General features: G+C 28.8%; 1 protein-coding gene and 1 non-coding gene across 4 annotated transcripts; one reads left to right on the top strand and one right to left on the bottom strand.

Annotated features, from left to right (window-relative positions):
* Nucleotides 1–21,890: 21,890 nt before the first annotated feature.
* On the bottom strand, nt 21,891–31,367 carry LOC142223630 (transmembrane protease serine 9-like). Of its 3 annotated transcripts, none has more exons than XM_075293495.1 (7): nt 31,231–31,367; nt 30,989–31,157; nt 30,874–30,906; nt 25,783–26,059; nt 25,205–25,521; nt 22,735–23,011; nt 21,891–22,473 (listed from the first exon to the last, which is right to left on the bottom strand). In XM_075293495.1, the coding sequence occupies exons 1-7, from the start codon at nt 31,286–31,288 to the stop codon at nt 21,988–21,990; spliced, it is 1,617 nt and encodes a 538-aa protein (XP_075149610.1). In that variant the 5' UTR covers nt 31,289–31,367; the 3' UTR covers nt 21,891–21,987. The 3 variants fall into 3 exon arrangements, with proteins under 3 accessions (XP_075149610.1, XP_075149611.1, XP_075149612.1); XM_075293496.1 differs by having other exon boundaries at nt 31,227–31,338; XM_075293497.1 differs by having other exon boundaries at nt 31,215–31,316.
* Nucleotides 31,368–40,801: 9,434 nt separating this feature from the next.
* On the top strand, nt 40,802–40,941 carry LOC142227700 (U4 spliceosomal RNA). The gene has a single exon (XR_012719987.1). It is a non-coding gene; the product is annotated as a U4 spliceosomal RNA (small nuclear RNA).
* Nucleotides 40,942–72,089: the final 31,148 nt, after the last annotated feature.

The raw sequence follows: 72,089 nt of genomic DNA, 5'->3' as shown, positions 1-72,089 counted from the left end.
GTAACTTATCAAATAAAATTTTTTCTATATGAAAACTTATCGCGTGACAATTCTTCTATATGAAAACTTATTGCATGACATTTTTTCTATACGCAACCTTGTCTTGTAATAATTTTTCTTAACGAAAACTTGCTTCATGGCAAGCTTTCTAAATCTCATGACAATTTGCTATACGAAAATTTGTCTCAAGGCAATTTTTGCTGACGAAACCTCATCTCATGACAATTTTTCTATTTGATGAAAATTTGTTTCGTGAAAAATTTTCTATACAAAATTTTCTCTCATGGAAATTTTTCTATATACAAATTTGGCTCATGACATTCTTTCTATACGAAAACTTGTCTCATAACAATTCGTGGTAACTTTTCATACAAAACTTAGTCTCATGACAATTTTTTTTGGCGAAAACTTGTCTCATGACAATTGTTCTATACGAAAACTTATCTCATGATACTTTCTATGTGAAATCCTGTCACATGACATTTTTCTTTCTATACGAAAATTTGTCTCACGACAATTTTCCAAACGAAATTTTGTCTCATGACACTTTTTCTATACGATAACTTATCAAATGAAAATTTTTCTATATGAAAACTTATCGCGTGACAATTCTTCTATATGAAAATTTATTGCATGACAATTTTTCTATACGAAAACTTGTCTTGTAATAATGTTTCTTAACGAAAACTTGCTTCATGGCAAGCTTTCTAAATCTCATGATAATTTGCTATACGAAAATTTGTCTCAAGACAATTTTTGCTGACGAAGCCTTATCTCATGACATTTTTTCTATATGATGAAAATTTGTTTCGTGAAAATTTTTCTATACAAAAGTTTCTCTCATGGCAATTTTCTATAGGCAAATTTGTCTCATGACATTCTTTCTATACGAAAAAATTCTCTCATAACAATTCGTAGTAACTTTTCATACAAAACTTAGTCTCATGACATATTTTTTTTGGCGAAAACTTGTCTCATGACAATTGTTCTATACGAAAATTTATCTCATAGTACTTTCTATGTGAAATTCTTTCTCATGACATTTTTTCTTTCTATACGAAAATTTGTCTCATGACAATTTTCTAGACGAAATTTTGTCTCATGACACTTTTTCTATACGATAACTTATCAAATGAAAATTTTTCTATATGAAAATTTATTGCATGACAATTTTTCTACACGAAAACTTGTCTTGTTATAATGTTTCTTAACGAAAACTTGCTGCATTCCAAGCTTTCTAAATCTCATGACAATTTGCTATACGAAAATTTGCCTCAAGGCAATTTCTGTTGACGAAGCCTTATCTCATGACAAATTTTGCTATATGATGAAAATTTGTTTCGTGAAAATTTTTCTATATTTTATTTCATTACAATTTCATGACGTTCTTTCTATACGAAATCTTGTATCGTGACAATTTTTCTATTGGAAAATTTGTCTCATGCAATTTTTTATACAAAAAGTTTTGTGATGAAAATTTTTCAGTACAAAATTTGTGGCATGATAATATTTTGTACAAAACTTTGTCTCATGACAAGCTTTTTTACGAAAATTTGTATTATGACAATTTTTCTATACGTAATCACGTGTCATGACTCTTTTTCTATACGAAAACTTGTATCATGAAATTTTTTTTAAACGAAAAAAAAAAATTCTTGACAAGGTCAAATCTGGGGATCGGTTCATAGGAGGACTTTACCAAAAAGTGGCTCGATATCAGCGTTGCCAATTTAGCTTTTTTCCCGCTAGATTTGGCTTTTTTTGAAGACGTTTAGCGGGGAAAAAATGCATTTAGCTTTTAGCTTTTTTTCTGGCTTTTTTTCATGCCCCTTTTAGCTATTTTTGGCTTTTTTATTTTCGACATGTTCCTATTGAAATATGGATAAAACTTCGTTTTTATCTAAGCCTTGCTGTCAGAATAAGGTTTTCCACATATTTCAATTCCTTATATAAACTGTCAGTAAATTATTAGGAATATTAGCATTTGACTCGTTTATTATGATATAACTAAATTAAAATAGTAGATGTGAATTGCTTTGTACATTGAAAAAATATTGTTGTGAGGCCAAAGATTTCATGTCCTTAAAATACGTCCGCGAATTTTGGTTATAATAGCATTTGTGAATTTCATGTCCTTAAAATACGAACGCGAATTTTGGTTATAATAGCATTTGTGAATTTCTCTTATATAAACTGTTTTCCTTGTCCAATAGCCGATAAATTCTTTTTGTCCTTATAGTTAAGTGATTCAACTTAAAAATGGGTATCTTTTCATGAAAGAAGACTAGGGTCAACTCTAAAAAATTCTTAAAATTAATGAAATAGTCTTTAAATTTGTGGAGTTTTTGTATCTTGACCACAAACCAAAATAGCGTTCAAAAATAGAAGAGGTTTTTCAACATTTTATTTTAAAAACGTATACATAGAATAATTTTTACTTAAAGTCGAGTCTGAAGTTGGAAATTTAAGTTGTCGTTAACACGTTTTTAAAGCACTGTGATAGCTCATGAAGAAAAAGCTGAAAAAAAAACGAATATTTAAATTCAAATTTGACTCGGAATCAATACCAAAATCATTAGTGTACAAAATCGTTGGAACCGAATATAGAAATAATTAAGGAAATAAAGTTTTGAATGTGGTATTATTTTTTAACATCAAAAAAATGCAATAAAAAATTCGTAGTGATAGGATCAAAACAAATCTGCTATATATTAATGGAATGGATTTACATTTACGAAAATTGGACAACAATAGGTTTGTATGGGAAATTTTCGAATAAAAGTTATTCAATATAAACTTGCAAGACAGTTAGAATGGGTTTTATTCTCTTGGGTAAAATTAGGAGAAGTGTTCTCGTTCACGAATTTATCATTAATTCAGTTAAAACGAAATATATTGATATTTTCTAATGCAGTTCTATGTGACATTATGCAATATATCGCACATTGGACTTGTTGATGATTAACCAGCTGGCAATTGCAAGTTTACTGGGAAAAATGTTTTTACTAGGAAATATAAACGAAGGACTTCCAGTAAAAATTTGTGATAGTAATCAAAATGTATCGAGTACGCAAACAGAGCTAATATGACTTAAATTTTCTTACAGTCTCACAGAAATTGAATTAAAATGAATACAATTAAAATAATATGCATTTTAAGTGAAATAAAGCCTTTAAGTTTGTTAAATTTCAATCAAACATGTGACTTTTGATACAAAAAATTTTAGCTTTTTTTCTAGCTATTCTTTAAATTTTTTAGCTTTTTTTGGCTAGTTTTTTGGACAAATCTAGCGGTTTTTTGTGAAACAATTCTGGCAACGCTGCTCGATATGACAAATATGCAATAGCCTCCAACCTACAATCTACAACAATAACAACTATTTGTGCTAAGTTTCACAAACAATCCGGTAGCCTGTTTCGTGGTAAGATTTTTTGTAAAATTACCGTTTACTTATTCGTCAAATAACAAAAAGACCGAAATATTATTTCACTTCAAAAATATATTGTACGAATTTGAATATTTTACGATCATTAAATGTCACATTAAAAATAACACTTGTCAAGTAGGAAGTATTTATGGATTTCGACTGGACTCTAATAAGAAAACAAAAACAAACACCGACTTTTATACTCACTTATAGGCGCCAAACCATTTCATCTAAATTGAATTAATTTCCAAAAAGACTTTCCAAATACAGCCAAAAACCAATGCCATCATTCATCCCTGTCAAAAATTTGTCACTTATGGAAATATGTGTGTGAAACACTGTGACATTTCGACTACATTTTCAGGCTAAATATGACCAAACATTTGTTGTAGACCAAAAACTCATATATGGATGTGTACATTCAAATGTCAAAATGTCAAATTAAATTTGGCATTTATGAGAGTGGTAAACACACACACGCACACATATACACGAATCCACGAACATTGACGGTGTCACTATACTGGGGCCAAAAAAGGAACTTCCATTTGACATAACCACAACGGAGCATTTCAAATAAAAATCATAATTTATGAAATATTCCGCTAGTTTGTGGGTGGCGCCGTACACTCATATAAAGGGTGATTCTTTTGAGGTTAGGATTTTCATGCATTAGTATTTGACAGATCACGTGGGATTTCAGACATGGTGTCAAAGAGAAAGATGCTCAGTATGCTTTGACATTTCATCATGAATAGACTTACTAACGAGCAACGCTTGCAAATCATTGAATTTTATTACCAAAATCAGTGGCAGAAAATCCGCTTTTTTATCGACAAATTTTGTTCAGCGATGAGGCTCATTTCTGGTTGAATGGCTACGTAAATAAGCAAAATTGCCGCATTTGGAGTGAAGAGCAACCAGAAGCCGTTCAAGAACTGCCCATGCATCCCGAAAAATGCACTGTTTGGTGTGGTTTGTACGCTGGTGGAATCATTGGACCGTATTTTTTCAAAGATGCTGTTGGACGCAACGTTACGGTGAATGGCGATCGCTATCGTTCGATGCTAACAAACTTTTTGTTGCCAAAAATGGAAGAACTGAACTTGGTTGACATGTGGTTTCAACAAGATGGCGCTACATGCCACACAGCTCGCGATTCTATGGCCATTTTGAGGGAAAACTTCGGAGAACAATTCATCTCAAGAAATGGACCGGTAAGTTGGCCACCAAGATCATGCGATTTGACGCCTTTAGACTATTTTTTGTGGGGCTACGTCAAGTCTAAAGTCTACAGAAATAAGCCAGCAACTATTCCAGCTTTGGAAGACAACATTTCCGAAGAAATTCGGGCTATTCCGGCCGAAATGCTCGAAAAAGTTGCCCAAAATTGGACTTTCCGAATGGACCACCTAAGACGCAGCCGCGGTCAACATTTAAATGAAATTATCTTCAAAAAGTAAATGTCATGGACCAATCTAACGTTTCAAATAAAGAACCGATGAGATTTTGCAAATTTTATGCGTTTTTTTTTAAAAAAAGTTATCAAGCTCTTAACAAATCACCCTTTATTTTATGAAAAACAAATAATAAATAGGAGAAAAATATTATTTCAATTTCAATATGTTTAGCTAATAAATTTCAGAGTGTCATGTACTATCGCTTACACACATGCACACTTTTGACTTGCAACAGGTAACGTAATGATATTACTGGACGGAGAGAATTTTTAATTAATTGAAAAAATAGCCATAAATTAGGGATACAAAATATAAGATTTCTGAAAGGTCTAAGCTTCAATATTCCCTCAAAATAAAAAATAAAAATAAATAACAAGGATGAAAGATTTTTATCGATCTCACAAAAAAAATAAAATTAATTATTTGAGTCCAAATTTTGTTTATTTTGTTGTTAAAAAATGCGTCTGCGAGTCACCGTGTCATAGGTTTTATCCCAGTATCTACCAAAACCCGCGAAATCTTTTCAGCGATAGATTATCCCCCTCAGTATTTCTGATGAACTCCTGAGCGTTTCAAAGTTTCTCTAAGAGCTTTCCCCGCCAAACGTGAAATGTCACAGCTAAAAAAACTGGACCCACAGATCGAAAATGGAGAAACCAGAAGCACTCATTGATAAGAAAGAATTTCACACCTTTGGCATCACAATAATAACATAGTTGCCACAGTTGGTAGGTTAGGTTAGGTTAGGTTATGTGGCAGCCCGATGTATCAAGCTCACTTAGACTATTCAGTCCATTGTGATACCACAGTGGTGAACTTCTCTCTTATCACTGAGTGCTGCCCGATTCCATGTTAAGCTCAATGACAAGGGACCTCCTTTTTATAGCCGAGTCCGAACGGCGTTCCACATTGCAGTGAAACCACTTAGAGAAGCTTTGAAAACCCTCAGAAATGTCACCAGCATTACTGAGGTGGGATAATCCATCGCTGAAAAACTTTTTGGTGTTCGGTCGAAGCAGGAATCGAACCCACGACCTTGTGTATGCAAGGCGGGCATGCTAACCATGGCACCACGGTGGCTCCCTTACAGTTTGGTAGATTGGAAGAATTCTGGACTAAAATATATTTAGTCACAGTGGAATCGATAGTCTAAGTGAGCCTGAAAATAAATCGGATTGCCACTTTAACCCTATAAGACCCTATAGAAATAAAATTTTGACAAAATGTTCCATAGAAAAAATTTTTTTTTACAAAATTTTCAACAGAAATAAAATTTTAAAAAAATTTTCAATAGAAATAGAATTTTGAAAAAAATTCTATAGAAAAAAATCTCGACAAAATTTTCTGTAGAAATAAAATTTTGACAAAATTTTCTATAGAAATAAAATCTTGACAAAATTTTCTGTAGAAATAAAATTTTGACAAAATTTTCTGTAGAAATAAAATTTTTACACAATTTTCTATATAAGTCAAATTTTGACAAAATTTTCTATAGAAATAAAATTATACCAAAGTTTTTTATAAAATAAAATTTTGACAAAATTGTCGTGTTAAATAAAATTTTGACAAAATTTCCTACAGAAAGAAACTTTTGACAAAATTTTCTATAGAAGTAAAATTTAAACAAAAAGTTTTGAAAAAATTTTCTATAGAATTAAATTTTGAAAAAATTTTCTATAGAAATAAAATTTTGAAAAAATTTTCTATAGAAATAAAATTTTGACAACATTTTCTATAGAAGAAAAATTTTGACAACATTTTCTATAGAAAAAAAATTTTGACAACATTTTCTATAGAAATAAAATTTTGACAATATTTTCCACAGAAATAAAATTTACAAAATTTTCTACAGAAATAAAATTATATAATTTTCCATAGAAAACAAATTTGACCAAATTTTTATAGAAGTAAAATATTGACAAAATTTTCTATAGATATAAAATTTTGACAATATTTTCTAAAGGAATAAAATTTTGACAAATTTTCTATAGGGATAAAGTTTTGACAAAATTTTTATAGAAATAAAATTCTTACAGAAACAAAATGTTTACAAAATTCTCTAGAGAATTAAAATTTTGACACAATTTTCTTATAAATAGAATATTGAAAAAATTTTTATAGAAATAGAATTTTGACAAAATTTGCTGTAGGAATAAAATTAGAACAAACTTTTCTCTAGACATAAATCTTTGATAACATTTTTCTTAGAAATAGAATTTGACAAAAATTTCTATCGAAATGGAATTTTAACAAAATTTGCTGTAGGAATAAAATTATAACAAACTTTTTTATAGACATAAATTTTTGATAACATTTTCTATAAAAATAAAATTTTCACAAAATTTTCTGTTGAAAAAAAAACAAAATTAATAAAATTTTCTATAAGAATAAAAGTTTGACAAAATTTCCTTTAGAAATAGAAATTTGCCAAATTTCCTATAGAAATAAAATTTTGTCAAAATATTTTATACAACCAAAATGTTGGAAAATTTTCTATAGACACAAAATTTTGACAAGATTTTTTATAAAACTAAAATTTTTACAAAATTTTCCGTAAAAATAAAATTTTGACAAAATATTGTATAGAAATGAAATTTTGACAAAATTATAATATAATACAGAAACAAAATTTAAAAAAAAAATGTTCTATAGGAATAAAGTTGTCACAAACCTTTTTATAGATATAAAATTAAATTTCTATTGCAATAAAGTTTTGACTCAAGTTACTACAGAAATAAAATTTTGACAAAATTTTCTATAGAAATAAACTTTTGACAAACTTTTGTATTTTTGTAGAAAATTCTGTAAAAATTTTAGTATTTGCCGCATCCGATATTCACCGAAATTTTCCAAAAGGCAGTATTGAAGCCCATGACAGAGAATCTTTCTGTCGCAGACCTTAGACAACAGGACTCAGGTACGTCAACCAAGAATATCTTACAGGAGAATTGGCAAAGCAACACAATTTTCTATTGAAATGAGATTTTGAAAACATTTTCTAAAGAAATAATAATTTGACAAAATTATCTATAGAAACAACATTTTCTATAGAAATAAAATTTTGACAAACTTTTCTATAGAAATAAAATTTTGTCAAAATTATCTATAGAAATAAAATTTTGACAGAATTTTTTACAGAAATACAAAATTTTGTCAAAAGTTTATTTCTATGGAAAATTTTATTTCTATAGATAATTTTGACAAAATTTTCTACGGAAATAAAATTTTGACAAAATTTTCAATATAAACAAATTTTTGCAAAATTTTCTATAGAAATAAAATTTTGACAAAATTTTCTATAGAAATAAACTTTTGACAAACTTTTGTATTTTTGTAGAAAATTCTGTCAAAATTTTAGTATCTGCCGCATCCGATATTCACCGAAATTTTCCAAAAGACAGTATTGAAGCCCATGACAGAGAATCTTTCTGTCGCAGACCTTAGACAACAGGACTCAGGTACGTCAACCAAGAACGTCTTACCGGAGAATTGGCAAAGCAACACAATTTTCTATTGAAATGAGATTTTGAAAACATTTTCTAAAGAAATAAAAATTTGACAAAATTATCTATAGAAACAACATTTTCTATAGAAATAAAATTTTGACAGAATTTTTTACAGAAATACAAAATTTTGTCAAAAGTTTATTTCTATGAAAAATTTTGTCAAAACTTTATATCTATAGATAATTTTGACAAAATTTTTAATAGAAATAAATTTTGACAAAATTTTCAATAGAAATAAATTTTGACAAAATTTTCTATAGAAATAAAATTTTGACAAAATGTTCTATAGAAATAACTTTTGACAAAATTTTGTATTTCTGTAGAAAATTCTGTCAAAATTTTATTTCTATAGATAATTTTGACAAACTTTTCTACAGAAATACAATTTTGACAAAATTTTCAATAGAAATAAATTTTGGCAAAATTTTCTATAGAAATAAAATTTTGACAAAAGAAATAAACTTTTGACAAAATTTTGTATTTCTGTAGAAAATTCTGTCAAAATTTTATTTCTATAGATAATTTGACGAAATTTTCTACAGAAATAAAATTTTGACAAAATTTTCAATAGAGATAAATTTTGGCAAAATTTTCTATAGAAATAAAATTTTGGCAAAATTTTCTTTAGAAATAAACTTTTGACAACATTTTGTATTTCTCTAGAAAATTCTGTCAAAATTTTATTTCTATAGATAATTTTGAGAAAATTTTCTACAGAAATACAATTTTGGCAAAATTTTCAATAGAAATAAATGTTGGCAAAATTTTCTATAGAAATAAAATTTTGACAAAATTTTCTATAAGAACAAAATTTTGAAAAAAAAAATGATTATAAAAATAAAATTTTGATAAAATTTTCAACAATTTTCTAACAAATATTTCCAGACTTTTCAAGGCCAATAAAAAAGAGTACCTTTCATGAGGATGCAACCATGAATATTCCGGTTTGAGTTTTTGTAAATGCTTTTCTTGCATTTCCTTACAGTCAGTTTCGATTGTAATTTTATCACATAGTAAAAAAAAAATCATAATTTACCCACTGTTCATTATTAATTTTCCTCTTATTCTCTCCAATCATAAACACTGACACATTTATTGGACATAAACCAAAAACTGTCCGATTGAAATAGACAGTCAGTCATTCAGTCAGTCCAACCGACAGGAATGAATACTTACGAGTATCCGAACAGTCCCACAACAGTCACACAATTCAAATGTAAATGCATGAGGACTTCTGAATCTACAGAAGTTTTAATCATTGATGACGTCTTCATGTGGTGTACATTGTCTTCATGAAAGAGTATAAAAATGTCCAAGGCAAAGGTAATAAACCATAAATATGCCCACAAAGTACCAGCAAACCACAGAATGACTTGTCTGTGACTATCTGTCTGTCTCAGTGTTGGAGGGGCGAGGTAGATTATGAGGATTTTGGGAAAGCAGACTAATAACAATGGAATAGTAGGCCCTGTAAATATACAACAGACAAGGCCGTAAGATACTTCAATTAACATGGATATGTTCTTAGTCATATTACTAGAATTTTTTTTTTTTTTGTGTTGTTTGGGGGAAGAAATTCACTTGCACTGTGGGTAGGGGAATATTTATGCCCACAATCATTTCGTATGCAATCAATTAAGTTGCAATAGTCAATTGAAGAATTTGAAGAGGCATTCCAGCACATTTGATTATGAATAGGCAAGATGCAGGGGTCTTGGATGACGAGACGATTGTCCAAGTGAAGACATTTCTCTACAATTGGATATATAAACCCTTTTGTTGTACCAACTATGTAATGCAAAACTAAATTTAGTATAAACAAGTAAGTAAAGTCGAAAGTCGGGAAGGGTCACATCACCACCGTGAAGGGAAAGAGAGATATCTGTAGGACTATATTTAAATCTGTACCGGTTTGGCTGATATCTTGTAAGTTTTGTGGGACTTGTAATTCACTTGTTCATAATTCACGGTTCATAAGCACTTCAATTATAATCAAATATAAATAGATATGGCAGCTATATCTAAAAATGAACCGATTTTTTCCAAAATCAATAACAGTTGCCTTTGAGCCAAAGTAAGACAGACTGACATCGACTCAGAATTTGATTCTAAGAGGATTGGTATCCCAGCAAAAAAAATGGAAGTTCTTTTTGGAGCACAACTTTAAAAGCACGCCCAAATTTTTCCCGATAAATAAAATTTTGAGAAAATTTTCCATAGAAATAAAAATTTGACAAAGTTTCCTATAGAAATGAAAATTTGACAAAATTGCCTATAGAAATAAATTTTTAGCAAAGTTTCTTATATAAATAAATAAAATTTTGACACAGTTTTCTATAGAAATAAAACTTTCACAAAAATTTTTATAGTAATAAAATTTTAACAAAATTTTAATAGTAATAAAATTTTAACAAAATTTTCTATAAAAATGACATTTTGACAAAATTTTCTAAAGAAATAAAATTTTGACAAAATTTTCTATAAAAAAAAATTTTGACAAAATTTTCTATAGAAATAAAATTTTGACAAAATTTTCTATAGAAATAAAATTTTGACAAAATTTTCTATAGAAATAAAATTTTGACAAAATTTTCTATAGAAATAAAATTTTGACAAAATTTTCTATAGAAATAAAATTTTGACAAAATTTTCTATAGAAATAAAATTTTGACAAAATTTTCTATAGAAATAAAATTTTGACAAAATTTTCTAAAGAAATAAAATTTTGACAAAATTTTCTATAGAAATAAAATGTTGACAAAATTTTCTATATAAATAAAATTTTGACAACATTTTCTATAGAACTAAAATTTTGACAAAATTTTCTATAGAAATAAAATTTTGACAAAGTTTTCTATAGCAATAAAATTTTGACAAAATTTTCTAAAGAAGTAAAATTTTGACAAAATTTTCTAGAGAAACAAAATTTTTACAAAATTTTCTAGAGAAACAAAATTTTTACAAAACTTTCTATAAAAATAAAATTTTTAAAAAATTTTCTATAGAAATACAATTTTATCAAAATCTACTATGGAGCAAAAAATTTGACAAAATTTGCTATAGAAAACAAGTCTTGACAAAATTTTCTAAAGAAATAAAATGTTGATAACATTTTCTATTGAAGTGAAATTTTGATAAAATTTCCTCAACAATACAATTTCGATAAAATTTTCTTTGGAAATAGAAATTTTACAAAATTTTTTATAGAAATAAAATTTTGGACATTTCCGGAGATATAAAATTTTGACAAAATCTTCCAGAGAAATAAAATTTTGACAAATTTTCCAGAGAAATGCATTTTTGACAAACCTTTCCAGAGAAATAAAATTTGACAACATTTTTATGGAAATTAAATTTTGATAAAATTTTCGGTAAAAATAAAATGTTGATAAAATTTTCTATTGAAATGAAATTTTGACAAAATTATCTATAGAAATAAATTTTTGACAAAATTTTCTATAGAAATAAGATTTTAACAAAATTTTCTATAGAAATAAAATTTTAGCAAAATTTCCTAAAGAAATAAAATTTTGACAAAATTTTCTATAGAAATAAAATTTTAATATAGTTTCCTATACAAATAAAATTTTGACAAATTTCCTATAGAACTGAAATTTGACAAAATTTCCTATAGAAAGCCCTAGACATAGAAACATTTCTGCATCAGACGACATTTCAACAGGACTCAGACACGTCAATCAAGAATGTCTGAAAAAATGCATTAATTATTAACCACATTTACCCCCTTGCTATGCACGATGGTTCCTATTTTTTTTATACCCTCCACCATAGGATGGGGGTATACACTTTGTCATTTCGTTTGTAACAAATCAAAATATTGCTCTCAGACCCCATAAAGTATATATATTCTGGGTCGTGATGAAATTCTGAGTCGATCTAAGCATGTCCGCCCATCCGTCCGTCTGTTGAAATCACGCAAACCTCCGAACGAATCAAGCTATCGACATGAAACTTGGCACAAGTAGTTGTTATTGACGTAGGTCGGATGGTATTGCAAATGGGCCATATCGGATCACTTTTACGTATAGCCCCCATATAAACGGTCTGGCTGAAATTTGGTACATGGTGTTAGTATATGATCTCTAACAACCATACAAAAATTGGTCCACATCGGTCCATAATTATATATAGCCCCCATATAAACCGATCCCCAGAAGCATATTTCATCCGATCCGGCAGAAATTTGGAACATGGTGTTGGTATATAGTCTCTAACAACGGTGCAAAAATTGGTCCACATCCGTTCATAATTATATATAGCCCCCATATAAACCGATCCCCACATTTGGCTTGAGGAGCCTCAAAGAGAAGCAAATTTCATCCGAGCCAGCTGAAAGTTGGTACATGGTGTTAGTATATGGTATCCAACAACCATGCAGGAATTGGTCCATATCGGTCAATAATTATATATAGCCCCCATATAAACGGACCCCCAAATTTGGCTTGCGATTGCTCTAAGAGAAGCAAATTTCATTCGATCCGACCGAAATTTGGTACATGGCGTTAGTATATTGTCTCTAACAACCATGCAAAAATTGGTCCATATCGGTCCATAATTATACATAGCCCTTATATAAACCGATCCCCAGATTTGACTTCCGAAACCTTTTGAAGGAGCAAAATTCATACGATCCGGTTGAAACTTGGTACATTTCGCTAGTGTATGGCCGATAGCAACCATGCCCAAATTGGTCCGTAGCGATCTATATTATATATAGCCCCCTTATAAACCGATCCCCAATCACAGAAAAATCACGATTGCCACTCGAACAAACTATAATCTACCAACATTTTTTTGCCATAGAAAATGTTGTCAAATTTTTATGTTTCTATAAAAAGTTTTGTCAAAATTTTATTTTAATAGAAAATTTTGTCAAAATTTTATTCCTATAGAAAGTTTAATTAAAATTTTATTTCTATAGAAAATTTTGTCAAAATTTGATGTCTACAGAAATTTTTGTCCAAACTTTATTTCTAAAGAAATTTTTGTGAAAATTTTATTCCTATAGAAAATTTTTGTCGAAAATTTAATTTCTATAAAAAATTTTTCAAAATTTTATTTCTATAGAAAATTTTGACAAAATTTTATTTCTACAGAAAATTTTGACAAAATTTTATTTCTATAGAAAATGTTGACAAAATTCTATTTCTGTAGAAAATTTTAACAAAATTTTATTTCTATAAAAAATTTTAACAAAATTTTATTTCTATAGAAAATTTTGTCAAAATATTATTTCTATAGAAAATTTTCACAAAATTTTATTTCTATAGAAAATTTTGACAAAAATCTATTTCTATAGAAAATTTAGTCAAACTTTTATTTCTATAGAAAATATTGTCAAAATTTTATTTCTATAGAAAATTTTGTCAAAATTTTATGTCTGTAGAAAATTTTGTCAAAATGTTATTCCTGTAGAAAATTTATGAGGCACCTCTTAGTTGGAGAGGAATATTTCGCAAAATCTTCCAAAACATTAAGAGTTCTACCAATCTACCAAATCTATAAAAAAATTTTCAAAATTTTATTTCTATAGAAAATTTTGACAAAATTTTATTTCTATAGAAAATTTTGACAAAATTTTATTTCTTTAGAAAATTTTGACAAAATTTTATTTCTATAGAAAATTTTAACAAAATTTAATTTCTATAGAAAATTTTAACAAAATTTAATTTCTATATAAAATTTTGTCAAGATTTTATTTCTATAGAAAATTTTGACAAAATTTTATTTCTATAGAAAATTTTGACAAAATTTTATTTCTATAGAAAATTTTGACAAAATTTTATTTCTATAGAAAATTTTGACAAAATTTTATTTCTATAGAAAATTTTAACAAAATGTAATTTCTATATAAAATTTTGTCAAGATTTTATTTCTATAGAAAAAATTTTCAATATTTTATTTATATAGAAAATTTTGACAAAATTTTATTTCTATAGAAAATTTTGTAAAATTTTATTTCTATATAAAATTTTGTCAAAATTTTATTTCTATAGAAAAAATTTTCAATATTTTATTTCTATAGAAAATTTTGTAAAATTTTATTTCTATAAAAAATGTTGTCAAAATTTTATTTCTATAGAAAATTTTGACAAAAATTTATTTCTATAGAAAATTTAGTCAAACTTTTATTTCTATAGAAAATATTGTCAAAATTTTATTTCTATAGAAAATTTTGTCAAAATTTTATGTCTGTAGAAAATTTTGTCAAAATATTATTTCTGTAGAAAATTTATGAGGCACCTCTTAGATGGAGAGGAATATTTCGCAAAATCTTCCAAAACATCAAGAGTTCTACTAATCTACCACATCTATAAACAAATTTTCAAAATTTTATTTCTATAGAAAATTTTGACAAAATTTTATTTCTGTAGAAAATTTTGACAAAATTTTATTTCTATAGAAAATTTTGACAAAATTTTATTTCTATAGAAAATATTGACAAAATTTAATTTCTATATAAAATTTTGTCAAGATTTTATTTCTATAGAAAAAATTTTCAATATTTTATTTCTATAGAAAATATTGACAAAATTATATTTCTATGGAAAATTTTGACAAAATTTTATTTCTATAGAAAATTTTGACAAAATTTAATTTCTATATAAAATTTTGTCAAGATTTTATTTCTATAGAAAAAATTTTCAATATTTTATTTCTATAGAAAATTTTGACAAAATTTTATTTCTATAGAAAATTTTGTAAAATTTTATTTCTATATAAAATTTTGTCAAAATTTTATTTCTATAGAAAAAATTTTCAATATTTTATTTCTATAGAAAATTTTGTAAAATTTTATTTCTATAAAAAATGTTGTCAAAATTTTATTTCTATAGAAAATTTTGACAAAAATTTATTTCTATAGAAAATATTGTCAAAATTTTATGTCTGTAGAAAATGTTGTCAGAATTTTATGTCTATAGAAAATTTTGTCAAAATGTTATTTCCTTAGAAAATTTATGAGGCACCTCTTAGTTGGAGAGGAATTTTTCGCAAAATCCTCCAAAACATCAAGAATTCTACCAATCTACCAAACAGTAAAAAATCTTCCATTTTTGGTAGACTCGTTTTCATAATTGTATATAGCTCCCATATAGAGGGACCCCCATATTTCAATTGTGGCTCTATAATTACCGCACAAAGGTTCATATATATACCGGTCAAGAACTGAACGTATTTAATCGACCTTTCTTTTTTCTTATATATATCCCGCATGGACTAACAATTTAGAAGATGATGTTAAGAAGTTTTAAGATGCCTTGCCATTGGCCGCAACCCAAGTAATTTAATTGTTGATGACCGTCTTTAGTAGAAGTTTCTACGAAATCCATGGTGGAGGGTACATAAGATTCGGCCTAGCCGAACTTACGGCCGTATATAATTGTTTACTGTTCACTCATTCAAAGGAATATTTTTCATTTAAGGTGTTAGTAATATAACTTTCATGTCATAGTTATATTTAAGCGAAGGAAAGAAGTATTAGGTAAGAAAAAAGTATGAGGTATTCTGTCATTGATTGTTAAATAAAAAAACGACAAAAAATCAATTTGAAAATGTACCCGTATTAATAAAGCCATAAATAATATAATTTTATGATCAATACATCAATCATCATTGATGTTTACAAATTTATTCATAATTCAAACAACGTATCGGTTTGGATATTAAATGATTTGGATAAACATGGAATTCTTATCAGAGCCAAAACAGCCAACAGTGGACGGACAGACAGCAAGCCCAGTGACGATCAGCGCCAAGGTTTATTTTTAATAATTTTTCAAAAAAGAAAAAAAGTATTTTTTTACGACTCAATTTTAATAAGCATGAATTTTTGCCATTTTCCATAGAATCGTTAAGAGAAACGAACCTACGCATTAACAAACTACCATTGCATGGGGGCCGGTAATGTCTGCGTCTACCATAGATAATGGGATGGTAGATGGATATATGCCACAATGGCTTAAAAAGTCTGTGTGGCTGTTTTATACAATTTCTATAATTTGCTTTTAACTGATATTAATTTTGTCACCTTTTTAATGGAGTTTTTTTTTTAACAGTTGCTTATTGTCAGTTTAAAGCATTGATTTTCTGACCGTTAAAATTGCCATTAAGCAATTGTTGCCGTTTTGTCCAACTGACGCTGTCTTCAAAAAGAAAAAAAATATTTGATTGTGATTTTTTTATTGATCCCTTGATTTATACTTTTTTCCTTAAAATTATTATGTAGTTTTACGATTTCTATTTTATGATGCTATAAAATCGCCGTATTTGTTCTTAAACTCTTCCGATTATTGAAAGAGAAACTGTATTCAAATTACGATCGTATGATAGTAAAAAATTGTTGATTGTTATAGGCATATTTTTATGATTAGTTTTCAATACTTTATAAAAATTAATAAAAATTTTACAACTTTTACCAAGGACAGTTTATATTTGGAAGCAATGGACATTCAATTCGTGTGATTTCGAAGATTGAAGAAAATTATTAATCAATCCATTGCCGTACCTGAAAGGTTTTTCTAATATAAAGAAGATGGTTTCGCCCATAAGAAATAAATTACATGCAATTTTGTGTAAATTTCACGATCGGAAACAAAATAACTTTAGATTTTTAAAGTAAGCAATCACAAAATGATGATATACATCGATATTGTGGCAATAGCCGGCAGTGGAATATTTTCAGACATCATTAGAATATCACACAGAGGTGCTTCGGATGACGGGGTAATTGGCGAAGGATAACGATCCAGACGCGAATGCCACAAATAAAATTTTAACGAAATTTCCTATAGAAATGAAATTTTGACAACATTTCCTAGAGACACGAAATTTTGACATAGTTTCCTATAAAAATGAAATTTTGCGAAAATTTTCTATAGAAATAAAATTTTGACAAATATTAATAAAAAAATAAAATTTTGTTAAAATTTTCTAAAAAGAAAAATGAAATTTTACAAAGTTTCCTATAGAAATAAAATTTTGGTAGAATTTTTTATGGAACTAAAATTTTGGCAAAAAATTTTATTTTCAGATAAATAAACTTTTTACAAAATTTTCAACAGAAATTAACTTTTCTATAGAAACCAAAATTTTGACAAAATTTTCTATAGAAACCAAGTTTTGACAAACTTTTCTATAGAAATAAAATTTTGACAAAATTTTCTATAGAAAAAAAATTTGAAAAAAAAAATCTATAGAAATAAAATTTTGACAAAAATTTCTGTAGAAATAAAATTTTGACACAATTTTTCTATAGAAATTAAATGTTCACAAAATTTTCTAAAGAAGTAAAATTTTCACAAAATTTTCTATAGAAATAAAATTTTCACAAAATTTTCTACAGAAATAAATTTTGACAAAATTTGCTATAGAAAAAAAGGTTTTGAAATAATTTTCTAAAGAAATAAAATGTTGATAACATTTTCTATTGAAGTGAAATTATGATAAAATTTCCTCAAAAAATAAAATTTTGATAAAATTTTCTATGGAAATAAAAATTTTACAAAATTTTCTATAGAAATAAAATTTTGACAACATTTTTTTGAAAAAATCTTCCAGAGAATTAAATTTTGACAAATTTTCCAGAGAAATACATTTTTGGCAAACCTTTCAAGAGAAATAATATTTGATAAAATTTTTTATGGAAATGAAATTTTGACAAAATTTTCTATAGAAATAAAATTTTTACAAAATTTTCTGTCGAAATAAAATTTTGACAAAATTTTCTATACAAATAAAATTTTGACAAAATTTTCTATAGAATTAAAATTTATTTCTGTAGAAAATTAAGTAAAATTTTATTTCTATAGAAAATTTTTAAATCATTTTATTTATATAGAAAATTTTGCCAACATTTTATCTATATAGAAAATTTTGACCAAATTTTCTATAGAAATAAAATTTCCATAAAATTTTCGATAGAAATAAAATTTAAAACAAAATCTATAGAAATAAAATGTTGAAACAATTTTCCATAGAAATAAAATTTTGACAAAATTTTCTATCGAAATAAAATTTTTACACAATATTCTTATAGAAATAAAAAGTTGATAACATTTTCTAAAAAATTGAAATTTAAAAAATTTCCTATAAAAATGAAATTTTGATAGAATTTTTTATGGATATAAAATTTTGATAAAATTTTCTATAGTACTATCATATTAATAAAACTTTCAATGGAAATGAAATTTTTACAAAATTTCCAATAGAAATAAAATGTTGACAAAATTTCCTATAGAAATAAAATTTTGACAAAATTTTCCAGGGAAATAAAATGTTTTCAAAATTTTCTATAGAAATAAAATTTTTAACAAATGTTCTATAAAAATAAAGTTTTTACAAAATTTTCTATAGAAATAAAATTTTTAAAAAATTTTCTATAGGAATAAAGCATCGAAAAAATTTTCCATAGGAATAAAATTTTGACAAAATTTTCTATATAAACCAAATTTTGACAAAATTTTCTATAGAAATAAAAGTTTTACAATAATTTCTATAGAAATAAAAGTTTGATTAAAAAAAAAATTTAAAAACTTTTCCATAGAAATAAAATATTGAAAAAATTGTCCATAGTAATAAAATTTTGACAAAATTTTGTGTCGAAATAAAATTTTGGCAAAAATTCCTAAAGAAATGAAATTTTAACAAAATTTTGTATACAAATAAAAATTTTACACAATTTCTTATAGACATAAAATTTCACCAAAATTGTCTATAGAATTAAATTTTGACAAAATACAATTTAAAAAAAAAATTGCACAATTTTCTATAGAAATACAATTTTGCAAAATATTCTAACATATAGAACAAAAATTTTGACAAAATTTTCTATAGAAATAAATTTTTGACTAAATTTGCTATAGAAATAAAATGTTAACAAAACTTTTTATAGAAATAATATTTTGACAAAAATCTATCTATATATATAAAATTCAATCTATGTTTGTTTATTTGTTTGTTTGTTTGTATGTTCCGAGTTGGCTCCGAAACGGCTGAACCGATTTACTTGAAACTTTCAGACATCGTAGGGGGCGTTCATGTGGTGAAAATAGGTTACCTCATTTTTTGACACCTCGTCGCGGAAGGGGACCTCCCCTTTGTCGGACTTTTTGAAAATTGGACCAAAGTTGACCGATTTGCTTGAAATTTTCATTGAAGGTTGGGTTTGGTATCTAGACCAAGATCCGCTACTTTATATTTCGATATTTGGTGGCGGAAGGGGACCTCCCCTTTGTTCGACTTTTTTAAAGTACAGTGAAAAAACTAGAATTCTCTAAATTATCTGAGATTTACAGAAAACATGTGGTGAGGTTATGGAATTAATATGGGGTACCCGATGATTTCATATGTGGATGGGGAGGGGGGCCTCCCCTTGCCATACTTTTTGAAACTTGGAACGATTTGCTTAAAACTTTCATTGAATGTTGGGGTTGGCATCTAGACAAAAATCCGCTACATTATTTTTCGATATTTGGTCGGGGAGGGGGACCGCCCCTTTGTCCGAATTTTTTTGTTTGAAAGTACAAACAAAACTAAACTCCCCCGACTGAAATTTTACGGAAAAAACGGGTTATGCAATTATATCAGGTTCTTGATTTTTTAATAAAAATAAAAGGGCATAGGGAGACATCCGCTTCTCTTAAGTACATACAGAGAAACAATTAAAATATTACCGAGTTACTTGAAATTTACAGAGGACTGGGGAGAGGTTACGATATTAATAGTTGATACCTGATTTTGTGATATTTGGACGGAAGAGAGGCCGCCCCTTTAGGCTTATAATTTGCTTGACATTATCTGGGACGTTTACAAAAGATACGCTACACCACTTTTCGATATGTAGTCGGCGAGGAGGTCCTCCTTTAAAACTGCAAAAAACAACAATTCATAAGTTTTCTTGAAATTTACATAGGCAGTGGGAGAAGGTTATGAACGAAGAGGTAACCTTCCTTGCCCCACACTTGAAGGAAAGTTTCAAGAATTTTCAGGGAAGGTTAGGGGTGCTATTCACTACGGTGTTTGTCGATATTGTATCGGGGAAATTGACGTCCATTTAAAACAATAGAGCAAAATTTAAACATCGCCGATCTACTTGAAATTTACAGGGAACGTGGGAGGAGGTGATTAAATTTATACATGAGTTTTTAATTAGTATATGATTTTTCGATATCTGGTTGGGGAAGGGGAAATTTGAAATAAACTTTGTCGATTTACTTCGATAGAATTTATAGGGACCATTGAGTAGTTGCGAAATTATGAAATTCGGTACATGGTGTTAGTATATGGTCTCTCACAACCATGCAAAAATTGGTCCCCAGCGGACCATAATAATATATAGCCCCCATATAAACCGATCCCCAGATTGGCTTGCGGAGCCTCTAAAAGAAGCAAATTTCATCCGATTTGGCTGAAATTTGTTACATGGTGTAACTATATGGTCTCCAACAACTATGCACAAATTGGTCCTCATAGGTCCATAATTATATATAGCCCCCATATAAACCGATGCCCCGATTTGGTTTGCGAAGCCTCTAGGAGAAGCAAATTTCATCCGATCCGGTGTTAGTATATGGTCTCTAATGAGACCATATACTAATGAAATTGAAATTCTACAGGTATTTTAGGCCTACAAATAGTTATGCCGCAAATTATGCCTATCTGTCCATGCTTTGGTATAGCACCCATATAGACCGATCTCCCGATTTGGAGTCTTGGGCTTCTAGAAACCAAAATAAGTGTGCCGAAAATGCCGTCTATCGGTCCATGTTTTGGTATAGCTCCTATATAAACCGACGTATCGATTTTACTTCTTGGGCCTCTAGTAACCGTAGTTTCAATCGCATTTGCCTAAAATTTGAAATCTAGATTATTTTAGGGCCAGAAATAGGTGTGGCGAAAATGGTTCACCACTGTGATATTACAATGGACTAAATAGTCTAAGTGAGCCTGAAATATCGGGCTGCCACTGTACCTAACCTAACTTAGGCGTGAATTTTGTGTGTATGGCCCATATAGACTGATCTCCCGATTTAACTCCTTGAGCTTCAATAAACCATAGTTGTTATCAAAATTTCCTGCCATTTTAACGAATTTACTTTTTATCGGTCCATTTGGTAAGGCCTCCATATAGACCGATGTCACTTCTTGAGGGTATAGATGGTGCACTGATCATGAAAATTTTCTGATTTTATTTCTTCTAATCATTTGAATAATTGGGGGTAAAAATCGAGAGATTTTGGATTTCAAATCAAGGCGTTAGTTCATACTTTTATTGCACACTTACACAAGATGTTTGTGATTCATCTAAAACTCAAACAAAAATGGTTGTTGTTAATCCAGAATCTGGTCTAGTATTCATAGTAGAATCTTTAAATTTATCTTTGAGAAGCGTACGGGTTGAACTGGACTGCTTGGGAGAATATCTGTCATCAAATCCCATTGAAATTGTTTATATTATCAACCCGCTACAACGAAGAGTTTTCAAAAGAAACTATTATATTTGATTCATGGTAGTGGATATTTAAGATTCGACCTGGCCGAACTTACTGCTGTATATGCTTTGTTTAATTTTATATTATATACAATTTATATAAATTAAAAATACAATGAAATATAGCCTAGAAACATTAAAATAATTACTACAACCAGCTTTAGATTTATTATGACTATATAGAATATTATTCATTTCCTTGGAATAATTCCTATTTAATCCTTGGAAATTTGTATAAATATCATGACCGTACTCATCAGGATTCCCATCATGTTGATCATAATTGAAAGTCTTATTCTTGGCCACAATCCAATTGTAATGATATAAGACATTAACATATAAGCCATAGTAACCGGATTCAGCGCAACTGTTGCCTTCCAAAATAATTCCAGTTAAATAGCCTGAACACACCAGAGGACCTCCCGAATCTCCTTCACAAAAATTATGGGGAATTTGTTCTCTATAACCTGCGCATAAGACATCACTTGTAAGCTCACCATAAAACTCAGTGCACAGTGTATTATTGACAATGGGCACTAAAGCCTGCCGCAGAATGGTGGAATTAAAATTCTGGAAAAGTTGAAAAATGGTGAAAATTTTTATTTGAAACGCAAAGAAAAATTCTGTCTGCAAACAAACGTTTGAAAGTTAATTTGAATAAAAGGGAAATTAAATACTAATAATGAGAGATTCATAAAAAATTCAATTGATTTCAAAAGGGATCTTAAAAATCCTTTAATATGTTTCTAATTTAAATTTAAATTTTATTCTACCATAGTCCAATATAATTCCTGTCAAACGATATTGATGAACAAAAGGCATCAAACTTACCTCAGTTATATTCCATCCTGTAGTTGAGCACATTAGCCCATTTAAATCTGAATTAATATTTATCGGTATGATTTGGATGGTTGGCCAATTCGTAGGAATGTTATCGTTAATAAAAAGCAGAGCAATATTATTTTCCAAAGTCACAAAATCAAATGATTCATGGACCATAACTTCATTTACATCGTATTGCAGTGTGTATGGTGTGATTTTGGTTAAGAACTCGGTTCCCATAACTACAGAAAATTCTGTTGCAGTTCGATAGGGGATTTGTAATTCTCTAAAATGTAATAAAAAAGTTTATAATATAAAATTAGCAAAAAAGAGTTGAATGTTAGTTGAGTTTTAATTGAGGCAACTATTCACATAAACAAGATTATTGAATCCGCAGACATTGAACTATTTGAGAGATTTAATAGTAATTTCTAAGTAGAATTTTGAAGAAGTCGTCCTTTTGGTGCTTATTACTATTGTTCAATCACTGGGCGGGGAGAAACTGGAAAAAATTAATTTACCACAATGAACTGGATGGTCTAGTGAGTCACCGCAGTTCAATGGTCAGTACACTTTCCTTGCATACAAAGCGTCGTCGATTCACTCCCAGTTTCGACTGAATTCCAAATAGGTTTTAAGCGGTGGTCCATACCCTCTCAGTAATGAGGTGACATTTCTGACGATATCAAACTACAATATTTTGACAACACTGTCTATAGAAATAAAATTTGGACAAATTTCCTATAGAATTAAATTTTGAAAACGTTTATAAAGAACCAAAATTTAATTCAAACTTTCTGAGAAAAAAATAAATTTAACAAAATTTTCTATAGGAATAAAATGTTGACAATATTTTTCACAGAAATAAAAATTTGACAAAATTTTCTATAGAAATAAAATGTTGACAAATTTTTATAGAAATAAAATTTTCACAAAAATGTTTTTAAAATTAACAGTTTGACAAAATTTTCTATAGAAATAAAATTTTGATAAAATTTTCTATAGAAATAAAATCTTGCCAAATTTTTATAGAAATAAAATTTTTACTAAAATGTCTTTAAAATTAACAGTTTGACAAATTTTTTTATAGAAATAAAATTTTGACAAAGTTTTCTATAGAAATAAAATTTTGATAAAATTTTCTATAGAAATAAAATGTTGCCAAATTTTTATAGAAATACAATTTTCACACAAATGTCTTTAAAATTATCAGTTTGACAAAAATTTCTATAGAAAAACCGATGCCCCGATTTGGTTTGCGAAGCCTCTAGGAGAAGCAAATTTCATCCGATCCGGTGTTAGTATATGGTCTCTAATGAGACCATATACTAATGAAATTGAAATTCTACAGGTATTTTAGGCCTACAAATAGTTATGCCGCAAATTATGCCTATCTGTCCATGCTTTGGTATAGCACCCATATAGACCGATCTCCCGATTTGGAGTCTTGGGCTTCTAGAAACCAAAATAAGTGTGCCGAAAATGCCGTCTATCGGTCCATGTTTTGGTATAGCTCCTATATAAACCGACGTATCGATTTTACTTCTTGGGCCTCTAGTAACCGTAGTTTCAATCGCATTTGCCTAAAATTTGAAATCTAGATTATTTTAGGGCCAGAAATAGGTGTGGCGAAAATGGTTCACCACTGTGATATTACAATGGACTAAATAGTCTAAGTGAGCCTGAAATATCGGGCTGCCACTGTACCTAACCTAACTTAGGCGTGAATTTTGTGTGTATGGCCCATATAGACTGATCTCCCGATTTAACTCCTTGAGCTTCAATAAACCATAGTTGTTATCAAAATTTCCTGCCATTTTAACGAATTTACTTTTTATCGGTCCATTTGGTAAGGCCTCCATATAGACCGATGTCACTTCTTGAGGGTATAGATGGTGCACTGATCATGAAAATTTTCTGATTTTATTTCTTCTAATCATTTGAATAATTGGGGGTAAAAATCGAGAGATTTTGGATTTCAAATCAAGGCGTTAGTTCATACTTTTATTGCACACTTACACAAGATGTTTGTGATTCATCTAAAACTCAAACAAAAATGGTTGTTGTTAATCCAGAATCTGGTCTAGTATTCATAGTAGAATCTTTAAATTTATCTTTGAGAAGCGTACGGGTTGAACTGGACTGCTTGGGAGAATATCTGTCATCAAATCCCATTGAAATTGTTTATATTATCAACCCGCTACAACGAAGAGTTTTCAAAAGAAACTATTATATTTGATTCATGGTAGTGGATATTTAAGATTCGACCTGGCCGAACTTACTGCTGTATATGCTTTGTTTAATTTTATATTATATACAATTTATATAAATTAAAAATACAATGAAATATAGCCTAGAAACATTAAAATAATTACTACAACCAGCTTTAGATTTATTATGACTATATAGAATATTATTCATTTCCTTGGAATAATTCCTATTTAATCCTTGGAAATTTGTATAAATATCATGACCGTACTCATCAGGATTCCCATCATGTTGATCATAATTGAAAGTCTTATTCTTGGCCACAATCCAATTGTAATGATATAAGACATTAACATATAATCCATAGTAACCGGATTCAGCGCAACTGTTGCCTTCCAAAATAATTCCAGTTAAATAGCCTGAACACACCAGAGGACCTCCCGAATCTCCTTCACAAAAATTATGGGGAATTTGTTCTCTATAACCTGCGCATAAGACATCACTTGTAAGCTCACCATAAAACTCAGTGCACAGTGTATTATTGACAATGGGCACTAAAGCCTGCCGCAGAATGGTGGAATTAAAATTCTGGAAAAGTTGAAAAATGGTGAAAATTTTTATTTGAAACGCAAAGAAAAATTCTGTCTGCAAACAAACGTTTGAAAGTTAATTTGAATAAAAGGGAAATTAAATACTAATAATGAGAGATTCATAAAAAATTCAATTGATTTCAAAAGGGATCTTAAAAATCCTTTAATATGTTTCTAATTTAAATTTAAATTTTATTCTACCATAGTCCAATATAATTCCTGTCAAACGATATTGATGAACAAAAGGCATCAAACTTACCTCAGTTATATTCCATCCTGTAGTTGAGCACATTAGCCCATTTAAATCTGAATTAATATTTATCGGTATGATTTGGATGGTTGGCCAATTCGTAGGAATGTTATCGTTAATAAAAAGCAGAGCAATATTATTTTCCAAAGTCACAAAATCAAATGATTCATGGACCATAACTTCATTTACATCGTATTGCAGTGTGTATGGTGTGATTTTGGTTAAGAACTCGGTTCCCATAACTACAGAAAATTCTGTTGCAGTTCGATAGGGGATTTGTAATTCTCTAAAATGTAATAAAAAAGTTTATAATATAAAATTAGCAAAAAAGAGTTGAATGTTAGTTGAGTTTTAATTGAGGCAACTATTCACATAAACAAGATTATTGAATCCGCAGACATTGAACTATTTGAGAGATTTAATAGTAATTTCTAAGTAGAATTTTGAAGAAGTCGTCCTTTTGGTGCTTATTACTATTGTTCAATCACTGGGCGGGGAGAAACTGGAAAAAATTAATTTACCACAATGAACTGGATGGTCTAGTGAGTCACCGCAGTTCAATGGTCAGTACACTTTCCTTGCATACAAAGCGTCGTCGATTCACTCCCAGTTTCGACTGAATTCCAAATAGGTTTTAAGCGGTGGTCCATACCCTCTCAGTAATGAGGTGACATTTCTGACGATATCAAACTACAATATTTTGACAACACTGTCTATAGAAATAAAATTTGGACAAATTTCCTATAGAATTAAATTTTGAAAACGTTTATAAAGAACCAAAATTTAATTCAAACTTTCTGAGAAAAAAATAAATTTAACAAAATTTTCTATAGGAATAAAATGTTGACAATATTTTTCACAGAAATAAAAATTTGACAAAATTTTCTATAGAAATAAAATGTTGACAAATTTTTATAGAAATAAAATTTTCACAAAAATGTTTTTAAAATTAACAGTTTGACAAAATTTTCTATAGAAATAAAATTTTGATAAAATTTTCTATAGAAATAAAATCTTGCCAAATTTTTATAGAAATAAAATTTTTACTAAAATGTCTTTAAAATTAACAGTTTGACAAATTTTTTTATAGAAATAAAATTTTGACAAAGTTTTCTATAGAAATAAAATTTTGATAAAATTTTCTATAGAAATAAAATGTTGCCAAATTTTTATAGAAATACAATTTTCACACAAATGTCTTTAAAATTATCAGTTTGACAAAAATTTCTATAGAAATAAAATTTTGACAAAGTTTTCTAGAGAAATAAAATTTTGACAAAATTTTCTATTAAATTTTTAATTAAATTTTCTCAGAAAAAAAGGAATGTGACAAAATTTTCAACAGAAATACAATTTTTACAACATTTTCTATAGAAATAAAATTTTGACAACATTTTCCATAGAAATAACATTTTGACAATATTTTCTATAGAAATAAAAATTTCACAAAAATGTCTTTAGAAATAACAGTTTGACCAATTTGTTTTTTTATAGAAATAAACTTTTGACAAAATTTTCTATAGAAATAAAATTTTGATATAATTTTCTATAGAAATAAAATGTTGACAAAATTTCTATAGAAATAAAATTTTCTACAGAAATAAAATTTTGACAAAATTTTCTATAGAAACGAAATTTTGAAAAATTTTTTATGGGACCAAATTTTAATTATAAATTCTGAGAAAAAAAAAATTAACAACATTTTCTATCGAAATAAAATTATGACAAAATTTTCCATAGAAATAAAATTTTGACAATATTTTCTAAAGAAATAACAATTTCACAAAAATGTCTTCAGAAATAACAGTTTAACAAAAATTTCTATAGAAATAAAATTTTGATAAAATTTTATCCAGAAATAACATTTAGACAAAATTGTTTATAGAAATGAAATTTTGATAAAATTTTCTATAGAAATAAAATTGTGATAGAATTTTCTATTGAAATAAAATGGTGACAAAAATTTCTATAGAAATAAAATTTTTACAAAATTTTCTATAGAAATAACATTTTAACAAAAATTTCCATAGGAATAAAATTTTGACAAAATTTTCTATAGAAATAAAATGTTGACAAAAATTTCTATAGAAATAAAATTTTGACAAAATTTTCCCCAGAAATAACATTTGACAAAATTGTCTATAGAAATGAAATTTTGATAAAATTTTCTATAGAAATAAAATTGTGATAGAATTTTCTATTGAAATAAAATGGTGACAAAAATTTCTATAGAAATAACATTTTGACAAAATTTTCTATAGAAATAACATTTTAACAAAAATTTCCATAGGAATAAAATTTTGAAAAAAAATTCTATTGAAATAAAATGCTGACAAAAATTTCTATAGAAATAAAATTTTGGCAAAATTTTCTATAGAAATAAAATTTTAACAAAATTTTGTATACGACCAAAATTTTAATTAAATTTTCTCAGGAGAAAAGAAATGTGACAAAATTTTCTATAGAAATACAATTTTGACGAAATTTTCCATAGAAATAAAATTTTGACACTATTTTCTATAGAAATAAAATGTTAACAAATTTTTTGTAGAAATAAAATTTTCACAAAAATATCTTTAGAAATAACAGTTTGACAAAATTTTTTATAGAAATAAAATTTTGACAAAATTTTCTATAAAAAAAAAAAAATTTTGAAAAATTTTATATAGAATCAAAATTTTAATTAAATTTTCTCAGGAAAAAAGAAATGTGACAAAATTTTCTATAGAAATAAAATTTTGACAAAATGTTCTATAGAAATAAATTTTGAAAAATTTTGTATAGAACCAAAATTTTAATTAAATTTTCTCAGAAAACAAGAAATGTGACAAAGTTTTCTACAGAAATACAATGTTGACAAAATTTTCCATAGAAATACAATTTTGACAATATTTTCTATAGAAATAAAATGTTGACAAAATTTTATAGAAATAAAATTTTCACAAAAATGTCTTTAGAAATAAGAGTTTGACAAGATTTTTTATAGAAATAAAATTATGACAAGGTTTTCTATAGAAATAAAATATTGACAACACTTTCTATAGAAATAAAATTTTGACAAAATTTTCTACAGAAATAACATTTTGAAAAAATTTTCTATAGAACTAACATTTTGATAAAATTTTCTATATAAATAAAATTTTGATAAAATTTTCTATTGAAATAAAATGCTGACAAAAATTTCTATAGAAAAAAAATTTACAAAATTTTCTACGGAAATAAAATTTTGAAAAATTTTGAATGGAATCAAATTTAAATTAAATTTTCTTGAAAAAAAAATTTACAACATTTTCTATAGAAATAAAATGTTGACAAAAATTTATATAGAAATAAAATTTTAATAAAATTTCCTACAGAAATAAAATTTTGACAAAAATTTCTATAGAAATACAATTTTGGTACAATTTTCTACAGAAATAACATTTTCAGAAAATTGTCAATAGAATTAAAATTTTGACAAAATTTTCTGCAGAAATAACATTTTGATAAAATTTTCTAAAGAACTAAAATTGTGATAAAATTTTCTATAGAAATAAAATTTTGATAAAATTTTCCATTGAAATAAAATGTTGACAAAAATTTCTATAGAAATACAATTTTGAAAAAATTTTCTATAGAAATAAAATTTTGACAAAATTTTCTGTAGAAATAAAATTTTGACAAAATTTTCTATAGAAATAAAATTTTAACAAAATTTTCCATAGGAATGAAATTTTAACAAAATTTTCTACAAAAATAACATTTTGACAAAATTATTTATAGAACTACCTGCAAGCTCTTACTGCGTGAGAAGGCTGTCATGATGGCAACTGTTCGATGGGAGAATTGTAAGGGTTGTAACGACACCAAGCAAATATGGCGCCATTTAAACTTAAACCGAACACTAGATATGCTAGTGTTCTCGAGAGGCCAGATATCACTCCTGATATCTGCTATAACGGGTCGCTGCCTGATAGGCGATTTTGCAAAAACTATTGGTGCGAAGTATAATGACTATTGTATGAGCTGTCATGATGCGGAGGAAAAGGAATCAATAAAACACCTCTTGTGTGAACGTCCTGCATTTTGTGTAAGGCATAAGCAAATTTTAGGGACATATAGCTTCAGATTACTGGCGGACCTGGAAAACTTTAACTTAAGCAGTCTGCTAATGTTTTTGGAACAATCTGGTTGGTTCAACAGAAGAAAATAATCGAGAAGAAAATAATCGAGAAGAAATTCTGATAAAATTTTCTATAGAAATAAAATTTTGATAAAATTTTCTATTGAAATAAAATTTTGACAAAATTTCCTATAGAAATAAAATTTTGACAAAATTTTCTAAAGAAATAAAATTTTGACAAAATATTCTGTAGAAAAAAAATTTTGACAAAATTTTCTATAGAAATAAAATTTTAACAAAATTTTCCATAGAAATAAAATTTTGACAAAATTTTCTATAGAAATAAAAGTTTGACAACATTTTCTAAAGAAATGAAATTTTGACCAAATTTTCTGTAGAAATAAAATGTTGACGAAATTTTCTGTAAAAATAAAATTTTGACCACATTTTCTATAGAAATAACAGTTTGACAAAATTGTCTATAGAAATAAAATTTTGACATAATGTTCTATGGAAATAAATTTTTATAAAAATGTCCATAGAAATAAAATTTTGATTGTTTTTTTATTGCTTTTTTACTTTTGTATAGATTTTCTATTCTTATTTACGAGATTTAATTGTTCATAGTATTAATTTTGACTTCAAACGGCCAAATAGCTTATTTTCTAAGACTGGTCCGAAATAAATTCTTCAGAAGTAGAAACAAATTATTTTGTATCCCTGGATACTTCAAAAAAATTATTGTGGAACAACTTCAATTTTTTGTTTTTGGTTGAGCATTTTAATAAAAATCGAAGTGGATATTTCTTTTCTTTCAGTGGAAATTAAAGAATATGAGTCATTCCTTGATACTTCAAGTGCTGCAATTATATTCTCATATAATTTTCTTTACAACAACATATCTTGTAATTTTCACTTAAACAGCAGATATTTTTCAAAAAAAATCCAAAAACTAGAAATTATACACTCGGGAAAATCTTATTTTTCATAACACTTACCCATCAATAGCAACTTCATTCGTAACTTCTTCACTAAAATTACAGAATATAAGAATAAAAATATTTTAGTATATAAACATTAGTATAATGTGATATTTAAATACACAATTCATACTTTACAATACAATGGGCAGCTGTTAAAATAGCACGGGACGATATCACACTTCCACCACAAATATGGCCCTCTCCATAAAATTCCGCATCAACATATTTAAGGCGTATGGAGACTTGCCAAGGAGCCACATCTATAGTTACAGGTTTACTGGTAAGGGACTCTCGGCCATCTAAAAATCCAGTCGACATAGTGTAGCAGTTTACCAATTTTATAAATATGCCATTACCTGCTCACTTACTTACTATACGCCATGCCATTAGCCAATGCAACTAGAATAAATCCATAAATTCTTGGGAACATTATTCACTGTGCTTACTAACGCTTAGATTTGTTTCTAAACTGAATGCTTTCACATTTTCTGATTTTTTCCACAATTCTTGGCAAATTTGTATAAATTCTCTATTTACACTCTGAGATCAAAATCACAAATGAGCGGTATCGTTTATCTTATCTTTTAGTAGAATTTCGAAAAAAAAAACGAAAAAAAGAAACAGATAGTAAAACTGTTTAGCACATTCATTCAGATTTTATTTAGAATTGGAACAATTTGGCAGCTTCCTCCAGATAAGCCAAACATAATAATGGAATTAGTAATACGTATATAAACATTTATAGACTACGAGACTACGATCATAAATGAAAAGTCATGTGGCAATGTTGATTTAGAATTATAATTTTAGCAAATAAAGTAGAATTAAAATTTCATTAAATTTTTAAAGGTAATAAAGGAACAACAGTGGGTTAGGAAATTTCAAAATAAGGAAAATAGTAAAATTAGATAAATTAAATGTAATTAAATTTGGAGAATTAATTAAATTCGATAAGTCAAAAATCATATATAATTAAGTTATTAAAATTGTCTATAGAAATAAAATTTTGTCATAGTTTTCTATGGAAAAAAAATTCTGACAAAAATTTCTATAGAAATAAAATTTATTTCTATAGAAAATTAAGCAAAATTTTATTTCTATAACAACCAAATAAATATTGGACAAAATTTTTTATAAAAAATAAAATTCTGACAAAAAATGTTTAATTGTTTTTAAAAATTTCTTTTAATATAATATTTGGTCAAACTTTTATTTCTATAGAAAATGTAGTCAACATTTTATTTCTATAGAAAATTTGTCAACAGTTTATTTCTAAGTAAATTTTCTAAAAATTTTATTCTAAAAGAAAATTTGTCAGAATTTTATTCTAATAGAAAACTTTGTCAAAGTTGTATCTCTATCTAAAAATTTTCTCAACATTTTATTTCTATAGAAAACTTTGTCAAAATTTTATTTCTATAGAAAATTTTGTCAACATTTTATTTATATAGATTTTTTATTGAAATAAAATTTTGACAAAATTTTCTACAGAATTAAAATTTCGACAAACTTTTCTATAGAAAATTTTATTCTAAAAGAAAATTTTGTCAAAATTTTATTCTAATAGAAAACTTTTTCAAAATTTTATTCTAATAGAAAACTTTATCAAAATTTTATCTCTATAGAAAATTTTGTCAAAATTTTATTTCTATAGAAAACTTTGTCAAAATTTTATTTGTATTAAAAAATTGGCAAAATTTTATTTCTATAGAAAATTATGTAAAATTTTATTTCTATAGAAAATTTTTTCAAAATTTTCTATCGAAATGAAATGTTGACTAAATTGACAATAGAAATAAAATTTTGACAAAATTTTCTATAGAAATAAAATTTCGACAAAATTTTCTATAGAAATACAATTTTGACAAAATTGACTTTAGAAATAAAATTTTGACAACAATTTCTATAGAAATAAAATTTGACAAAAATTTTTATAAATCCCATATCTCTAAAATATTTGTCAATATTATCTATCGAAGTAAAATTTTGCCAAAATTTTCTATAGAAATAAAATTTTAATTATTAATTTTTTTTTTTTTTTGTAGAAATAAAATTTTGACAAAACTTTCTACAGAAATTAATTTTGGACAAAAAAAAAATTTGGACAAAATTTTCATAAAAAATAAAATTTTGACAAAAATTTTTTTAATGTTTTAAAATGTTATTTCTATAGGTTAAATTTTTATTTCTATAGCAAATTTAGTCAACATTTCATTTCGATAGAAAATTTTGTCAACAGTTTATTTCTATAGAAAATTTTGTCAAAATTTTATTTCTATAGAAAATTTTATCAAAAATCTATAGAAAAAAAATTTTGACAAAATTTTCTATAGAATTAAAATTTATTTCTATAGAAAATTAAGTAAAATTTTATTTCTATAGAAAATTTTGCCATCATTTTATTTATATAGAAAATTTTGTCAACATTTTATTTTATTATATAGAAATTTTCTATAAAAATAAATTTTTGACAAAATTTTCCGTAGAAATAAAATTTCGATAAAATTTTCTATAGAAATACAATTTTGATAAAATTGACTATAGAAATAGAATTTTGACAAAATTTTCTATAGAAATAAAATTTTTACAAAATTGACTGTAGAAATAAAATTTTGACAACAATTTCTATAGAAATAAAATTTTACATAATTTTCTATAGAAATAAAAATTTGCCAATTTTTTTATACAAATAAAATTTTGACAAAGTTTTCTATAGAAATAAAATTTTGACAAAATTTTCTATAGAGATAAGATTTTGGCAATTTTGACAAAATTTTCTATAGAAATAAAATTTTGACAAAATTTTCTATAAAAATAAAATTTTGACAAAATTTTCTATACACTTAAAATTTATTTCTATAGAAAATTTTGTCAAAAATCTATAGAAATAAAATTTTGACAAAATTTTCTATAGAATTAAAATTTATTTCTATAGAAAATTAAGTAAAATTTTATTTCTATAGAAAATTTTGCCATCATTTTATTTATATAGAAAATTTTGTAAACATTTTATTTATATAGAAAATTTTAACAAAATTTTCTATAAAAATAAAATTTTGACAAAACTTTCTGTAGAAATAAAATTTCGACAAAATTTTCTATAGAAACAAAATTTTGACAAAATTTTCTATAAAAATAAAATGTTGACAAAATTTTCTACAGAATTAAAATTTATTTCTATAGAAAATTATGTAAAATGTTATTTCTATAGAAAATTTTACTCAAGTTTCATAGAAATAAATATAATTTATATAGAAACTTTTGACAAAATTTTCTATAAAAATAAAATTTTGACAAAATTTTCTATAGAAATAAAATTTCGACAAAATTTTCTAAAGAAATAAAATTTTACATAATTTTTTATAGAAATAAATTTTAATTCTATAGAAATTTTTGTCAAAATTTTATTTATATAGACAATTTTGTCATCATTTTATTTCTATAATTTTTTTTATAGAAATAAAATTTTGACAACATTTTCTATAGAAATAAAATTTTGACAAAATTTTCTAAAAAATAAAATTTTGACAAAATTTTCTATGGAATTAAAATTTATTTCTATAGAAAATTAAGTAAAATTTTATTTCTATAGAAAATTTTGTCAAAATATTATTTCTATAGAAAATTTTGCCAACATTTTATTTCTTTAGAAAATTTTGACAAAATTTTCTATAGAAATAAAATTTAACAAAATTTTCTATAAAAATAAAATGTTGACAAAATTTTCTGTAGAATTAAAATTTATTTCTATAGAAAATTAAGTAAAATTTTATTTCTATAGAAAGTTTTGTCAAAATATTATTTATATAGACAATTTCTTAAATATTTGTCAATATTATCTATCGAAATAAAATTTTGCCAAAATTTTCTATAGAAATAAAATTTTGACAAAATTTGCTGTGGAAATGAAATATTGTAAAAATTTTCTATATTAATAAAATTTTGACAAAATTTGTTATAAAAATAAAATTTTGACAAAATTTTCTATAGAAATAAAAATTTTGATAAAATTTTCTAAAGAATTAAAATTTTGATAAAATTTTCTATAGAAATAAAATTTTGACAAAATTTTCTATGCAACAAAGTAAATATAAGCCTCCCTGTTTATAGTCTTCGTTACATTCATTTTTAGATAACGCCTGAAACTTTCTCATATATATAATTTAAATGTCCAACCCCCACCCAAAATTTTCCCTTGCTTATTCAAACTAATCTAGATATATATGTCTTTTAAGGATTAAAAAGCAATTTGTGACACATTTCCCATAATATTGCACCAGACGACACTTCATTCGCTTGGGATACAATGTTGCTCTTGGCGTCACTGTAATTTACAAATGCTTAAAAAAATTCCCAAATGTTTACATCAAGAAGAGTTTGAAATACCGCTTAGAAATACCGACAATATGACCGATAAGAATGATTTTTTAAACTGGTATTTGATGAACTCATCAATAACACAAATAGGTAGATATCTACCTCCCCACATATAATCTTTTATTTCACGGGGCAATTCACACCAGAGTGCAGTAAGACTATCGTCGCCGTATATCTCCATACCATATCAGACGACCTATCGGCATATTGAACAATATTAGCTATAGCTTTGTTCGAGTCGGTTGTTAATTTTTTGAAAAAACTGTCAAATTTCTATCCGATACACTCTGAAAAAAAGGGTTGAAGTAAATTGTTATCCAAAATCACATATAAAAACACCCTATTTTTTTGAGGAAAATTGGTACAACTTTTTCAGTGGCAATCAAAACATTTCCTTCAGAGTACAAATGTTTGAAGCAGGTACTTTATTTATTATACTGAGAGAAAAATTTTTTTATATCCAGAAAAAAATTCGAATATTTAAATTCAAAAATTTTTTTCTCAATGCATTTGCTAATGTTGTTGATATTACCACTAGGTGAAGGGAACCCAATTCTGATACCGAGTGTAGGAAAATAAATATTTATGATAAACAAACAATGATTATTACACCACTAGATAAACTCACCCATACGGCGAATGCTTCGAGTGAAATATTTTCTTGGTGCAATAATGCCACCAGCGCCGCCTGCAATATAATAAACATTGAGATACGCTCTCAATGAATCCATCATCAATCGAAAGTGTAATATTGAATGATGGTATCGGCAGACAACAAAGTAAAATAGAGGAACAGTGGGTTATGTGATAATTTTAGTACAACTGATAGTCTGTCTATGACCAATGTAAAAACACATATTTTTATAGCCTCCACCATAGGGGTATATTAACTTTGTCATTCCGTTTATAATATAATATATATATAATATATATATAATAATATAATAATATATTCTGGGTTGAGATGAAACTCTGAGTCGATCTAGCAACGTCCACCCATCCGTCCGTCCGTCTGTTGAATTCAAGCTAACTTCCGAACGAAACAAGCTATCGACTTGAAACTTATCATAAGTAGTTGTTATTGATGAAGGTAGGATGGGCCATATAGGACCACTTTTACGTATAGCCCTAATATAAACCGACCTTCAGAGTTGGCTTGCGGAGCCTCTTGGATGAGCTAAATTCATCCGATCCGGTTGAAACTTAGTATATGGTCTCTAACAACCATGCAAAAATTGGTCCAGATCGGTCCATAATTATATTTGACCTCCGGAGCCTCTTGGAGGAGCACATTTTATCCGATTCAATTGAAATTTGGTACGTGGTGTTAGTATATGGTCTCTAACAACCATGGACAAATTAGCCCATATCGGTCCATAATTATATATAGCCCCCATATAAATCGATACCCAGATTTGACCTCCGGAAGCTCTTGGATTCGGTTGAAATTTTATACATTATGCTAGTATATGGCCACTAACAACCATTCCAAAATTGATCCATATCGGTAGTTATATAGCCGACCCCCAATCACACAAAAATTGGTCCACTCAAGTTAAAAATTATCTAAAAAAATTTTATTTCTATAGAAAATTTTATTTCCATAGAAAATTTTGTCAAAATATTATTTCTATAGAAAATTTTGTGAAAACTTTATTTCTATAGAAAATTTTGTCAAAATTTTATTTCTATAGAAAATTTTGTCAAAATTTTATTTCTATAGAAAATTTTGTCAAAATTTTATTTCTCTAGAAAATTTTGTCAAAATTGTATTTCTGTAGAAAATTTTGTTAAAATTTTATTTGTATAGAAAATTTTGTAAAAAAATTATTCTATAGAAAATTTTGTCAAAATTTTATTTCTATAAAAAATTTTGTTAAAATTGTTTTCCATAGAAAATTTTGTCAACATTTTATTTCTATAGAAAATTTTGTCAAAATTTTATTTCTACAGGAAATTTTGTTAAATTTTTTTCTATAGAAAATTTTGTCAAAATTTTATTTCTATAGAAAATTTTGTCAAAAGTTTATATCGGTAGAAAATTTTTTTTTAAATTTTATTTCTATAGAAAATATTTTCAATTTTTATTTCCATAGCAAATTTGGCTAAAATTTTATTTCTATAGAAAATTTTGTGAAAACCTTATTTCTACAGAAAACTATAGAAAATTTTGTCAAAATTTTATTTCTATAGAAAATATTTTCAATTTTTATTTTCATAGCAAATGTTGTCAAAATTTTATTTCTATAGAAAATTTTGTCAAAATTTTATTTCTATAGAAAATTTTGTTAAAATTTTATTTCTATAGAAAATACTTTCAAATTTATTTCCATAGCAAATTTTGCTAAATCTTTATTTCTATAGAAAATTTTGTGAAAACTTTATTTCTACAGAAAACTTTGTCAAAATTTTATTTCTATAGAAAATGTTGTCAAAATTTTATTTCTATAGAAAATTTAGTTAAAATTTTATTTCTATAGAAAAAATTTTCAATTTTTATTTCCATAGCAAATGTTGTCAAACTTTATTTCTATAGAAAATTTTATCAACATTTTATTTCTTCAGAAAATTTTGTCAAAATTTTATTTCTACAAAAAATTTTCAAAAAAATTTTTCTATAGAAAATTTTGTAAACATTTTTTCTTTTTTGTCAAAATTTAATTTCTATAGAAAATGTTGTCAAAATTTTATTTCTATAGAAAATTTTGTCAGAATTTTTTTTTCTATAGAAAATTTTGTCAACATTTTATTTCTATAGAAAATTTTGTCAAAAGTTTATGTCGATAGAAAATTTTATCAAAATTTGATTTCTATAGAAATTTTTGTTAAAGTTTTATTCCTATGAGAACATTTCGTCAAAATTTTATTTCTATAAAAAATTTTTGTCAAAATTTTTTTTCTTTAAAAAATTTTGTCATAATTTTATTTCTATAGAAAATTTTTTGTCAAAATTGAGTTTCTATAGAAATTTTTGTCAAAATTTTATTTCTATAAAAAATATTATAATATTGTTATTTCTGTAGAAAATTTTGTCAACATTTTATTGCTATAAGAAAAGTTTGTCCAAATTTTATTTCTATAGAAAATTTTGTCAAAATTTTTATTTCTATTGAAAATTTTGTCAAAATTTTATTTATAAAGAAAATTTTGTCAAAATTTTATTTCTTTAGAAAATTTTGTCAAAATTTTATTTATAAAGAAAATTTTGTCAAAATCTTATTTCTATAGAAAATTTTGTCAAAATTTTATTTCTATGGAAAATTTTGTCAAAATTTTATTTCTATACAAAATTTTGTCAAAATTTTATTTCTATAGAAAATTTTGTCAAAATTTTATTTCTATAGAAAATGTTGTCAAAATTTTATTTCTATAGAAAATTTTGTCAAAATGTTTTTTCTATAAAAAAAAAATTGTCAGAATTTTATTTCTATACAAAAAATTGTCATAATTTTATTTCTATAGAAAATTCTACGTATGGACTAACTTACAATTTAGAAGATGGTGTTAGGGTTGTTACCGCAACCCAAGTAATTCGATTGTGTCGTATATACTTGTTTATTTTAAAGATTTTTATACCCTCCACCATAGGATGGGGGGTATATTAACTTTGTCATTCCGTTTGTAACACATCGAAATATTGCTCTAAGACCCCATAAAGTATATATATTCTGGGTCGTGGTGAAATTCTGAGTCGATCTGAGCATGTCCGTCCGTCCGTCTGTTGAAATCACGCTAACTTCCGAACGAAACAAGCTATCGACTTGAAACTTGGCACAAGTAGTTGTTATTGATGTAGGTCGGATGGTATTGCAAATGGGCCATATCGGTCCACTTTTACGTATAGCCCCCATATAAACGGACCCTCAAATTTGGCTTGCGAGACCTCTACGAGTAGCAAATTTCATCCGATCCGGCTGAAATTTGGTACATAGTGTTAGTATATGGTCTCTAACAACCATGCAAAAATTGGTCCACATCGGTCCATAATTATATATAGCCCCCATATAAACCGATTACCAGATTTGACCTCCGGAGCCTCTTGGAAGACAAAAATTCATCTGATTCAGTTGAAATTTGGTACGTGGTGTTATTATATGGCCTCACACTCCCATGCAAAAATTGGTCGAAATCGGTCCAGAATTATATATAGCCCCCATATAAACCGATCCCCAGATTTGACCTCCGGAGCCCCTTGGAAGAGCAAAATTCATCCGATTCGGTTGAAATTTGGTACGTGATGTTAGTATATGGTATCCAACAACCATGCAGGAATTGGTTCATATCAGCCCATTATTATATATAGCTCCCATATAAACCGATCGCCAGATTTGACCTCCGGTGCCTTTTGGAGAAGCTAAATTCATCCGATCTGGTTGAAATTTTGTACTTGGTGGTATATGATATTTAACAACCATGCCAAAAGTGGTCCATATCAGTCTATAATCATTTTTAGCCCCCAGATAAACCGATCCCGAGATTTGGTTTTGGAGCCTCTTGGAGGAGCAAATTTCATCCGAGTGAGTTGAAATTTGTGGATGACAGTCTTTCGTAGAAGTTTCTACGCAATCCATGGTGGAGGGTACATATACTTGTTTTCATTAAAATTTATCACAACATTTTTATGCAATCACCATTATTATCATAAATCGCCCACTGTGCATAATAATTCACAGAGGATTTTACTGCTCAATTGAACAAATTGATTAATGTATTATGTTCTATATACGTTTTAAATTTTTTCTGTTTTTCAAGTTTCTTGTACAATTTAAGTGTATTTGTTTAAGATATGCCATGCATTTGCCTTCGCATATGACAAAGAAATTTTTGTAGAAAAACTGCAAGAGAAACATTTTAAAGGATTTACGTACATTAAGGTCTTCTACTGGCGACAATGGGTATTTCGTGTCTATGGCAGAATGATGAGATATGTTATGCATTCGCGGCCTAATATATCCGTGCATTTTGAATGGTACACAGAAAAAAATTTTACTGATTCAATGACGAAATCAATTGATCTGATTAATTTTTTAATTGAAATTGCTTCAGTCACGACATTGATAGTATCACAGAATTACTTAAAAATTAATTCATAGTAAACCTTAAGAATTATATATTTGAGGACCAATATAGCACATACATTCATTTCGAATATACGACATTCAAGACTGCACAAATACCTGACGCAACATCCATATTAATGGCTCATTATTATACCATTGGTGGTTTATTTTAAAGGACAAATGCCACCACTCATATCATGTATAAAAACAAGGGGTCAATCTTTATTATTGCAAAAACGGACCTTTTGTGATTTTTACGAGCAACCACCACCCTAAATTGTTGTTTCTTCAATTTATCAACTAAACCAGTTTTATAAGTGCATTTTTAATGATATTGCATCCACCTATGAACCCTTATTGAAATCTCTTAACCTCTAACTTTGGGTGATTTTAAGCCAAGGGATTTATTTTGTTCGGGTAATAAATTTTTAAATTACTTCATAATAATTCTCATACTCATGATATATTAAAAAATTTAAAAGCTTTAGTCTGCCAGCTTAGAAATCACCTTTGTGCAGCGGTAATATCGTAACCCGTGAGGCTTTGCCGAGGTACGATTATTGCTATTTGAAAACTAAAACCAATAGCTCGCCATAGAGATGTGAAATATCATCATCTGAGGCAATTTTTGAAAGCCCGAAAGGGCTAATTGAACAATCAATATAAAAATTAGAAATTAGTGCGATTTTAACAACTGACACTAGAAGATGGTCCGTTAAGTACTTAGGCACACTGAAGGTTGAAGAGGGAGTACTGCCTGAGAAATATAAATTCTCATAAGATGGTACAGTGGGAATGTCTACATAGGATTTGTATCCCATAAAACGTCTTTATTTTAAAGACGCCGCTTCTCTATATCGGAAACCAATATACCAATATTATTTTGAAACTTTACAAGAACAAGTATATACAGTAGTAAGTTCGGCCGGGCCGAATCTTAAAAAATTTAAAGATTCTACCTATTAAGACCTGATCAGATTCTGGATTTATGAGAACCAATTTTGTTTGAGTTTTAGAGAAATCATAAACAAATCGTGTATATGATGAAATAACGCCTTGATTTGAAATCTTAAATCTGTAGATTTTTTCCGCCATTATTTAAATGAATACGATGAGTAAAATCTGGAAATTTTACTTTCAGTTTCAAGCAATTTTCATGATCTGTGCACCTGCTACACCCTGAAGAAGTGTTTTCTTTTCTGAGGAACGAAATTTTAGACAAGCAAAGTTTTCTTTGGGCACAAATTCTTTAGACAATCGTTGAATTGCTTATCAAAAATTCGGATTAGTTTGCTCTAAACGAAAATACTTTATACGAAAGGGGAATTTCTTTTGTCTAAAATTTCATTCCGGAGTAAAATAATTTTTCTTTGGGGGTACCCTCAAGTAGAGAAATCGGTCTATATCGATGCCTTAACAAATGGACCGGTAAAAATAAATGCGATACAGATTTTTGAGGGTCTAAAATTCCAGTATATTTTTGTGCAAATCGGATAAAAACTACGATTTCTAGAAGCCAAAGGAGTTAAATCTGGAGATCGGTCTATGTGGAGGCTATACTAAAACATGGGTCGACACACACCATATTCGGCTGACCTATTTGTGATCAGCCGAATTCCCGAAATAATTTCGAGAGTTAGGTCTATATGGAATTCCACTTCCAGACGAATTTGGTGAAAACTACGAATTTTAGAAGCCCAAGAAGTAAAATCGGGAGATCAGTCTATATAGGGGCTATACCAAAATATGGACCGATACGGACCATTTTCGACTCACCTCGTTATGGTCCTATGATACGTCTATATTTCTAATTTCCGGCAAATTGGATAAAAACTACGGATTCTAGAAGCCCAAGAAATAAAGTTGGGAGATCGGTCTATATGGGGACTATACCAAAATATGGACCACTAGGCACCATTTGCGACACACCTATTTGTGATCTTAAAATACTTCTAGATTTTCAATTGCAAGCAAATCAGCTAGAAAATATAGTCTCTAGATGCCCAAGAAATAAAATCGAAGGATTGGTCTATATGAGGGTTATACCAAAAAAATGAACCGATACACCTCAATTTCGGCACACATATGTGTGGTCCCAAAATACCTCTAGATTTCCAATTTCAGGCAAATCGGGTAATAAATACAATTTATAGAAGCCCAAGAATAAAAATCGGGAAATTGGTCTATATGGCGACTATACCTAAACATCGACCAATGCGGTCAATTTTCGACACACTTCTTTATGGTCCTAAAGTACCTCTAGATTTTTAATTTCAGGCAAATCGGATGGAAAATATAGTTTCTAGACGCCCAAGAAGCAGAATCGGGAGATCGGTCTATATGGCGACTATACCTAAACATGGACCAATACGGACAATTTTCGACACACTTCTTTATGGTCCTAAGATACCTCTAGATTTTTAATTTCAGGCAAATCGGATGGAAAATATAGTTTCTAGACGCCCAAGAAGCAGAATCGGGAGATCGGTCTATATGGGGGTTATACCAAACCATGGACCGATACGGACCATTTTCGACACACCTCTTTATGGTCCTAAAATACCTCTAGATTTTCAATTTCAGGCAAATCGGATGGAAAATACAGTTTCTAGACGCCCAAGAAGCAAAATCGGGAGATTGGTCTATATGGTGGCTATATCAAAACATGGACCGATGGGCACCAATTTCGGTTCACCTTTTTATGGTCCTCAAGTACCTCTAGATTTTTAATTTTAGGGAAATTCTATAAAAACTACGGTTTTTATATGCCCAAGACCCCACATCGGGAAATCGTTTTATATGGGGACTGTATCAAAACTTGGACCGATATAGACCATCTTCGAACTTGACCTGCCTGCAAACAAAAAACGAATCTGTGCCAAATTTCAGGACGATAGCGCCATTATTGAAGGCTGTAGTGTGATTACAACAGACAGACGGACAGACGGACATGCTTATATCGTCTTAGAATTTCTCCCAGATCAAGAGTATATATACTTTATATAGTCGGAAAGCGATATTTCGATGTGTTACATACGGAGTGACAAACTTATTTTACCCCCATCACCATTCTATGGCGGTGGCTATAAAAAAAAAACAAGTATATACGGCCGTAAGTTCGGCCAGGCCGAATCTTATGTACCCTCCACCATGGATTGCGTAGAAACTTCTACGAAAGACTGTCATCCACAAATTTCAACTCACATGGTTGTTAAATATCGTATTTCAACCAGATCGGATGAATTTTGCTTCTCCAAAAGTCACCGGAGGTCAAATCTGGGGATCGGTTTATATTATTATATTATTATTATGGACTGATAGGAACCAATTCCTGCATGGTTGTTGGATACCATATACTAACATCACGTACCAAATTTCAACTGAATGGGAAGAATTTTGCTCTTCCAAGGTGCTCCGGAGGTCAAATCTGGGGATCGGTTTATATGGGGGCTATATATAATTATGGACCGATATCGATCAATTTTTGCATGGGTGTTTGAGGCCATATATTAACATCACGTACCAAATTTCAACTGAATCAGATGAATTTTGGTCTTCCAAGAAGCTCCGGAGGTCAAATCTGGTGATCGGTTTATATGGGGCCTATATATAATTATGGACTGATATGGACCAATTTTTGCATGGTTGTTAGAGACCATATACTAACACCATGTACCAAATTTCAGTCGGATCGGATGAAATTGGCTTCTCTTAGAAGCTCCGCAAGCCAAATCGGGGGATCGGTTTATATGGGGGCTATATATAATTATGGACCGCTGTGAACCAATTTTTGAATGGTTGTTAGAGACCATATACTAACACTATGTACCAAATTTCAGCCGGATCGGATGAAATTTGCTTCTCTTAGAGGCTCCGCAAGCCACATCGGGGGATCGGTTTATATAGGGGCTATATATAATTATGAACCGATGTGGACCAATTTTTGCATGGTTGTTAGAGACCATATACTAACACCATGTACCAAATTTCAGTCGGATCGGATGAAATTGGCTTCTCTTAGAAGCTCCGCAAGCCAAATCGGGGGATCGGTTTATATGGGGGCTACATATAATTATGGACCGATATGGACAAATTTTTGCATGGTTGTTAGAGACCATATACTAACACCATGTACCAAATTTCAGCCGAATCGGATGAAAATTGTTGCTCTTAGAGGCTCTGCAAGCCAAATCTGGTGATCGGTTTATATAGGGGCTATATATAATTATGAACCGATGAACCAAATTTCAGCCGGATCGGATGAAATTTGCTACTCGTAGAGGTCTCGCAAGCCAAATTTGAGGGTCTGTTTATATGGGGGCTATACGTAAAAGTGGACAGATATGGCCCAATTGCAATACCATCCGACCTACATCAATAACAACTACTTGTGCCAAGTTTCAAGTCGATAGCTTGTTTCGTTCGGAAGTTAGCGTGATTTCAACAGACGGACGGACGGACATGCTCAGATCGACTCAGAATTTCACCACGACCCAGAATATATATACTTTATGGGGTCTTAGAGCAATATTTCGATGTGTTACAAACGGAATGACAAAGTTAATATACCCCCATCCTATGGTGGAGGGTATAAAAACAAAACTATATACGGCTGAAGGTTCAGCCAGACCGAACCATACGTACCCTCCACCTTACCCACAATCGCATTTCACGGGTTGCGGTAACAGTTGCCGACGATAAGCTATCTTAAAACTTCGAAGTTGTCAACATTTCATTTCTATACGTAATTTTGTAAAAATTTAATTTTTGTACAAAATTTGTTATACGGAATTTTGTCGAAATTTAAATTCTCTAGGAAATTTTGTCAAACTTTTATTTCTATAGAAAATTTTGTTAAAATTTCATTTCTAAAAGATTTTTTTTTAACTTCCCTTCTATAGGAAATTTTATTAAAATTTTATTTCTATATGAAATTTTGTCACAATTTCATTTTTATAGAACATTTGGCCAAAATTTCATTTCTACAGGAAATTTTGTCAAAATTTCATTTCTATAGGAAATTTTGTCAAAGTTTCATTTATATAGGAAATTTTGTTAAAATTTTATTTCTATACGAAATTTTGTCACAATTTAATTTTTATAGAACATATGCTCAAAATTTTATTTCTATGGGAAATTTTGTCAAAATTTATTTCTTTAGGAAATTTTGTGAAAATTTCATTTCTATAGCAAATTTTGTCAAAATTTCACTTCCATAGAAAATTTTGTCAAAATTTAATTTCTTTAGGAAATTTTGTCAAAATTTAATTTCTTTAGGAAATTTTGTCCAAATTTCAATTCTTTAGGAAATTTTGTCAAAATTTCAATTCTATAGGAAGTTTTGTCGAAATTTTACTTCTATAGGAAATTTTGTTATAATTTCATTTCTATCAGAAATTTTGTAAAAAAATCATTACTATAGAATATTTTATCAGGTTATCATTCCAATAAGAAATTTTGTCAAAATTTAATTTCTATAAGAAATTTTGTTACAATTTTATTTCTATAGGAAATTTTTTCGAAAATTTATTTCTATAAAAAAAGTTCATCAAAATTTAATTTCTAAAATGAAAACTTCATTTTTATAGGAAATTAAGTCAAAATTTTATTTCTATAGAAAAATTTGTCAAAATTTTATTTGCATAGGAAATTTTGTCAAAATTTCCAAAATTTTGCTATAGGATATTTTGCCAAAATTTTATTGCTACAGGAAATTTTGTTATAATTTAATTTCTATAAGAAATTTTGTAAAAAATCATTACTATAGAATATTTTGTCAAAATATCATTCCTATAGGAAATTTTGTAAAAATTTCGTTGTAAAAAGAAATTTTGTCAAAATTTTAATTCTATAGGAAAATTTTGTCAAGATTTTATATCTACAGAAAACTTTGTCATTTTTTTATAGGAAATTTTGCCAAAATTTCAATTCTATAGGAATTGTAGTCAACATTTTATTTATATAGAAAATTTCATTACAATTTCATTTTTATAGGAAATTTTTTCAACATTTCATTTCTATAGGAAATTTTGTCATAATTATAATTCTATAGAAAATTTTGTTAAAATTTTATATCTACAGAAAACATTGTCAATTTTGTTGTTATAGGAAATTTAGCCAAAATTTCAATTCTATAGGAAATTTTGTCAAAATTTCATTTCTATATAAAATTTTGTTAAAATTTTATTCCTATAGAAAATTTTGTCAAAATCTTATATCTATAGGAAATTTTGTCAAAATTTCATTTATTTAGGAAATTTTGTTAAAATTTCATTTCAATATGAAATTTTGTCACAATATCATTTTTATAGAACTTTTGGCCAATATTTCATTTCTATAGGAAATTTTGTTATAATTTAATTTCTATAAGAAATTTTGTAAAAAATCATTACTATAGAATATTTTATCAAAATATCATTCCTATAGGAAATTTTGTAAAAATTTCGTTGTAAAAAGAAATTTTGTCAAAATTTTAATTCTATAGGAAAATTTTGTCAAGATTTTATATCTACAGAAAACTTTGTCATTTTTTTATAGGAAATTTTGCCAAAATTTCAATTCTATAGGAATTGTAGTCAATATTTTATTTATATAGAAAATTTCACTAAAATTTCATTTTTATAGGAAATTTTTTCAACATTTCATTTCTATAGGAAATTTTGTCATAATTATATTTCTATAGAAAATTTTGTTAAAATTTTATATCTACAGAAAACATTGTCAATTTTGTTGTTATAGGAAATTTAGCCAAAATTTCAATTCTATAGGAAATTTTGTCAAAATTTCATTTCTATATAAAATTTTGTTAAAATTTTATTCCTATAGAAAATTTTGTCAAAATCTTATATCTATAGGAAATTTTGTCAAAATTTCATTTATTTAGGAAATTTTGTTAAAATTTCATTTCAATATGAAATTTTGTCACAATATCATTTTTATAGAACTTTTGGCCAATATTTCATTTCTATAGGAAATTTTGTTATAATTTAATTTCTATAAGAAATTTTGTCGAAATTTCGTTTCTAAAGAAAATATTATCAAAATATCATTTCTATATAAAATTTTGTCAAAATTTCATTTGTAAAGGAAATTTTGTCAAAATTTCATTCCTATAGGAAATTTTTGTCAACATTTCATTTCTATAGGAAATTTTGTCAACATTTCATTCCTATAGAAAATTTCATTTGTAAAGGAAATTATGTCAAAATTTCATTCCTATAGGAAATTTTTGTCAAAATTTCATTTCTATAGGAAATTTTGACAAATTTCATTTCTCTAGGAAACTTTGTCAAAATTTCATTTCTATAGGAAATATTGTCAAAATTTCATTTCTAAAGGAAATTTTGTCAAAATTTCGTTTCTAAAGGAAATATTGTCAAATTATCATTTCTATATAAAATTTTGTCAAAATTTCATTTATAAAGGAAAATTTGTCAAAATTTCATTTCTATAGAACATTTTATTTGTAAAGGAAATTTTGTCAAAATTTCATACCCATAGGAATTTTTTGTCAAAATTTCAGTTCTATAGGAAATTTTGACAAATTTCATTTCTCTAGGAAATTTTGTCAAAATTTCATTTCTATAGGAAATTTTGGCAAGATTTCAGTTATTTAGGAAATTTTGTCAAAATTTCATTTCTATATGAAATTTTGTCAAAATTTTATTTCAATATGAAATTATGTCAAAATTTCATTTTTATGGAATATTTCGTCAAAATTTAATGTCTATAGAAAATTTTGTAAAAATGTCTTTCCTATAAGAAATTTTGTCAAAATTTCATTTCTACAGGAAATTTTGACAAAATGTAATTTTTTTAGGAAATGTTGTTAAAATTTCATATCTATTGGAAATTTTGTCAAAATTTCATTTCCATAGGAAATTTTGTCATAATGTCATTTATATAGGAAATTTTGTCAAAATTTCATTTCTAAAGGAAATTTTGTCAAAATTTCATACCTGTAGGAAATTTTTGTCAAAATTTCATTTCTATAGGAAAATTTGTCAAAATTTCATTTCTATAGAAAATTTCATTTGTAAAGGAAATTTTGTCAAAATTTCATACCTATAGGAATTTTTTGTCAAAATTTCATTTCTATAGGAAATTTTGACAAATTTAATTTCTCTAGGAAATTTTGTCAAATTTTCATTTCTATAGGAAATTTTGGCAAAATTTCAGTTATTTAGGAAATTTTGTCAAAATTTCATTTCTATATGAAATTTTGTCAAAATTTTATTTCAATATGAAATTATGTCAAAATTTCATTTTTGTGGAATATTTCGTCAAAATTTAATGTCTATAGGAAATTTTGTCAAAATTTCTTTTCTATAAGAAATTTTGTCAAAATTTCATTTCTACAGGAAATTTTAACAAAATTTCATTTTTTAGGAAATGTCGTTAAAATTTCATTTCTAAAGGAAATTTTGTCAAAACTTCATTTCTAAAGGAAATTTTGTCAAAATTTCGTTTCTAAAGGAAATTTTGTCAAAATATCATTTCTATATAAAATTTTGTCAAAATTTCATTTGTAAAGGAAATTTTGTCAAAATTTCATTCCTATAGGAAATTTTTGTCAACATTTCATTTCTATAGGAAATTTTGTCAACATTTAATGAAATTTTGACAAATTTCATTTCTCTAGGAAATTTTATCAAAATTTCATTTCTATATGAAATTTTGTCAAAATTTCATTTTTATGGAATATTTCGTCAAAATTTCATTTCTATAGGAAATTTTGTTAAAATTTAATTTCTATTGAAGGGCGTTCACTTTAACTGAAAAGACTTTCGAAATATACTCAAAACTATGGCTCTAGATACCTGAATGTTTGAAGAAATGTTTAAACGGATAATTGTTAGAGAGATAACAAATTCCTTGGTGTACAACAAGAATTTCAAGAACAAATATCAGAAAGCACCCAACCCAACCACAGACAACATCTTCAACATTGTATTTATTTTGGAATTGAATGATTTGTTGTGTTTACTTTAGATAGGTGTCAAATGACATCGTTTAACATTTGAAGGCTATAATTTCGAGAAGACTTCCTTTGGGTCTTGAGTATCTCAAAACGGTGACAACACCCCATGGAGTGAACCTTTTGTAAATAAAAGCGAAAGAAACATTTTGTTGCACATTCTGTTCCATATCCATTGACAAATGGTTGGAGCGCCTTGTTGTCCTCGACAACGGATGGCCCTGCACAGTTTGTTTGGTGTTTGTTTACATTGGCCAGAGGTAACCTTAAACCAATGCATGCAGGCATATCTCACTCCGTATATAAGAGGACCTTGATGTGCATGTGAATACAAATGGGATTAATCATTGAGATTTGTTATTTTTAAAACAATTTGTTTAAATTTTGATGTTTAGTGCAGAGATACTATTTTTAGGCATTTTATGATATTTAAATTTATAATTGCTCGACTTTTTAATGAAATAAAAGAATTTGTTGTTCAATGGTTTCCTTCCTATTTTGTGGTTGACTGCAATGTTAGCAGTTTTTCTGTGCGTGTTTTTTCCCCCTATTTTGAAAGATTATATCTCGTCCATTTGTACAATCTGTTTTTATATGGTCTCAACTTCTGTGTGTCATTTTAATTATCTCTATTTGTTTTTTGTTGGTAGGGGCGGTAGAATCCTTGATGACCACTGATACTAGAGTTTTTCTTCTCTGTGTGCGTACGTGGTTTTTGTATTGTTTGCATCTGCATTTTGTATGCAATTCATGTTGCAAATCGGCTTATTTTACCCAATTCAACATTTCGTTCAATAAAAGGTTTTGTGTATAAGTCCAGGTCTTTGTTTGATGATGTTTTTTTTTTTTTTTTTTTTTGGAAATTCAATGAGATGTAGAGTTTTAACTCGCCTACCACAAAAGTTAAATTTGGAAACGTGATGTTGCATATAAATGTGACAGTGGTACCAATTAGTCGCTGGCAGATGAAAAATCTATGGGAACAAGTGACTGCTGGTAGAGAGATTTAATATAGGGGGGAATTTTGATACAAATTAATTTTAAGACTCCAAAAATAAACTCAATATTAAGAACAAATTTCAAAGACGTCGTGACTATTTTGCTAATCCTTTTCGTAGGAGTAATTATGCCTCTTGCGATCCCATTTTGAAAGATTTAAAAGAATTTTATTTTTTTTCTATTTCCCTACATAAATTTTATAATATCTTAGATTTAATTTATTTGACAAAATTATCTATACATATAAAATTTTGATACAAATTTCTATAAAAATAAAATTTTGACTAAATTTTTCGTAGTAATAAAATTTTAAACAAATTTTATTTCCAAAGAAATAGAATTTTGAGAAAACTTTCTATAGAAATAACATTTTCTATAGCAATAAAATGTTGACAAACTTTTCTATAGAAATAAAATTTTGACTAAATCTTCTATAGAAACAAAATTTGGCAAAATTTTATATAAAAAATAAACTTTGACAAAATCAAATGTTTCTAAATTTTTTTCAAATTTTTTCTAATATAATAAAAGTGTAAATCTGAACCGATTTCAACCAAATTTGGCACGCATAGCTACAATGCTAATTCTACTCTCTGTGCAAAATTTCAACCAAATTGGGGTAAAACTCCGGCTGCTGGGTCCATATTAGTGCATATCGGGCAAAAGATATATATGGGAGCTATATCTAAGTCTTAACCGATTTCTTCCAAAATCAATAGGGTTCTATTCTGACCCAAATTAGGAACACGTGCCAAATTTGAAGGCGATTGGACTTAAATTGCGACCTAGAAGCCAAAATAAAATAAATAAATGGTTATATCGACTCAGGGACCCACCCTGAGCATTATTGCCAAAGACACCGTGTGCCTATCTCATCTCCTTTTGGGTGTTACAAACATATGCACTAACTTATAATACCCTGTTCCACAGTGTGGCGCAGGGTATAAAAATCGTTTTCGAATTAACTGAAATATTGAATCTTTACATTTAAGATAAAAACGCTTCAAATATAGGCTAAAACTTATTTTGAAGATTTTGTATTTTTAATTTAAATTTTTTTTATAGAATTAAGAAAACATTGTTTACTTTGAAGTATCCGTAGTAATTTGGATTTTTTTATACGTGCATAGCTTTATTAATATATGTATTTCTTTACTCTAAGGAAAATTTGCCTTAGTTCAAAGACATGCGACTTTAACGGAGGGACGCAAATTTACAAAATTTGTATCCTAAATTTAATGAAAAACATGTACTTACAGAAATAAAATTTTAACAAAATTTTCTATAGAAATAAAATTTTAACAAAATTTTCTAAGGAAATAAAATTTTGACAAAATTTTCTATAGAAATAAAATTTTAACAAAAAATTTCTCTAGAAACAAAATTTTTTATAGAAATAAAATTTTGACAAAATTGTAAATAGAAATAAAATTTTGACAAAATTGTAAAAAGAAATAAAATTTTGACAAAATTTTCTATAGAAATAAAACTTTGGTAGATTATTTTTGGCTCGAGTGGCAACCATGATTATGAACCGATATGGACCAATTTTTGTGTGATTGGAGATCGGCTATATATAACAATAGACCGATAAGGACCAATTTTAGTATGGTTGTTAGCGGCCATATACTAACACCACGTTCCACATTGGAACCGGATCGAATGAATTTTGCTCCTCTAAGAGGCTCCGGAGGTCAAATCTGGGGTCGGTTTAAATCGGGGCTATATATAATTATGGGCCGATGTGGACCAATTTTTGCATGGTCATTAGAGAACATATACCAACACCATGTACCAAATTTCAGCCGGATCGGATGAAATTTGGCTCTCTTAGAGGCTCCGCAAGCCAAATGGGGGGATCGGTTTATATGGGGGCTATATATAATTATGGACCGATGTGGACCAATTTTTGCATGGTTGTTAGAGACTATATACTTACACCATGTACCAAATTTCAGCCTGATCGGATAAAATTTGCTTCTTTTAGAGCAATCGCAAGCCAAATTTGGGGGTCCGTTTATATGGGAGCTATACGTAAAAGTGGACCGATATGGACCAATTTTCGCATGGTTGTTAGAGACTATATACTAACACCATGTACCAAATTTCAGCCGGATCGGATGAAATTTGCTTCTCTTAGAGCAATCGTAAGCCAAATTTGGGGGTCCGTTTATATGGGGGCTATACGTAAAAGTGGACCGATATGGCCCATTTTCAATACCATCCGACCTACATCAATAACAACTACTTGTGCCAAGTTTTAAGTCGGTAGCTTGTTTCGTTCGGAATTTAGCGTGATTTCAACAGGCGGACGGACGGACGGACATGCTTAGATCCACTCAGAATTTCACCACGACCCAGAGTATATACTTTATGGGGTCTTAGAGCAATATTTCGATGTGTTACAAACGGAATGACAAAGTTAATATACCCCCATCCTATGGTGGAGGGTATAAACATTTTTGAAGCGAAGATTATAAACTTTATTTTAATTAAAATTTCATTATTTTAAACAAATTTGTCCTTAATATTTTGTAAATTTTTAGGTTTCGAAATATTTAATAGCACGTAAATATTTTTTTCAGTGTGGGTGTATTAAAAAATTTTCGAAAGATTCTACATAAACTTCTTCCTTTCTTCCTCTCCAATTTACTCTTCCGCTCATTATTAGAAATTAAATTTAATATTTTTTCTCAATTGTCCCACTGCATTGAAAAGCTAATGAAAAAAGAAAATTTCAAATGCATTAACAGTAAACGCGAAGCTCTATTTTTTCTGACCTTTAAAAAAAAATTTAGCTATTGTTAGTGGCTATTATTGATATGCAAGTGGTAGAAAAGTGTGGTCCGGACATGCATGAAATTGTGTATTTTAGCGCCACAAATTAAAACCACAAATGGATAAAAATTGCACTGACCAGGCAAATAGACGTAACCACTCGCTTTTGACTTAAACATTCGACCTTTGGTTTTTCTCATGCTTCCCACTACAAATCGACAAATTTAGCCCCTTGGAGGCATTTAATGGAGTTAAAAATCAGAATATTTGGATCATTGAGAACTATATGCTATAAATACAAACAATCTGAGGGTGAGAGTGAAAGAGACAGAGAGAGAGAGAGAGAGAAAAATCTGGTAGGCCCTATAGAATACTGACGTTTACCCAAGCAAATCAAAGCTCTTGCAAACAAAAATTCACCAACAATGGAGTGAAATTTGCATTGTTTTAAAAACGTGATTGCTTTCGTTAATAACATTACTCCCAAAAATTGCATCCATATGATTTGGATAAAAATGCAATAAATACTCTGTCTTTAATCATTGGTTCAGGGATTTTCTCTATACCAATAGCAAAATGTAATGGGCACCAAATTGTGATGTAGCAAATGATTTTCCAATTCTAAGGATTCCTCTGACTGTAATGCATATGCCAAAATTCGAATCGCAGTTTTCATTGAAAATCTGTTCATTAGTAAATCCCTTTTATTTGATACTTGCACATGCACACACATCCACACCCACGCACCCATACATGCATTCATACTATGGGGCTATGGTTCTGTATAAGTTTCTCTAGTGACTTTTGCCTTTGCTCATTAGTAACCGTATCCGTTATGCTTTGCGTTGCATTCTACCTTCACTGTGTCTGTCTATCTCGCTCTCATCCATACCATTATAACGACTAAATACAAAAGCTACTCTCTGTCTGCTTAAGACAATGGCTAAAATATCAATCGTAATCTCATGAAAAGCAACAGTATGAAATTTGCCAATGGAATTGAATCAATTGATATTTAGACTAGATGATAATACAACAAGTAAGGAAAGTCTAAAGTCGGGCGGGGATGACTATATTATACCCTGCACCACTTTGTGGATCTACTTGTTCGATACCATCTAAAATCCTTCAAATTTGTTGGGTGCTATATATAAAGGTGTATGTTCCCATATATGTACATACATTTAAATCTGATCCGACAATATATATAAGGAATCTTAGTGGACAATATAATTAGGACTTCCTACAAAATCTATTGACTTAAAATTTAATTCGGTTAATGACCTGGGTGGAACACAATGTTAGTAAAAACAAGTAAGGAAAGTCTAAAGTCGGGCGGGGCCGACTATATTATACCCTGCACCACTTTGTAGATCTAAATTTTCGATACCATATCACATCCGTCAAATGTGTTGGGGGCTATATATAAAGGTTTGTCCCAAATACATACATTTAAATATCACTCGATCTGGAAGAATTTGATAGACTTTTACAAAATCTATAGATTCAAAATTTTAGTCGGCTAATGCACTAGGGTGGAACACAATGTTAGTAAAAAACAAGTAAGGAAAGTCTAAAGTCGGGCGGGGCCGACTATATTATACCCTGCACCACTCTGTAGATCTAAATTTTCGATACCATATCACATCCGTCAAATGTGTTGGGGGCTATATATAAAGGTTTGTCCCAAATACATACATTTACGTATCACTCGATCTGGACAGAATTTGATAGACTTCTACAAAATTTATAGACTCAAAATTTAAGTCGGCTAATGCACTAGGGTGGAACACAATGTTAGTAAAAAACAAGTAAGGAAAGTCTAAAGTCGGGCGGGGCCGACTATATTATACCCTGCACCACTCTGTAGATCTAAATTTTCGATACCATATCACATCCGTCAAATGTGTTGGGGGCTATATATAAAGGTTTGTCCCAAATACATACATTTACGTATCACTCGATCTGGACAGAATTTGATAGACTTCTACAAAATTTATAGACTCAAAATTTAAGTCGGCTAATGCACTAGGGTGGAACACAATGTTAGTAAAAAACCAGTAAGGAAAGTCTAAAGTCGGGCGGGGCCGACTATATTATACCCTGCACCACTTTGTAGATCTAAATTTTCGATACCATATCACATCCGTCAAATGTGTTGGGGGCTATATATAAAGGTTTGTCCCAAATACATACATTTAAATATCACTCGATCTGGAAGAATTTGATAGACTTCTACAAAATCTATAGACTCAAAATTGAAGTCGGCTAATGCACTAGGGTGGAACACAATGTTAGTAAAAAAAAAATATGGGAAGCGTTTAAATCTGAAGCAATTTTAAGGAAACGTCAAAAAAGTTTATTTATGATTTATCGCTCGATATATATGTATTAGAAGTTTAGGAAAATTAGAGTCATTTTTACAACCTTTCGACTAAGCAGTGGCGATTTTACAAGGAAAATGTTGGTATTTTGACCATTTTTGTCGAAATCATAAAAACATATATATGGAAGCTATATCTAAATCTGAACCGATTTCAACCAAATTTGGCACGCATAGCAACAATGCTTATTCTCCTCCCTGTGCAAAATTTCAACTAAATCGGAGTTAAAAATTGGCCTCTGTGGACATATGAGTGTAAATCGGGCGAAAGCTATATATGGGAGATATATCTAAATCTGAACCGATTTCAACCAAATTTGGCACGCATAGCAACAATGCTAATTCTACTCCCTGTACAAAATTTCAACTAAATCGGAGTTAAAAATTGGCCTCTGTGGACATATGAGTTTATATCGGGCGAAAGCTATATATGGGAGATATATCTAAATCCGAACCGATTTCAACCAAATTTGGCACGCATAGCTACAATGCTAATTCTACTCCATGTGCAAAATTTCAACTAAATCGGAGTTAAAAATTGGCCTCTGTGGTCATATGAGTGTAAATCGGGCGAAAGCTATATATGGGAGATATATCCAAATCTGAACCGATTTCAACCAAATTTGGCACGCATGGCTACAATGCTAATTCTACTCCCTGTGCAAAATTTCAACTAAATCGGAGTTAAAAATTGGCCTATGTGGTCATATGAGTGTAAATCGGGCGAAAGCTATATATGGGAGCTATATCTAAATCTGAACCGATTTTGCTGATATTTTGCAAGTTTTTCGAGACTCATAAAATATTCGGATGTACGGAATTTGAGGAAGATCGGTTGATATACACGCCAATTATGACCAGATCGGTGAAAAATATATATGGCAGCTATATCTAAATCTGAACCGATTTTTTCCAAAATCAATAGGGATCGTCTTTGAGCCGAAACAGGACTCTATACCAAATTTTAGGACAATCGGACTAAAACTGCGAGCTGTACTTTGCACACAAAAATACATCAACAGACAGACAGACAGACAGACGGACAGACAGACGGACAGACAGACGGACAGACAGACGGACAGACAGACAGACGGACATCGCTAAATCGACTCAGAATTTAATTCTAAGCCGATCCGTATACTAAAAGGTTGGTCTATGATTACTCCTTCTTAGCGTTACATACAAATGCACAAACTTATTATACCCTGTACCACAGTAGTGGTGAAGGGTATAAATATGGGAAACGTTTAAATCTGAAGCAATTTTAAGGAAACTTCGAAAAAGTTTATATATGATTTATCGCTCGATATATATATGTATTAGAAGTTTAGGAAAATTATAGTCATTTTTACAACTTTTCGACTAAGCAGTGGCGATTTTACAAGGAAAATGTTCGTATTTTGACCATTTTTGTCGAAATCAGAAAAACATATATATGGGAGCTATATCTAAATCTGAACCGATTTCAACCAAATTTGGCACGCATAGCTACAATGCTAATTCTACTCCCTGTGCAAAATTTCAACTAAATCGGAGTTAAAAATTGGCCTCTGTGGTCATATGAGTGTAAATCGGGCGAAAGCTTTATATGGGAGATATATCCAAATCTGAACCGATTTCAAGCAAATTTGGCACGCATAGTTACAATGCTAATTCTACTCCCTATGCAAAATTTCAACTAAATCGGAGCAAAAAATTGGCCTCTGTGGGCAAATGAGTGTAAATCGGGCGAAAGCTATATATGGGAGCTATATCTAAATCTGAACCGATTTTGCTGTTATTTTGCAAGTTTTTCGAGACTCATAAAATATTCGGATGTACGGAATTTGAGGAAGATCGGTTGATATACACGCCAATTGTGACCAGATCGGTGAAAAATATATATGGCAGCTATATCTAAATCTGAACCGATTTTTTCCAAAATCAATAGGGATCTTCTTTGAGCAGAAACAGAGCCCTATACCAAATTTTAGGACAATCGGACTAAAACTGCGAGCTGTACTTTGCACACAAAAATACATCAACAGACAGACAGACAGACAGACAGACGGACAGACAGACGGACAGACAGACGGACAGACAGACAGACGGACATCGCTAAATCGACTCAGAATTTAATTCTAAGCCGATCCGTATACTAAAAGGTTGGTCTATGATTACTCCTTCTTGGCGTTACATACAAATGCACAAACTTATTATACCCTGTACCACAGTAGTGGTGAAGGGTATAAATATGGGAAACGTTTAAATCTGAAGCAATTTTAAGGAAACTTCGAAAAAGTTTATTTATGATTTATCGCTCGATATATATGTATTAGAAGTTTAGGAAAATTAGAGTCATTTTTACAACTTTTCGACTAAGCAGTGGCGATTTTACAAGGAAAATGTTGGTATTTTGGCCATTTTTGTCGAAATCAGAAAAACATATATATGGGAGCTATATCTAAATCTGAACCGATTTCAACCAAATTTAGCACGCATAGCTACAATGCTAATTCTACTCCCTGTGCAAAATTTCAACTAAATCGGAGTTAAAAATTGGCCTCTGTGGTCATATGAGTGTAAATCGGGCGAAAGCTTTATATGGGAGATATATCCAAATCTGAACCGATTTCAAGCAAATTTGGCACGCATAGTTACAACGCTAATTCTACTCCCTATGCAAAATTTCAACTAAATCGGAGCAAAAAATTGGCCTCTATGGGCAAATGAGTGTAAATCGGGCGAAAGCTATATATGGGAGCTATATCTAAATCTGAACCGATTTTGCTGATATTTTGCAAGTTTTTCGAGACTCATAAAATATTCGGATGTACGGAATTTGAGGAAGATCGGTTGATATACACGCCAATTATGACCAGATCGGTGAAAAGTATATATGGCAGCTATATCTAAATCTGAACCGATTTTTTCCAAAATCGATAGGGATAGTGTTTGAGACGAAACAGGACCCTATACCAAATTTCAGGACAATCGGACTAAAACTGCGAGCTGTACTTTGCACACAAAAATACATCAACAGACAGACACACAGACGGACAGACAGACGGACATCGCTAAATCGACTCAGAATTTAATTCTAAGCCGATCCGTATACTAAAAGGTTGGTCTATGATTACTCCTTCTTGGCGTTACATACAAATGCACAAACTTATTATACCCTGTACCACAGTAGTGGTGAAGGGTATAAATATGGGAAACATTTAAACCTGAAGCAATTTTAATGAAACTTCCCAAAAGTTCATTAATGATTTATCGCTCGATATTTATGTATTAGAACTTTAGGAAAATTAGAGTCATTTTTACAACTTTTCGAATAAGCAGTGGCGATTTTACAAGGAAAATGTTGGTATTTTGACCATTTTTGTCGAAATCAGAAAAACATATATATGGGAGCTATATCTAAATCTGAACCGATTTCAAACAAATTTGGCACGGAGTAAAAAATTGGCCTCTGTGGTCATACGAGTGTAAATCGGGCGAAAGATATATATGGGAGCTATATCTAAATCTGAACCGATTTCAATCAAATTTTGCACAATTGACTATACTACTAATTGTACTCCTAGAGCAAAATTTCAATCAAATTCGGCCGAAAATCTGGCTTCTGGGGCCATATAAGTCCATATCGGGCGAAAGATATATATATGAGCTATATATAAATCTGAACCGATTTCAATCAAATTTTCCACACTTGACTATACGACTAAGTGTTATGTTTGTACAAAATTTCAAGCAAATCGGTATAAAACTCTGGCTGCTGGGTCCATATTAGTACATATCGGGCGAAAGATATATATGGGAGCTATATCTAAATCTGAACCGATTTCTTCCAAAATCAATAGGGTTCTATTCTGACCCAAATTAGGAACATGCGCCAAATTTGAAGGCGATTGGACTTAGATTGCGACCTAAACTTTGATCACAAAAATGTGTTCACAGACAGACGGACGGACGGACAGACAGACAGACGGACATGGTTATATCGACTCAGGGACCCACCCTGAGCATTATTGCCAAAGACACCGTGTGTCTATCTCGTCTCCTTATGGGTGTTACAAACATATGCACTAACTTATAATACCCTGTTCCACAGTGTGGCGCAGGGTATAACAAGTATATACGGCCGTAAGTTCGGCCAGGCCGAATCTTATGTACCCTCCACCATGGATTGCGTAGAAACTTCTACGAAAGACTGTCATCCACAAATTGCAACTCACATGGTTGTTAAATATCGTATACTACCACCACGTACCAAATTTCAACCAGATCGGATGAATTTTGTTTCTCCAAAAGGCACCGGAGGTCAAATCTGGGGATCGGTTTATACGGGATCTATATATTATTATGGACTGATAGGAACCAATTCCTGCATGGTTGTTGGATACCATATACTAACACTATGTACCAAATTTCAGCCGGATCGGATGATCCGGCTGAGGCTCCGCAAGCCAAATCGGGGGATCGGTTTATATGGGGGCTATATAATTATAAACCGATGTAGACCAATTTTTGCATGGTTGTTAGATATCATATGCTGACGCCATTTACCAAATTTCAGCCGGATCGCATGAAATTTGCTTCTCTTAGAGACTCCGCAAGCCAAATCGGGGGATCGGTTTATATGGGGGTTATATGTAATTATGGACCGATATGACCCATTTGCAATACCATCCGACCTACATCAATAACAACTACTTGTGGCAAGTTTCAAGTCGATAGCTTGCTTCGTTCGGAAGTTAGCGTGATTTAAACAGACGGATGGACGGACATGCTTAGATCGACTCAGAATTTCACCACGACCCAGAATATATACACTTTATGGGGTCTTAGAGCAATATTTCGATGTGTTACAAACGAAGGGTATAAAAATATGGTAAACATTTAAATTTGAACCAATATTGATGCAACTTCGCATAAGTCTATTTATGATTTATCGGTCGATAGATATGCATTAGATGTATAGGAAAATTGGAGTCATTTTTACAACTTTTCGACTAAGCAGTGGCGATTTGACAAGGAAAATGTTGGTATTTTGACCAGCTTTGTCGAAATCAGAAAAACATATATATGGGAGCTATATATAAATCTGAACCGATCAACCAATTCAACCAAATTTGGCACGCATATCAATAAAGTTAATTCTACTCCCTGTGCAAAATTTTAACTAAATCGGAGTACAAAATTGGCCTCTATGGTCATATGAGTGTAAATCGGGCGAAAGCTATATATGGGAGCTATATCTAAATCTGAACCGATTTCAATCAAATTTGGCACACATAGCTACAATGCAAATTGCAAAGATTGGCCACTGTGGTGATATGAGTGTAAATCGGGCGAAAGATATATATGGGAGCTATATCTAAATGTGAACCCATTTCAATAAAATTTGGCACATCTGACTATGGTACTTATTGTTCTACTGGTGTAAAATTTCAATCAAATTTGGCAAAACTCTGGCTTCTGGGGCCCTATAAGTTCATATCGGGCGAAGGATATATATGGGAGCTATATCTAAATCTAAACCAATTTCAATCAAAATTTGGTACACTTGACTATAGTACTAATTGCTCTTCTTGTGCAAAATGACAAGCAAATTAGTGTAAAACTCTTTTCTGGGGCCATATAAGTCCATATCGGGCGAACGATATATATGGGAGCTATATCTAAATCTGAACCCATTTCTTCCAAAATCACTAGGGTTCTGTTCTGACTTAAAACACATACTTGTGCCAAACTTGAAGTCGATTGGACTAAAACTGCAACCCAGACTTAGATCACTAAAATGTGTTCACAGATAGACGGACATGGCTATATCGACTCAGGAGCTCACCCTAAGCATTTTTGCCAAATATTCCAAACAATCCAAGTGTCTATCTCGTCTCCTTCTGGGTATTGCAAACATATGCACTTACTTATAATACACAGTGTGGCGCAGGGTATAAAAAGGGTATAGGAGGAGAGGTTGCACCATGGGTTGGAGTAAATAAAAATATGATACAGAAAGTTTGGCCTCATTGAAATTAAATAAACAAAAATATATACTCTGTTATGTCAAATAAAAAATTTTTACAAAATTTTCAATAGAAATAAAATGTCACAATTTTCTATCAATATAAAATTTTCACAAAATTTTTCCTAGAAATTAGGAAAAAAAATTCTATTAAAAAAAATGTTGACAAAATTTTCAATAGAAACAAAATTTGGACAAAATTTTATATAGAAATTATATAGAAAAAATTTTGTAAATTTTTTCTATAGAAATAAAATTTTGACAAAATTATATATAGAAATAAAATTTTGACAAATTTTATATAGAAATAAAATGTTGATAAAATTTTATATAGAAATAAAATTTTGGCAAAATTTTCTATAAAAATAAAATTTTTATAAAATTTTCTTCAGAAATAACATTTCAATAAAGTTTTCTAAAGAAATGAAATTTTGCAAAATTTTCTATACAAATAAAATTTTCACAAAATTTTACTATTTGAAATCTCGATAGGATTTGAAAAGAATTTCGATAGGAATAAAGTTTTGAAAAAATTAAAATTTTGACAAATTTTTCTAAAGAAATAAATTTTTGGCAAAGTTTCTTTAGAAATAAAATTTAAAGAAAATTTTCGATAGAAATAAAATTTTGCGAAAACTTTCTATAGAAATAAAATTTTAAGAAAATTTTCTGTAGAAATAAAATTTTGCGAAAACTTTGTATAGAAATAAAATTTTAAGAAAATTTTCTATAGGAATAAAATTTTGACAAAATTTTTCATAGAAATAAAGTTTTGATAAACTTTTCTATAGAAATAAAATTTTTACAAATTTTCTATGGAAATAAAATGTTGACAAAAATTTCTATAGAAAACAAGTAAGGAAAGTCTAAAGTCGGGCGGGGCCGACTATATTATACCCTGCACCACTCTGTAGATCTAAATTTTCGATACCATATCACATCCGTCAAATGTGTTGGGGGCTATATATAAAGGTTTGTCCCAAATACATACATTTACGTATCACTCGATCTGGACAGAATTTGATAGACTTCTACAAAATTTATAGACTCAAAATTTAAGTCGGCTAATGCACTAGGGTGGAACACAATGTTAGTAAAAAACCAGTAAGGAAAGTCTAAAGTCGGGCGGGGCCGACTATATTATACCCTGCACCACTTTGTAGATCTAAATTTTCGATACCATATCACATCCGTCAAATGTGTTGGGGGCTATATATAAAGGTTTGTCCCAAATACATACATTTAAATATCACTCGATCTGGAAGAATTTGATAGACTTCTACAAAATCTATAGACTCAAAATTGAAGTCGGCTAATGCACTAGGGTGGAACACAATGTTAGTAAAAAAAAAATATGGGAAGCGTTTAAATCTGAAGCAATTTTAAGGAAACGTCAAAAAAGTTTATTTATGATTTATCGCTCGATATATATGTATTAGAAGTTTAGGAAAATTAGAGTCATTTTTACAACCTTTCGACTAAGCAGTGGCGATTTTACAAGGAAAATGTTGGTATTTTGACCATTTTTGTCGAAATCATAAAAACATATATATGGAAGCTATATCTAAATCTGAACCGATTTCAACCAAATTTGGCACGCATAGCAACAATGCTTATTCTCCTCCCTGTGCAAAATTTCAACTAAATCGGAGTTAAAAATTGGCCTCTGTGGACATATGAGTGTAAATCGGGCGAAAGCTATATATGGGAGATATATCTAAATCTGAACCGATTTCAACCAAATTTGGCACGCATAGCAACAATGCTAATTCTACTCCCTGTACAAAATTTCAACTAAATCGGAGTTAAAAATTGGCCTCTGTGGACATATGAGTTTATATCGGGCGAAAGCTATATATGGGAGATATATCTAAATCCGAACCGATTTCAACCAAATTTGGCACGCATAGCTACAATGCTAATTCTACTCCATGTGCAAAATTTCAACTAAATCGGAGTTAAAAATTGGCCTCTGTGGTCATATGAGTGTAAATCGGGCGAAAGCTATATATGGGAGATATATCCAAATCTGAACCGATTTCAACCAAATTTGGCACGCATGGCTACAATGCTAATTCTACTCCCTGTGCAAAATTTCAACTAAATCGGAGTTAAAAATTGGCCTATGTGGTCATATGAGTGTAAATCGGGCGAAAGCTATATATGGGAGCTATATCTAAATCTGAACCGATTTTGCTGATATTTTGCAAGTTTTTCGAGACTCATAAAATATTCGGATGTACGGAATTTGAGGAAGATCGGTTGATATACACGCCAATTATGACCAGATCGGTGAAAAATATATATGGCAGCTATATCTAAATCTGAACCGATTTTTTCCAAAATCAATAGGGATCGTCTTTGAGCCGAAACAGGACTCTATACCAAATTTTAGGACAATCGGACTAAAACTGCGAGCTGTACTTTGCACACAAAAATACATCAACAGACAGACAGACAGACAGACAGACAGACAGACAGACGGACAGACAGACGGACAGACAGACGGACAGACAGACGGACAGACAGACAGACGGACATCGCTAAATCGACTCAGAATTTAATTCTAAGCCGATCCGTATACTAAAAGGTTGGTCTATGATTACTCCTTCTTAGCGTTACATACAAATGCACAAACTTATTATACCCTGTACCACAGTAGTGGTGAAGGGTATAAATATGGGAAACGTTTAAATCTGAAGCAATTTTAAGGAAACTTCGAAAAAGTTTATTTATGATTTATCGCTCGATATATATATGTATTAGAAGTTTAGGAAAATTATAGTCATTTTTACAACTTTTCGACTAAGCAGTGGCGATTTTACAAGGAAAATGTTCGTATTTTGACCATTTTTGTCGAAATCAGAAAAACATATATATGGGAGCTATATCTAAATCTGAACCGATTTCAACCAAATTTGGCACGCATAGCTACAATGCTAATTCTACTCCCTGTGCAAAATTTCAACTAAATCGGAGTTAAAAATTGGCCTCTGTGGTCATATGAGTGTAAATCGGGCGAAAGCTTTATATGGGAGATATATCCAAATCTGAACCGATTTCAAGCAAATTTGGCACGCATAGTTACAATGCTAATTCTACTCCCTATGCAAAATTTCAACTAAATCGGAGCAAAAAATTGGCCTCTGTGGGCAAATGAGTGTAAATCGGGCGAAAGCTATATATGGGAGCTATATCTAAATCTGAACCGATTTTGCTGTTATTTTGCAAGTTTTTCGAGACTCATAAAATATTCGGATGTACGGAATTTGAGGAAGATCGGTTGATATACACGCCAATTGTGACCAGATCGGTGAAAAATATATATGGCAGCTATATCTAAATCTGAACCGATTTTTTCCAAAATCAATAGGGATCGTCTTTGAGCCGAAACAGGACCCTATACCAAATTTTAGGACAATCGGACTAAAACTGCGAGCTGTACTTTGCACACAAAAATACATCAACAGACAGACAGACAGACAGACAGACAGACAGACGGACAGACAGACGGACAGACAGACAGACGGACAGACAGACAGACGGACATCGCTAAATCGACTCAGAATTTAATTCTAAGCCGATCCGTATACTAAAAGGTTGGTCTATGATTACTCCTTCTTGGCGTTACATACAAATGCACAAACTTATTATACCCTGTACCACAGTAGTGGTGAAGGGTATAAATATGGGACATTTAAATCTGAAGCAATTTTAAGGAAACTTCGCAAAAGTTTATTTATGATATATAGCTCGATATATATGTATTAGAAGTTTAGGAAAATTAGAGTCATTTTTACAACTTTTCGACTAAGCAGTGGCGATTTTACAAGGAAAATGTTGGTATTTTGACCATTTTTGTCGAAATCAGAACAACATATATATGGGAGCTATATCTAAATCTGAACCGATTGCAACCAAATTTGGCACGCGTAGCGACAATGCTAATTCTACTCCCTGTTCAAAATTTCAACTAAATCGGAGTTAAAAATTGGCCTCTGTGGTCATATGAGTGTAAATCGGGCGAAAGCTATATATGGGAGCTATATCTAAATCTGAACCGATTTCAACCAAATTTGGCACGCATAGCAACAATGCTAATTCTACTCCCTGTGCAAAATTTCAACTAAATCGGAGGAAAAAATTGGTCTCTGTGGTCATATGAGTGTAAATCAGGCGAAAGCTATATATGGGAGCTATATCTAAATCTGAACCGATTTCCACTAAATTTTTCACGCATAGGTATAATGCTAATTCTACTCCTTGTGCAAAATTTCAACCAAATTGGAGTAAAACTCTGGCTTCTGGGACCGTATTAGTCCATATCGGGCGAAAGCTATATATGGGAGCTATATCTAAATCTGAACCGATTTCAACTAAATTTGACACGCATAGCTACAATGCTAATTCTACTCCCTGTGCAAAATTTCAACCAAATTGGAGTAAAACTCTGTCTTCTGGGACCGTATTAGTCCATATCGGGCAAAAGATATATATGGGAGCTATATCTAAATCTGAACCGATTTCAATAAAATTGTGCACATTTGACTATACTACCAATTGTACTCCTAGTGCAAAATTTCAACCAAATTGGGGTAATACTCAGGCTTCTAGGGCCGTATAAGTGCATATCGGGCGAAAGATATATATGGGAGCTATATCTAAATCTGAACCGATTTCTTCCAAAATCAATAGGGTTCTATTTTGACCCAAAACACATACTTGTGCCAAATTCGAAGTCGATTGGCCTTAAATTACTACCTAATCCCTTGGTTTAGGTACGGACAGACGGACAGACGGACATGGCTATATCGACTCAGGAGCCCATCCTAAGCATTTTTGTCAAAGACACCATGTGTCTATCTCGTCTCCTTCTGGGTGTTGCAAACATATGCACTAACTTATAATACCGTGTTCCACAGTGTGGCGCAGGGTATAAAAACTTAGACAATTTTGTATATAGAAATAAAATTTTGACAACAATTTGTATAATTTCATTAAGACGAATGCTTTGAAATCAAAGGTGAAATTTGTTTGTACGAAAATTTTTTTAACTTTTAAAATTTCTTTTTCCCCCATTTGATTGCTATTGATTTCTCTTGTATTGGAAATGTTCTTTAAAGTACCATCTACACTTGCTCATATTAGTAGTCACATGAACATCACCATACTCTAGCTGTAACCACTAAAGGAGTTGGAAGGATTTGATGTTTCCAACAATTGAATCAGTATCATTCATGAAGGGCTAAAGCAACAACATCAAGTGAATTGAATCGATAATTGATATTGTGATGGGGGCAACGAATAGCGCACTGTTCGTTAAAAGTCAAAAAAGTGGAATTTCTAATTGAGTTTGCAGGGATTTACGCTCCCTTATGCCATCAGACTAGCGAATACATTGACGAGGAAACACATTTTGGCAAATGAAAATAAAGTTAGGATTGGTACAAACGAATTGTAAGTATACCCTACCCTATGTTTATCGCCTTTTGGACAAGGAAAAAACTTCATATCAGACAAATGCGACTTCTATGCTAAGCAAAATAAGCATTCGCATTTTAAGGGTATGAAATCACGGTTGCTTCGATATACAAAAATTAGAAAAAAAACGAAAAAAAATCTTATGTTATTTTGTAGGCTAAAATCAAATTTTTGTGGTTAATATGAAAAAAACATTTTTTGAAAGAACTCATTTATAATTTTATTTTAAAAGTGTTTTATTATATTATGATCACTCTTAATAATGTTAAATTATCATATAAATTTTGTCAAAATATAATTTCTATAAAAAATGTTTATCAAACTGTTATTTGTGTAGAAAATTTTGCCAAATTTCGGTAACACGAGAATTAAAAACTTTCAAGATACTGGTTTAATATTGACTTCATATAAAGTTTCTCAAAATATTATTTCTATAAAAAATTTTGTCAAATTTTCATTTCTATTGACAATTTTTGTCAAAATTTTATTTTTCTAGACAATTTTGTCAAAATCTTATTTCTATAGAAAATTTTATCAAAATTTTATTCCTATAGAAAATTTTGTCAAAATTTTATTTATATAGAAAATTTTGTCAAAATATTATCCCTATAGAAAAATTTGTCAACATTTTATTTCTATAGAAAATTTTGTGAAAATTTTATTTTTATAGAAAGTTTTGTAAAAATTTTATTACTATATAAAATTTTGTCAAAATTTTATTACTATAGAAAATTTTGTGAAAATTTTATTTTTCAATAGAAAATTTTGCGAAAATTTTATTTTACTATAGAAAATTTTGTCAAAATTTTATTTCTATAGAAAATTTTGTCAAAATGTTATCTCTATAGAAAATGTTGTCAAAATTTTATCTATATAGAAAATGTTTTCAAAATTTTATTTCTATAGAGAATTTTGCCAAAATTGTATTTCTATAGAAAATTGTGTCAAAGTGTTATTCCTATAGAAAAATCTTATTTGTATAGAAAATTTTGTCAAAATTTCATTTTTATGAAAATTTTTGTCAAAATTTTATTGCTATAGAAAATTTTATTTCTATGGAAAATTTTGCCAAAATTGTATTTCTATAGAAAATTTTGTCAAAATTTTATTTCTATGGAAAATTTCGTCAAAATTTTATTTCTATAGAAAATTTTTTCAAAATTTTATTTCTATAGAAAATTTTGTCATAATTTTATTTCTATAGAAAATTTTGTACAAATTTTGTTTCTATAGAAAATTTTGTACAAATTTTGTTTCTATAGAAAATTTTGTGAAAATTCGATTTCTCTAGAAAATTTTGTCAAATTTTTATTTCTACGGAAAATTTCGTCAAAATTTTATTTCTAATTTATTGTCAAAATTTTATTTCTATGGAAAATTTCGTCAAAATTTTATTTCTATAGCAAATTTTTTCAAAATTTTATTTCTACGGAAAATTTTGTCAAAGTTTTATATCTATAGAAAATTTTTTCAAAATTTTATTTCTATGGAAAATTTTGTCAAAATTGTATTTCTATAGAAAATTTTGTCAAAATTTTATTTCTACAGAAAATATTGTCAAAATTTTATTTCTACAGAAAATTTTGTCAAAATTTATATTTTTGTAGAAAATTTTGTTAAAATTTCATTTCTTTCGAATATTTTGTCAAAATTTTATTTCTATAGAAAATTTTGTCAAAATTTTATTTCTATTGAAAATTTCGTACAAATTTTGTTTCTATAGAAAATTTTGTCAAAATTGTATTTCTATAGAAAATTTTGCAAAATTGTATTTCTATAGAAAATTTTGTCAAAATTGTATTTCTATAGAAAATTTTGTCAAAATTTTATTTCTATGGAAAATTTCGTCAAAAGTTTATTTTGATAGAACATTTTTTCAAAATTTTATTTCTATAGAAAATTTTGTCATAATTTTATTTCTATAGAAAATTTTGTGAAAATTCGATTTCTCTGGCAAATTTTGTCAAAATTTTATTTCTATGGAAAATTTCGTCAAAATTTTATTTCTATAGCAAATTTTTTCACAATTTTATTTCTACGGAAAATTTTGTCAAAATTTTATTTCTATGGAAAATTTTGTCAAAATTGTATTTCTATGGAAAATTTTGTCAAAATTGTATTTCTATAGAAAATTTTGTCAAAACTTTATCCCTATAGAAAATTTTGTCAAAATTTTATTTTTATAGAAAATTTTGTCAAAATTGTATTTCTATAGAAAATTTTGTACAAATTTTGTTTCTATAGAAAATTTTGTCAAAATTTTATTTCTATGGAAAATTTCGTCAAAATTTTATTTCTATAGGAAATTTTTTCAAAATTTTACTTCTATGGAAAATTTTGTCAAAATTTTATATTTATAGAAAATTTTTTCAAAATTTTATTTCTATGGAAAATTTTTTCAAAATTGTATTTCTATAGAAAATTTTGTCAAAATTTTATTTCTATTGAAAATTTCGTACAAATTTTGTTTCTATAGAAAATTTTGCCAAAATTCGATTTCTCTGGAAAATTTTGTCAAAATTGTATTTATATAGAAAATCTTGTCAAAATTTTATTTCTATAGAAAATTTTGTCAAAATTTTATTTCTATAGAAAATTTTGTCAAAATTTTATTTCTATAGAAAATTTTGTGAAAATTTTATTTCTATAGAAATGTTTGTCAAAATTTTATTTCTATAGAAAATTTTTTCAAAATTTTATTTATATAAAAAATGTTGTCAAAATTTTATTACTACAAAAAGTTTTGTCAATACTTCATTTTTGTAGAAAATTTTGTAAAAATTTTATTTCTGTAGAAAATTTTGTCAAAATTCGATTTCTCGGGAAAATTTCGTCAAAATTCGATTTCTCTGAAAAATTTCGTCAACATTTGATTTTTCCGGAACATTTTGTCTAAATTCGATTTCTCTGGAAAATTTTATCAAAATTTTATTTCTATAGAAAATTTTTTCAAAGTTTTATTTTTTAGAAAAACATTGTCGAATGATGTTACTAAGACTATCAACCTAACGGTGATAGCACCTGGGAACATTATTGAAGTCTATAACTTCCTTTCCACAGAAATCTCCCATCCGGCCAAATGAGGATAAATTGAAAGCAACGGGAACAACGGTAGCTCCCCAATTGGATGTCAGTGCAACTTTGAATACTTAACTTTGTGAGCAACCAATAGGTATTATTCGGGAGCCTCCAATGGATATGATTAGGGAAGGACATACGATATAAGGCCTCTGTGATGTTCATTAAAAAACATGCTATGTTCTAGTTATGCTTGGATCTACATAAGAAAAATTGTCTTTATACGAAAGATTACTCAACTTAATTTTAGGACACGTAATTTACATAATATTAATAACAAAATTACACAAAAAGGTCAGATTTGTTGCAAATCAACGCAGAAAAAATTTCATATATAGAGACATCTTTTGAAAAAACGAATGAGCCGTGTTGAAGAAAAACCAAACACACTTCCCGTAAAAAACTGAAAGTCCTGTCAGTTGTTGCAATCAAGTAAAGTCTTATCAAACGTTTCGAAATTGGCATGAGTCCATTTTTCAGCCAGACGATGAACGCTACTGAATATATAACAAATCGGACAGCAAATGCAACCTTTGATTATAAGAATACAGCTACGGGCAGATAGACAAACGGACAAATAGATGAACGTCAATAAATCAATTCAGTGAGAGGCAAGTGACTGTCGCAACGCATTCATCGATTGTAGAGTCAGGAAAATGTCACAATTGCGATATTAAATCCCTGAGCAGACAAATATTTTGGTCACAGACCATAGACATTTCAACAACGCAACATCGCACTCAGCACGCCTCAAACAAGAATGGCTTAAATAGGAGATTGCTTCATTTCTACAGTACAATGACCACCAAAATTTTCGGTTCTCAGTCGGTAGGGTTTTTGCACCTAGAACATATTGGAAATATGCTGGAAAAAATACCAAAATGTTGATAATCTTAAGACTGCACTTAACCCAACTTCAACCCAAGCTTTTTGCAATTTTCTGTATCAAGCACCGAACTCTTCTCGCAGGTCTCCCTAAGTCCTGTCCATTATCCTCATAATCCATACTGGAGCTCTAGGTATTTATGGAAATTTGAATGTTACAATGAAGCTAGTTCACCTACACCCAGTCTTCACATCACACTGACCAAAAAGATCAAATGACGTAGATGATGATGACTGGATGGCCACCATCAGAAAAACGAAGCAACACCAGCATCATCATTACTCCCAGTATCATAGAGATTTACGTGGCTCAACAGAGAGAGGAAACAACAAAACTGAATTGAACTATTGGAGTATTGGTATAATATCGTGGACGTATATAGGAGATAATGACCAGGGTGTCTATGATGAAGGATTTTTGTTTGGATGTAAATCGATGATGACATTGGCAACCAAAAGGATATTGATGATGGCATTCACCATCACGAATTGTACGAAATGTGGTCAATTAACACATCCATGTCCCTGTAATGCAATCTTTAGGTAGTACAATGTGGTTGTATGTGAATTAAGCCAGGATGTATTATTGTAGATTTCGGACATATTTTGTAAGGATTCATAAATACTCCAATATTCTTCCAATTTGTTCGTCCATTGAGGTGAGCTTATTGGATTGTTTTTTTTTTTTGTTTTGAAAACGAATGCAGACATTCTGATGATTAAAATGATGGTACACTGACAAAAAAAAATTTAATACAAAAAAAAAAATCTTATAGAAATAAAATTTTGACAAAATTTTCTATTAAAATAATATTTTGACAAAATTTTCTATAAAAATAATATTTTGACAAAATTTTCTATAGAAATAAAATTTTGACAAACTTTTCTGTAGGATTAAATTTTTGGCAAAATTTTCTATAGAAATAAAATTTTGACAAAATTTTCGATAGAAATAAATTTTTGACAAAATTTTCTATACAAATAAAATTTTGACAAAATTTTGTATAGAAATAAAATTTTGACAACATTTTCTATAGAATTAAAATTTTGGCAACATTTTCTATAAAAATAAAATTTTGAGAAAATTTTCTATAGAATTAAAATTGTGACAAAATTTTCTATAGAAATAAAATTATGATACAAATTTTCTATAAAATTAAAATTTCGGCAAAATTTTCTATAGAATTAAAATTTTGACAA

This window comes from Haematobia irritans, chromosome 2, assembly GCF_050003625.1.
Source record: "Haematobia irritans isolate KBUSLIRL chromosome 2, ASM5000362v1, whole genome shotgun sequence".
NCBI classification, from domain to species: domain Eukaryota; kingdom Metazoa; phylum Arthropoda; class Insecta; order Diptera; family Muscidae; genus Haematobia; species Haematobia irritans.
Note: the sequence above shows the minus strand (reverse complement) of the source record. Positions and strands in the feature narration are given on the sequence as shown.

Bases quoted from the DNA above. Each gene is read 5' to 3' on its own strand.
- LOC142223630 (XM_075293495.1), bottom strand. From the start codon at position 31,288: ATGTTCCCAAGAATTTATGGATTTATTCTAGTTGCATTGGCTAATGGC. The intron at 30,907-30,988 runs GTATGAATTGTG...CTGTAATTTTAG, and splicing joins GCTGCCCATTGTATTGTAAA to TGAAGAAGTTACGAATGAAG. The intron at 22,474-22,734 runs GTAAGTTTGATG...CAACTTTTCCAG, and splicing joins CAGGATGGAATATAACTGAG to AATTTTAATTCCACCATTCT.